We start from the raw sequence: 72,089 nt of genomic DNA, 5'->3' as shown, positions 1-72,089 counted from the left end.
GCACTTCAAGCCTTTTAGGACAAATGTGTATATACACCGGTACATTAACAATTGTGTACCATACTCCAATAGGACAGGTAGGGAGTTCAAGAATTTCCCCTGCGTAAGGCCATCTTGTGGGTATCCAGCCAGGTTCATGCAGCATTTGGAGAGTCAAAGAAATGTACATTTCCATTTGCAGCCACACACAGTAGGAAACATCATGGAGTATGGCATCTGTAGATTGCTCAGTCATTTTTTAATATTTTGAAATTGTCTCTTTTTTTCTATACTTCCATTGAGAAATCTGGAAAAAGAGATCTTATTGCCATCTATGGTGATCTCAGATCCCTGTCTCTTCGGTGGATAGTCCTTATCCTTCTTATCCTGATAAGAATAGGGTGTGGAGGTGCTCCAGGTGGAGGGGATCAGGTGGGCATCCTGTGTGCCCTTTCTCTTGTGAAGAATGGGGCGAGAACATCTTTCCCCAGGATCTTTGGCAGCCATGTTTCAAAATAAGCCACCGGATTTCTTCTTACTGCCTTGTGAGGGACTTCTACCAGACGCAGGTTATTTCTGCGTGACCTATTCTCTAGGTCATCAACTTTATTCATGAACAGTGAGATGTTATGGACTGCCTTTCCTAGATCCCGGGTCAGTGGGGGGAGTTTATCTTCTGTATAACTGACTCCCCCTCCAGTTCTCTCACCCTTTCACTAACCCCATGCAAATCTTGTGTAACGCAGGATATCTGTTTTCATATCTCCCATTTGTGTTCTTGGTGAGGCCAGTGTGAAGTTACTCGCGTTCCCTGTGGGCAGTACATCAGAGTCTGGGTTCAGCCATCAATGACCCTGTATTTGCAGCTTTCGCCCCTATATTCCCTTATCAAGTGTAACCATACTGCTGCATGAGGTAGGCGGCAGCCATCTTACTTGTGGCGTCTGCAAATGTGGGCTCATTCTCCACCTCCACGTCGGAGCATTTCCCATCACTGCAGTCATCCGGGGGAGTTTGCTCAGGAGGTATGCAGGCGAATCTTCTCAGCTTTACCAGCGCTTTGAATGGTGTTTTGTGGGTGTTCATCACTGGCGCCATATTGGATGCGGCTGCCTCCCGATGTATTGATTCCTTCTCCCCTCATTTGCTGTGGGTCATAGTGATATCTGGTTTCCTGGTCAGGGCCTCGGTGTCTCCGGTGAGTATCTGCTCTATAGACGCTGCTGTAACTAGCATTATTGCTGGTATTTCGGCATATAGCCGGACTCGGCACGGGAGCTCACACAACGCGTCTGCCTCACTGGCTTCTCAGGCCACGTCCCCCAGCCATGGGGTTTTTACAGGGTAAGTCATGTAAGACTACGTGGCTTCTCCGGCTGTGTCTCATGTAAATTAGTCTCTCTGCGTATGCTTAGACATGGCAGATTTGCCGTTTCTCGTGTTGTATGTTCCACATCGGAAAAACGAAGTAACGTCCTGTATAACACATGTGGATTTTTGTTTTTTACCCTTATGTACATGTAGGGGGAAAAATTCTCCTAAACCAAAGCCCGGTGCGGGTTTTCAAATTCTTGTGTAGGAAATCCGTGACACAACCCACATGTAAACTATCAGGATGTTATAACAGGACCCCTCCATGACTGCAGGATGTGTGCAGTATGTCTATGTTCCATGGGCCGGCTGGACTTGGGAGCCTGACAGCCCGGCTGCGGTGCCCACACCTCCATCTTTCCCGTAGGTATCCTGCGAAGCTCACTGGCAGCGCCGACGGTTGCCATAGTGAAGTCAGCGGGCTTTAAAGCCGGGTTCCATCCATTTCTCAAATGTTGCCATAAAATGAGAACACATCAAGAGACTGCATTAAATGACATTTGAAATTATATGACTAACACGCTGGTACTTTTTCCACCCTTTGTAGTTGCGAGAATGGCACCGATGATTTATGATGCCATTTTTGACATTGGAAGGATCAGAAAGGTTTTGAGTTTAATGAGATTTTTTTTTTGCAGTCGTTCCCCTGGGTTTTGCTTTTTCTATACTAGAAAAGAAAGAGTGAAAAAAAAAGAAATCAGCCGTCTTCCTCAGAACTTCGGCGTGCAGCAGTTGTGGAGATGAAGGAACATGGCAGGTTTATGATGTGGCGAGAGAGATTCTGACATGGGAATCAGCTCCCTTCGTTCGCTGTGCGGAGCTTTCATGGAGTCACTGCCGCTCTTCGCCGGCGTCTCTGACTTTTGGCTACGGCTCCCCAGCCACGTAGGGCCAGGTACTCGCTCAGTATGCCACGGGCATCGGCTTTGTTCACTCACATTAATTTCTTCAACAAATTTGGAAGTTCACCGAGCGTGATCTCTTCTTAGCATCTGATTGTTCCTCTCTGATTAAAATGTTTCTTTCACCCCTGCAGGCTGATAGAAAGCCTCAGTTAGCGGGGTGAAGACAGACGCTGCGCACTTAGATTGCGATCGGTGCTCGTTACAATCTCTGCTTACAATCACTTTTAATTAATTGGGCTCTCATTTAGCTGCCGGCCGGGCACTTTCCTCTGATTAGACATTGGGAAGGAGACAGAAAGCTGGGGGGAGAAGAAGGGTGCGGCGAGTAATTATGTCGCTTTTCTGTTCTGCACTTTTTGGTTTTTTTTAAATTCTGTTGACTTTAAAAAGGATTCCTGTATTTAGTGAGAAAGTGGCGCGTATCCTAGAGGTGCATTCAGACCTGTCATATAAACTATCCACTCGCCCAACAAATAAGTGTTTTGCTCATTCATCAGTTGATCACCAGAATGTTCACACTGGCAGAAAATCATTTGTTCGGTGATTTACCTGTTGGTGTAAATGGACCATGCAGATAGGAATGTGGTGATTCAAAAAGGACCTTTCATCAAATTTTTCATGTTGAACTCGTCATATTGGCTGCAGAGCGGAATAAAACCTTTTTTTTTATCCTTTTTTTTATTCCATCTCTTTACTGCAGAGATACTAGCAATCAAAATATTTTTCACCTAATGAGTCAACACCCACTTGGACTTGACAGACATCATCAGATATTCATCACTGGGGATGTGCACTTTTTCTCCCTGTACGAGTTGCCCAATCATATGCAGACATAAAAATTTCACACCCCCCACAATAGTGTAGGTTTCTCGATGTGTGAGATGTACTGATACAGCTCTGATCTCCTGGTCTAAGCTACAGGATTAGAAAGCACAAATGACTCGCACATTTCAGGTAAGGTCTCTGTTGGGGAAGGAGCAGCACAACGGAGTTTAGCGGTGTTACATTACAAACACGTCTGTCTCCTCTGATTGCACTGTCAGATCTGCTATACTATCCCTATCCCCAAACCTCCACCAACTGCCTGTCCACAGATGTGCTAATCACACTTATGTCTGTTGTGCTCAAAAGGTTCTTTTAACAGTACAGGCATAAATGTAATTCATCTTTAGACAGGCAGTTTTGGCAGAAATATAGATCCCCCGATGAACAATATATCCTAACGACTTAACAAACGTGAACTCATTATGTGGCAAATACTTTGATTGCTAAGATCAGTGCAGTAGAGAGGGGAAATATATAAAGAAACAAAAACGTTTTAGGCAGCCACTATGAAATCGTGAGTCCAGTGCAAAATGGAAAAATCTTGATAAAAGACCTATTAATGCAGCAGTGATCAAGCTACACACCATTTGTCAGCCTGTTCACACAGGACAACAGGCCATGACGGGGACAGACTACCTTTTCCCATACAGAGCCACATTCTCATGAGCTCGTCCCTTGTTTATGGCCCTATGAGCAATGATTAGGACAGTGATGCCGGCATCAATGGTTCTGTCCCATACAGCGGGGGTGGGGATTTTTTTTTTTTTTTCTGCGAAGAGCCATTTGGATATTTATACCATTCTTCGGGGGCCGTACAAATCGTGCACTACCTCCGCCCCAAAGTGCGTCCTGATGCTGGCACTGGTGTCCCCCCGTAATCTTACATTGCATGCCTCATTGTTCAGTAGTGAATAGTGCACGTGCTCACAGAGCATGAAGAAATGAATGGCTGGCAGCCAGCAAAGTACGACTGCTGGAACCAAGCTTTGTGGTCCCTGGGGGGCCGGATAAAAGGTCATCGAGGGCCTGAGGTTCCCCACCCTGCCATACAGCATCATGTTATCGGCAGCTCGTTCCCAGTTTACATGGGGTGATGCGCTGCCAATAATAGTAAGTGTGTTCCGGCAGTTGTTGGTTGATCATTTGCTTTTTCCCCATGGGTGGGTAATTATTTCTGTAAATACTCCAAAGGGGTCAGCGGTCGCTCTGCTGTGTTACCGTTTGCAAAGTGGAAAAACTCAGATGTGACCGCTGTCGCCCAACACTGGGATCTCCCAGCTTGTGATTCTCCAGATTTAATGCAGTTACAGTGCTGAGAGTTGTAGTTCTACAACAGTCACCCGTCAGAGACCATTGCCATGATTTATTTTACCAGTATTTTCTGTAATAGATGAGATTCAGGGAGATGAGAAATATAGCCCCACCTCAAGCACCTACAATGGGGGGGTCAGTTGCAGAGGGAAGTTATCTGCTACCTCTCTAACTAGCCATGTAGAAACCTATTCTATTATGCCAGTTCTATGCTACGTTTGTATAAGTTGGTTTTCCCTTTCTTCCTTTCTTTTAAATATAAACGCCAATGACCTTAATTTTTGTAAATGGTTAGCAGTATATTGTGTATCCACCAGGTGGCATGGTTGCTCACTTTTCGCGTTCTCATAGCTTTTTTTTTTTTTTTTTTTTTTTTTTAGCTCCAGTGAAAATTCTGTTGATTAATGAATGAGAATCTGATGGGGAGACGTGTATGCTATATTTATTAATCTGATGGGGAGACGTGTATGATATATTTATTAATCTGATGCCAATAGGCTTTGTATCGTTAATAAACACTAGAAAGTTAAGTAGCCAGCAAACACTAGCAAAGTCATTCTGCATTTTTATTCAAGACCTAGGTATTTTTAAATTATTTTAAAAAGGCACTTCAAGTCAATTAAAATTATTTAATAGAATTTGAGGTTTCTGAGTCAGAAAACGCAGGTAAAATGATTAATTTACACGGTTTTGTTTCCAATTGCATTTTTATTTTTCACCACCAGATGGCGCACAGAGACCACATGATAAACATAACGTCCATTTTTTTTTTTTCTTTTTGACAGGATATTCTTAAATGTCAGGTGTAAATAAACGGAGAGGTTACGTTTCCTAAATGAAAGCATTATTTTAGGAGTATTATTCCACATAGTTGTAAATTCCATCCATATGTCTGACTCTCACATGCACGTTTTAGCTGTTTTCATGAGACTGGTCACAGTCTGTTTCAATGTGGACCAACCATCCATAAAGTAGTAAAAATGGAGATGTGAGTAATTGATCCGATTTGCAGAGCGAATGTGCTCATTCCAATGGATGCGTCGGTGGAAAAAAAACCACCGCACCGCAGCCATCAATGTGTCATAGAGCACTCTGTCCATATTTTACTACTTAAGGGGTACAGGAAGCTTGGATTTATTTTTCTGCATTAAAAAGCCCACGGGTGATAAAAATAGGCACACAGACCAAAAAAATTGGATGAAGGTTGTATCCAGCTGGTGTTGGTTATTGGGGATTATACTGTGTAACTAGGATTAGGTGGGGCTCAGAGGAAATATCATTACACATTACATCTGATATGTATATAAGGGGTGTCAGAGCAGCCCAAACTATATGTATAGAGAGACAGATAGATATAGAGATGTGTGTGTATAGATAGATAGACAGTTATATATCTATAGCTATATACATTGTGGCCTGTAAAATTACTAATGGCCAGTGCAGTCGTTGCAGATATAAATGTATATTCTGTATATTTTACGATTTGTGTATATAGCTAAAAATCCACATTTTTTTTTCATGTTCAGCAGTTTGCCTTTTCTCCACCAGATGGCGCAGCAGCACCACAAATGACATGTCTGCATTTGCCATAATTGATTTTCGGGGATGTGACCCTCCATTGATCCTGTGTGTATTCCAATCACTTCCTAATGATGTCTTGTTCCCTGTCTGTTCCTTCTCCTTCACATCTTCATCTTTTGCTCCATTAATACTTGACAGACCCCGAATATCTCCCCTTTTTTTTTTTTTTTTTCTTTCCCTTCGCTGCTAAATGGCAACTGCTGTCACCATCGGATCGCTGCCAGTTTAGAGTGATTATCCGATATTAGTCAAACTCCTGCAGTTTACGGAAACTTAAAAAGGCCACAATGAAAGCATCAATAACCTCCCCGCTGCTTGTGCTGTTTGATTAGAAACCGACATGGTGGCGAGAGGCGGGGGGCGAGCAGACTGCCACTGATGAGCGCGGCTCAGCGAGGGTCCGAGCTCCGCGCACAGGCCAGCTGTGCCACAGTAATTGAGGGATAATGAAACCAGGGCCTCCTGCGCTTACAGTGCGGCAGGTATCAAAGACTCGTCCCTGTTTGTGCCTGTGCTCCTGCATCCCAGAAGACGGGGGTTACAAGGTTACACCTCGTAAGGATGAAAGAAAGAAAAATAATCTCCTTCCCCGGCTCATGTTCTGCGTACCGTCCAGCGCTGAGATACAGGGGTACACATGCTGCAATCACCATAGTACTCCAAGGGTTAACAAGAAGCGCATGTTTCCCTCCAGGGTCAGGCGTCCGTTTTATTTTTGCATACGAGGAAACACTGACTTTTCCATCGCTGTGTTGGAAGGGTTTCATCCATCTTTGGTCTGTGTCCATTCTTGCCATCAGTGTGGCATCCATTCTCTCGTATGCAAAAGCAAGAAGGAAACCCCAAATTTCCAACCGAGTAAACAAGAAAAAAAGCAGCAGCAGCCAGTATTGGGTGAGACATGGTCGGCATCCATGTGCTGCTCATTGTAGTGGTGGAAGACGGACGCATCGGAGGTGGACGGGTCGTTTATGTGCAGAAAGGACGTGAGATCTACAGGAGAGAGCCTACAGTGCGCCGATGTTATCCGTGAAGAACTTGTGTGACGCTCGGCCGTCTGAGTGAGGCCAGGTGCACACGCACTTTAGGTGCAGTTGCTAGCTGTTAGTCCTAACTCAGTGCACCCAAGAAGACCTCCTCCCCCAGGAATTACTAGTCAGGGTTTCATTTATGGTCCTTGTTTGCCAAAAGAGGTCTGACAATGAACGCATCAAATCCTTCCCCCCTTCCTTGGCTTCATTCACACTCATTGGTTCGGTCACATAGTGTTTTATTATCGGCAGCACATTCTCCTTTACACCGTGTGCTGCCGACATACTATGGTGTAATGTGCCTGAAACATACAAACATCAGCTGTATCATCTGCGGACATGTTTACCCGTGCCAGTGGTCAGCAGTGTGTGTCTATCCACCCGGTCATCACCTTTAGGCTTCACCCATAATGATTTATTGTTTATTTAATGTAATCAAGGTCAGTAAAGAAAAAAATAGAGAAATTGAGGTCAGTAATGAGATCGCGCCGCTCTCCGTGTGAACCGGACAGTGACCATTGCTTACTCCTGAGTAACTGATGGTGACATGTGGCGTTCTTCTTCATATTTTTGTTTCCAGAAAAAAAAATTCTTAACGGTTTAAAGGTTCAGTAAATCCGTGTACGTTCCCAGCGGTTGTGCTTCAGGTCCCTGTATTTCATCTGCGCACAGTATACATGAATGCACAATATGGCGGTCTTAGTGCACACACTGTCTGCTTGTAGAAAAAAGATGCCATATAGGACAGCACCATATTGTAACATATTGGGCGAGTGTTAGAAATATGACGCCGCTATTGGCCAAGGTCTTATGTGCCTCCATATATGCGGTGCGGATGTTGTGATATAGACTACCAGTGTATATAAGAATGTGTGTTTTTCCTGCTGACAAATGTTGTTGGTGTTTTTCCGTAATGTCAGAAATGTCATTATTATGTAGTTCCAGGAATTTTTGATGATATAATAAGTGTTTATAATGATGTTTTGTACTGATTTGGGAGATCTGATTTATTTCGTGCAGTTCCCATTTTTGAACACCAGATGGAGCAAGGACTTGTTTGTCTCCTGTGCCCCACCCTGAGTGAGTCAGGATGATGAAATCTTCCTGTGTTTTTTTTTTTCTCTTTTTTTCTTTTCCTCCCTCCTTCCGGACAAAGTAAGCTTTATTGTTCACAGCACAGAAGACAAAAGTAACACATGCAGCGAGCAGGCACGTTGTTTCTCCTCTGTAACGGCTCACTTCTCATCGCCACATTAGATTATTCGTGACGTTTGTGCAGCAGTGATGTATACAATGTCAGTACATTTATTAACGTGTCTGACACACACTCATGCACACACACACTCTCTGCCACACACACACTCTCTGCCACACACACACACTCTGCCACACACACACACACTCTGCCACACACACACACACACTCTGCCACACACACACACTCTGCCACACACACACACTCTGCCACACACACACACTCTGCCACACACACACACTCTGCCACACACACACACTCTGCCACACACACACACTCTGCCACACACACACACTCTGCCACACACACACACTCTGCCACACACACACACTCTGCCACACACACACACTCTGCCACACACACACACTCTGCCACCCACACACACACTCTGCCACACACACACTCTACCACACACTCTGCCACACACACACTCTGCCACACACACTCTGCCACACACACTCTGCCACACACACACTCTGCCACACACACACTCTGCCACACACACTCTGCCACACACTCTGCCACACACACACTCTGCCACACACACACACACTCTGCCACACACACACTCTGCCACACACACACACACTCTGCCACACACACACACACACTCTGCCACACACACACACTCTGCCACACACACTCTGCCACACACACTCTGCCACACACACACACACACACACTCTGCCACACACACACTCTCTGCCACACACACACTCTCTGCCACACACACACTCTCTGCCACACACACACTCTGCCACACACACACACTCTCTGCCACACACACTCTGCCACACACACACACTCTCTGCCACACACACACTCTGCCACACACACACTCTGCCACACACACACACTCTCTGCCACACACACACTCTCTGCCACACACACACTCTCTGCCACACACACACTCTCTGCCACACACACACTCTCTGCCACACACACACTCTCTGCCACACACACACTCTCTGCCACACACACACTCTGCCACACACACACACTCTCTGCCACACACTCTCTGCCACACACACACTCTGCCACACACACACACTCTCTGCCACACACACACACTCTCTGCCACACACACACTCTCTGCCACACACACACTCTCTGCCACACACACACTCTCTGCCACACACACACACTCTCTGCCACACACACACTCTCTGCCACACACACACTCTGCCACACACACACACACTCTCTGCCACACACTCTCTGCCACACACACACTCTGCCACACACACACTCTGCCACACACACACTCTGCCACACACACACTCTGCCACACACACACTCTGCCACACACACACTCTGCCACACACACACTCTGCCACACACACACACTCTCTGCCACACACACACTCTCTGCCACACACACACTCTCTGCCACACACACACACTCTCTGCCACACACACACTCTGCCACACACACACACACTCTGCCACACACACTCTCTGCCACACACACACTCTGCCACACACACACACTCTCTGCCACACACACTCTGCCACACACACACTCTGCCACACACACACTCTGCCACACACACACTCTGCCACACACACACACTCTCTGCCACACACACACTCTCTGCCACACACACACTCTCTGCCACACACACACTCTGCCACACACACACTCTGCCACACACACACACACTCTGCCACACACACACTCTGCCACACACACACTCTCTGCCACACACACACACACTCTCTGCCACACACACACACACTCTCTGCCACACACACACACTCTGCCACACACACACACTCTCTGCCACACACACACACTCTCTGCCACACACACACACTCTCTGCCACACACACACACACTCTCTGCCACACACACACACACTCTGCCACACACACTCTCTGCCACACACACACACTCTGTCACACACACACACACACTCTGCCACACACACACACTCTGCCACACACACACACTCTGCCACACACACACACACACTCTGCCACACACACTCTCTGCCACACACACTCTCTGCCACACACACTCTCTGCCACACACACACTCTCTGCCACACACACACTCTCTGCCACACACACACTCTCTGCCACACACACACTCTCTGCCACACACACACTCTCTGCCACACACACTCTCTGCCACACACACTCTCTGCCACACACACTCTCTGCCACACACACTCTCTGCCACACACACTCTCTGCCACACACACTCTCTGCCACACACACTCTCTGCCACACACACTCTCTGCCACACACTCTCTCTGCCACACACACTCTCTGCCACACACACTCTGCCACACACACTCTCTGCCACACACTCACTCACTCTCTGCCACACACTCACTCACTCTCTGCCACACACTCACTCACTCTCTGCCACACACTCACTCACTCTCTGCCACACACTCACTCACTCTCTGCCACACTCACTCACTCTCTGCCACACACTCACTCACTCTCTGCCACACACTCACTCACTCTCTGCCACACACACACTCACTCTCTGCCACACACTCACTCACTCTCTGCCACACACTCACTCTGCCCCACACACACTCTGCCACACACACGAGTGCCACACTCTGCCACACACACACACTCTGCCACACACACACTCTGCCACACACACACACTCTGCCACACACACACTCTCTGCCACACACACTCTGCCACACACACACTCTCTGCCACACACACACTCTCTGCCACACACACACTCTCTGCCACACACACACTCTCTGCCACACACACACTCTCTGCCACACACACACTCTCTGCCACACACACACTCTCTGCCACACACACACTCTCTGCTACACACACGCACACTCTGCCACACACTCTGCCCCACACACTCTGCCACACACACACATACACTCTGCCACACACACATACACTCTGCCACACACACATACACTCTGCCACACACACACACACTCTGCCACACACACACACACTCTGCCACACACACACACACACTCTGCCACACACACACACACACTCTGCCACACACACACACTCTGCCACACACACACTCTGCCACACACACTCTGCCACACACACACTCTGCCACACACACACTCTGCCACACACACTCTGCCACACACACTCTGCCACACACACACTCTCTGCCACACACACACTCTCTGCCACACACACACACTCTGCCACACACACACACTCTGCCACACACACTCTCTGCCACACACACACTCTCTGCCACACACACACTCTCTGCCACACACACTCTCTGCCACACACACTCTCTGCCACACACACTCTCTGCCACACACACTCTCTGCCACACACTCTCTGCCACACACACACTCTCTGCCACACACACACTCTCTGCCACACACACACTCTCTGCTACACACACGCACACTCTGCCACACACTCTGCCCCACACACTCTGCCACACACACACATACACTCTGCCACACACACATACACTCTGCCACACACACATACACTCTGCCACACACACACACACTCTGCCACACACACACACACTCTGCCACACACACACACACTCTGCCACACACACACACACACTCTGCCACACACACACACACACTCTGCCACACACACACACTCTGCCACACACACACTCTGCCACACACACTCTGCCACACACACACTCTGCCACACACACACTCTGCCACACACACTCTGCCACACACACTCTGCCACACACACACTCTCTGCCACACACACACTCTCTGCCACACACACACACTCTGCCACACACACACACTCTGCCACACACACTCTCTGCCACACACACACTCTCTGCCACACACACACTCTCTGCCACACACACTCTCTGCCACACACACTCTCTGCCACACACACTCTCTGCCACACACACTCTCTGCCACACACTCTCTGCCACACACACACTCTGCCACACACACACTCTGCCACACACACACTCTGCCACACACACTCTGCCACACACACACTCTGCCACACACACACTCTGCCACACACACTCTGCCACACACACTCTGCCACACACACTCTGCCACACACACTCTGCCACACACACACTCTCTGCCACACACACACACTCTGCCACACACACTCTGCCACACACACTCTGCCACACACACACTCTCTGCCACACACACACTCTCTGCCACACACACACACTCTGCCACACACACACACTCTGCCACACACACACTCTCTGCCACACACACACACTCTCTGCCACACACACACACACTCTGCCACACACACACTCTCTGCCACACACACACACTCTGCCACACACACACTCTCTGCCACACACACTCTCTGCCACACACACTCTCTGCCACACACACACTCTCTGCCACACACACTCTCTGCCACACACACTCTCTGCCACACACTCTCTCTGCCACACACACTCTCTGCCACACACTCTCTGCCACACACACTCTCTGCCACACACTCACTCACTCTCTGCCACACACTCACTCACTCTCTGCCACACACTCACTCACTCTCTGCCACACACTCACTCACTCTCTGCCACACACTCACTCACTCTCTGCCACACACTCACTCACTCTCTGCCACACACTCACTCACTCTCTGCCACACACTCACTCACTCTCTGCCACACACTCACTCACTCTCTGCCACACACTCACTCACTCTCTGCCACACACTCACTCTGCCCCACACACACTCTGCCACACACACACGAGTGCCACACTCTGCCACACACACACACTCTGCCACACACACACTCTGCCACACACACACTCTGCCACACACACACTCTCTGCCACACACACACTCTGCCACACACACACTCTCTGCCACACACACACTCTCTGCCACACACACACTCTCTGCCACACACACACTCTCTGCCACACACACACTCTGCCACACACACACACTCTCTGCTACACACACACACACTCTGCCACACACTCTGCCCCACACACTCTGCCACACACACACATACACTCTGCCACACACACATACACTCTGCCACACACACACACACTCTGCCACACACACACACTCTGCCACACACACACACACTCTGCCACACACACACACACACTCTGCCACACACACACACACACTCTGCCACACACACACTCTGCCACACACACACTCTGCCACACACACACTCTGCCACACACACACACTCTGCCACACACACACTCTGCCACACACACACTCTGCCACACACACACTCTGCCACACACACTCTGCCACACACACTCTGCCACACACACTCTGCCACACACACTCTGCCACACACACTCTGCCACACACACACACTCTGCCACACACACACACTCTGCCACACACACACACTCTCTGCCACACACACACACTCTGCCACACACACACACTCTGCCACACACACACTCTGCCACACACACACTCTGCCACACACACACTCTGCCACACACACACACTGCCACACACACTCTGCCACACACACACACTCTCTGCCACACACACACTCTCTGCCACACACACACACTCTCTGCCACACACACACTCTGCCACACACACACACTCTCTGCCACACACACACTCTGCCACACACACACACTCTGCCACACACACACACTCTGCCACACACACACTCTGCCACACACACACACTCTGCCACACACACACACTCTGCCACACACACACACTCTGCCACACACACACTCTGCCACACACACACACTCTGCCACACACACACACTCTCTGCCACACACACACACTCTCTGCCACACACACACACACTCTGCCACACACACACTCTCTGCCACACACACACACTCTCTGCCACACACACACACTCTCTGCCACACACACACACTCTCTGCCACACACACACACTCTCTGCCACACACACACACTCTCTGCCACACACACACACACTCTCTGCCACACACACACACACTCTCTGCCACACACACACACACTCTCTGCCACACACACACACACTCTCTGCCACACACACACACTCTGCCACACACACACTCTCTGCCACACACACTCTCTGCCACACACACTCTCTGCCACACACACACTCTCTGCCACACACTTTGCCACACACACTCTGCCACACACACACACACACACACACTCTGCCACACACATACACTCTGCCACACACACACACACTCTGCCACACACACACACACACACACACACTCTGCCACACACACACACACACACACACTCTGCCACACACACACACACACACTCTGCCACACACACACACACACACTCTGCCACACACACACACACACTCTGCCACACACTGTGCCACAAAATGTGTGTACATACACACACTCGTGTACGTAATAACTTTAATAAGTGCACCAGAATTGTGTACATCACAGGTCTGTAATGATTGTCTTCAGTCAGTGGAGATGGGTTATACTTATTGGGTTATAACATAACTAGCTATTGAACCCGTTCTATGCCCGGGTGGCGAGCATTTATATTGGTATATGGTCTCCATCCTGGTATGTGCTGCTCCCATCTTGCTCTCCCATCCTGTCATGTGCTGCTCCATCCTGCGCCCCCATCCTGTCATGTGCTGCTCCACCGTGTCATGTGCTGCTCCATCCTGCATCCCCATCCTGTCATGTGCTGCTCCACCGTGTCATGTGCTGCTCCATCCTGCGTCCCCCATCCTGTCATGTGCTGCTCCACCGTGTCATGTGCTGCTCCATCCTGCGCCCCCATCCTGTCATGTGCTGCTCCACAGTGTCATGTGCTGCTCCATCCTGCGCCCCCATCCTGTCATGTGCTGCTCCACCGTGTCATGTGCTGCTCCATCCTGCATCCCCATCCTGTCATGTGCTCCCATCCTGCACCCCCATCCTATCACGTGCTGCTCCATCCTGCGCCCCCATCAGTGCGGGCGGCTGTGCTGAGTGCAGGCGGCTGTGCTGAGTGCGGGCGGCTGTGCTGAGTGCGGGCGGCTGTATGTGGCCGTGCTGAGTGCGGGCGGCTGTATGTGGCGCGGCTGTGCGTGGCTGTGCTGGGTGCGGGCGGCTGTGGGTGGCTGTGCTGGGTGCGGCGGCTGTAGGTGGCTGTGCTGGGTGCGGCTGTGGACGGCTGTGCTGGGTGCAGTGGCTGTGCTGGGTGCAGCGGCTGTGTGTGGCTGTAGGCGGCTGTGCGTGGCTGTGCTGGGTGTGGCGGCTGTGCTGGGTGCGGCGGCTGTGTGGCTGTGCTGGGTGCTGTGGCTGTGGTGGGTGCGGCGGCTGTGGGTGGCTGTGCGTGGCTGTGCTGGGTGCGGCGGCTGTGCTGGGTGCAGCGGCTGTGCGTGGCTGTGCTGGGTGCGGTGGCTGTGCGTGGCTGTGCTGGGTGCGGTGGCTGTGCTGGGTGCGGTGGCTGTGCGTGGCTGTGCTGGGTGCGGTGGCTGTGCTGGGTGCGGTGGCTGTGCTGGGTGCGGTGGCTGTGGTGGGTGCGGTGGCTGTGGTGGGTGCGGTGGCTGTGGTGGGTGCGGTGGCTGTGCTGGGTGCGGCGGCTGTGCTGGGTGCAGCGGCGGTGCAGCGGCTGTGCTGGGTGCGGCGGCTGTGCTCGGTGCGGTGGCTGTGGTGGGTGCAGCGGCTGTGCGTGGCTGTAGGCGGCTGTGCGTGGCTGTGCTGGGTGCGGTGGCTGTGCTGGGTGCGTCGGCTGTGGACGGCTGTGCGTTGCTGTGGGCGGCTGTGCGTGGCTGTGCTGGGTGCGGCGGTTGTGGGCGGCTGTGCTCGGTGCGGCGGCTGTGCGTGGCTGTGCTGTGGCTGTGGTGGGTGCGGCGGCTGTGGGTGGCTGTGCTGGGTGCAGCGGCTGTGGCGGCTGTGCGTGGCTGTGCTGGGTGCGGCGGCTGTGCTCGGTGCGGCGGCTGTGCGTGGCTGTGCTGGGTGCGGCGGCTGTGCTCGGTGCGGCGGCTGTGCTGGGTGCGGTGGCTGTGCTGGGTGCGGCGGCTGTGCGTGGCTGTGCTGGGTGCGGCGGCTGTGCTCGGTGCGGCGGCTGTGCTGGGTGCGGTGGCTGTGGTGGGTGCAGCGGCTGTGCGTGGCTGTGCTGGGTGCGGCGGCTGTGGACGGCTGTGCTGGGTGCGGTGGCTGTGCTGGGTGCGTCGGCTGTGCTGGGTGCGGCGGCTGTCGCCACCTGATTCATTTCCGCCGCCATTTTCTTGGTCCTGCTCCCGGAATCGGCGCCTGCGCAGTCCGCGCTTTCCGGCGCCATTTTCTTGAAGACACACTGCAATGTGTCTTCAAGAAAATGGCGCCGGAAAGCGCGGACTGCGCAGGCGCCGATTCCGGCACCAGGAGGAGCAAGACAATGGTGCCGGAAAGGAATGTCGGGCGTAAGGAACAACTTGCTATGGCGGCGGCAAGGAATGGCGTACGTAACAAATTGCTGTGGCATGAAGTGCCACAGCATAATCAGGGCGGAAATATTGGACGATGTCCCCCTGCTCCCGACCCCCTGCTCCCGGCAGTCCGCGCCTTCCGGCGCCATTTTTTTTTTCCTGACACTATAATGTAATGCTAGGAGCGTCGCGCCTGCGCAGTCTATAAAGGCTTCGGACAGAGTGACGCTCCCAGCGTTATATTATAGATCTTATTCTTAAAGGACCCTCGTGCTTGGGGCTGTCTAACACCTACGGGGGATCGAACCATATTTTTCAAGCACACCAACGTCACTCAGCACCCGAGCATACTCAGATAACACCTTATTTGCGCACGTTTGCTCATCACAACTTGATATCCATTACAACCTCTGCCGGGTGCCAATCCAGTCCTAATGTGAGCAGCACCGCCTTAATATTCCAGGAAATTATTAAACAGGCACTCCCTTCTCCCCTTCCTCACATTCGCAGGATATGCCATTAACGTATGTTAGATGCAAGTCCTGTAGATATGCCATACAGTAGGGGAGAGAATTTCCCTTTAAGACTGAGCGCACAGCCCCTTTAGAAATCCAATGGTCTCCACTATAGCCAGTGTGCCAGGGCTCATGGCCGATTTTCCATATAGACTGATGGCCTGTGTGGAAATAATCCCAGCACGCACTACTTAGGTCCATTGTAGCAGAATAATGTGAGCAATGGAAGGCTGCTCCGGCACCTGTCAGCTGTGGATGAGCACATGGAGCCGGCCCTGCCCCGCCGCCTGTGGGTCCTGCCCAGCCGTCATCTATGGGCCCTGCCCCACCGCCTGTGGCCCTGCCCAGGACAATTCTCCACATGTCTGTCTGAGCCCGGCCTAACATTTCCTGTCAGCATGTCCCCTGCTGGGTGGACTCAGGGGTTTCACCCTCTTTGCCCTGTAATCTTCCCTCACATACTATATACTGGTTTATGCCTGTGTTTATTGATCTGAGCAGTCATATATATCGGGACCCTGCAGAGCAGAGTCCATTGTGTGGGTTGTTGGTCACTCTTTTGGTTTTCTCCACTGAGGAACCATGTGGAGAAGTTGTCAGGGAACACATGGGCCGTGTAAGGTGGCTCCAGGCCGTTCTGTAAGGTGGCTCCAGGCCGTTCTGTAAGGTGGCTCCGTGCCGTTCTGTAAGGTGGCTCCAGGCCGTTCTGTAAGGTGGCTCCAGGCCGTTCTGTAAGGTGGCTCCGTGCCGTTCTGTAAGGTGGCTCCAGGCCGTTCTGTAAGGTGGCTGCAGGCCGTTCTGTAAGGTGGCTGCAGGCCGTTCTGTAAGGTGGCTCCATGCTATTCTGTAAGGTGGCTCCATGCTATTCTGTAAGGTGGCTCCATGCTATTCTGTAAGGTGGCTCCATGCTATTCTGTAAGGTGGCTCCATGCTATTCTGTAAGGTGGCTCCATGCTATTCTGTAAGGTGGCTCCATGCTATTCTGTAAGGTGGCTCCATGCTATTCTGTAAGGTGGCTCCATGCTATTCTGTAAGGTGGCTCCGTGCTGTTCTGTAAGGTGGCTCCGTGCCGTTCTGTAAGGTGGCTCCAGGCCGTACTGTAAGGTTGCTCTGTGTCGTTCTGTAAGGTGGCTCTGTGCCGTATTGTAAGGTGGCTCTGTGCCGTATTGTAAGGTGGCTCTGTGCCGTTCTGTAAGGTGGCTCTGTGCCGTTCTGTAAGGTGGCTCTGTGCCGTTCTGTAAGGTGGCTCTGTGCCGTTCTGTAAGGTGGCTCTGTGCCGTTCTGTAAGGTGGCTCTGTGCCGTTCTGTAAGGTGGCTCTGTGCCGTTCTGTAAGGTGGCTCTGTGCCGTTCTGTAAGGTGGCTCTGTGCCGTATTGTAAGGTTGCTCTGTGCCGTTCTGTAAGGTGGCTCTGTGCCGTTCTGTAAGGTGGCTCTGTGCCGTTCTGTAAGGTGGCTCTGTGCCGTTCTGTAAGGTGGCTCCGTGCCGTATTGTAAGGTGGCTCTGTGCCGTATTGTAAGGTGGCTCTGTGCCGTTCTGTAAGGTGGCTCTGTGCCGTTCTGTAAGGTGGCTCTGTGCCGTTCTGTAAGGTGGCTCTGTGCCGTTCTGTAAGGTGGCTCTGTGCCGTTCTGTAAGGTGGCTCTGTGCCGTTCTGTAAGGTGGCTCTGTGCCGTTCTGTAAGGTGGCTCTGTGCCGTTCTGTAAGGTGGCTCCGTGCCGTATTGTAAGGTGGCTCCGTGCCGTATTGTAAGGTGGCTCCGTGCCGTATTGTAAGGTGGCTCTGTGCCGTATTGTAAGGTGGCTCCAGGCCGTTCTGTAAGGTGGCTGCAGGCCGTTCTGTAAGGTGGCTCCATGCTATTCTGTAAGGTGGCTCCATGCTATTCTGTAAGGTGGCTCCATGCTATTCTGTAAGGTGGCTCCATTCTATTCTGTAAGGTGGCTCCGTGCTGTTCTGTAAGGTGGCTCCGTGCTGTTCTGTAAGGTGGCTCCAGGCCGTACTGTAAGGTGGCTCCATGCTGTTCTGTAAGGTGGCTCCATGCTGTTCTGTAAGGTGGCTCCGTGCTATTCTGTAAGGTGGCTCCGTGCTGTTCTGTAAGGTGGCTCTGTGCCGTATTGTAAGGTGGCTCTGTGCCGTTCTGTAAGGTGGCTCCGTGCCGTTCTGTAAGGTGGCTCTGTGCCGTTCTGTAAGGTGGCTCTGTGCCGTTCTGTAAGGTGGCTCTGTGCCGTTCTGTAAGGTGGCTCTGTGCCGTTCTGTAAGGTGGCTCTGTGCCGTTCTGTAAGGTGGCTCCGTGCCGTATTGTAAGGTGGCTCTGTGCCGTATTGTAAGGTGGCTCCAGGCCGTTCTGTAAGGTGGCTGCAGGCCGTTCTGTAAGGTGGCTCCATGCTATTCTGTAAGGTGGCTCCATGCTATTCTGTAAGGTGGCTCCATGCTATTCTGTAAGGTGGCTCCGTGCTATTCTGTAAGGTGGCTCCGTGCTGTTCTGTAAGGTGGCTCCGTGCTGTTCTGTAAGGTGGCTCCAGGCCGTACTGTAAGGTGGCTCCATGCTGTTCTGTAAGGTGGCTCCATGCTATTCTGTAAGGTGGCTCCATGCTATTCTGTAAGGTGGCTCCGTGCTGTTCTGTAAGGTGGCTCTGTGCCGTATTGTAAGGTGGCTCCAGGCCGTTCTGTAAGGTGGCTGCAGGCCGTTCTGTAAGGTGGCTGCAGGCCGTTCTGTAAGGTGGCTCCATGCTATTATGTAAGGTGGCTCCATGCTATTCTGTAAGGTGGCTCCATGCTATTCTGTAAGGTGGCTCCGTGCTATTCTGTAAGGTGGCTCCGTGCTATTCTGTAAGGTGGCTCCGTGCTATTCTGTAAGGTGGCTCCGTGCCGTTCTGTAAGGTGGCTCCAGGCCGTACTGTAAGGTGGCTCTGTGCCGTTCTGTAAGGTGGCTCTGTGCCGTATTGTAAGGTGGCTCTGTGCCGTATTGTAAGGTGGCTCTGTGCCGTATTGTAAGGTGGCTCTGTGCCGTTCTGTAAGGTGGCTCTGTGCCGTTCTGTAAGGTGGCTCTGTGCCGTTCTGTAAGGTGGCTCTGTGCCGTATTGTAAGGTGGCTCTGTGCCGTTCTGTAAGGTGGCTCTGTGCCGTTCTGTAAGGTGGCTCTGTGCCGTTCTGTAAGGTGGCTCTGTGCCGTTCTGTAAGGTGGCTCTGTGCCGTTCTGTAAGGTGGCTCTGTGCCGTTCTGTAAGGTGGCTCTGTGCCGTTCTGTAAGGTGGCTCCAGGCCGTACTGTAAGGTGGCTTTGTGCCGTTCTGTAAGGTGGCTCTGTGCCGTATTGTAAGGTGGCTCTGTGCCGTATTGTAAGGTGGCTCTGTGCCGTTCTATAAGGTGGCTCTGTGCCGTTCTGTAAGGTGGCTCTGTGCCGTTCTGTAAGGTGGCTCTGTGCTGTATTGTAAGGTGGCTCTGTGCCGTATTGTAAGGTGGCTCTGTGCCGTTCTGTAAGGTGGCTCTGTGCCGTTCTGTAAGGTGGCTCTGTGCCGTTCTGTAAGGTGGCTCCAGGCCGTACTGTAAGGTGGCTCTGTGCCGTTCTGTAAGGTGGCTCTGTGCCGTTCTGTAAGGTGGCTCTGTGCCGTTCTGTAAGGTGGCTCTGTGCCGTTCTGTAAGGTGGCTCTGTGCCGTTCTGTAAGGTGGCTCTGTGCCGTATTGTAAGGTGGCTCCGTGCCGTTCTGTAAGGTGGCTCTGTGCCGTTCTGTAAGGTGGCTCTGTGCCGTTCTGTAAGGTGGCTCCAGGCCGTTCTGTAAGGTGGCACTACTAGGAGTGGTAACTAGGAGGGTTAGTTGGCGCCATGTTAGAGGGACGTTCACCCTCGCTTGTGTGATAGCACTATATACAGAATGGCTTCCAGTTGTGATGCAGCAGAGACCAGAGAAGAGCGCTGCAGCGTGTCCAAGGCAGGGCGAGGCTCGACCCTGGTGCAGGTGTTACTATGGCGGCTGCGGAAGGGAAACGGCCCAAGAAAAATAATAGAAAGTGGATTTGCTGTGGTTGCCAAGTACACTGCAAGAAATCCCGCTATAGCCTAGGGATCCTGAGGGGTAGCCCTCCTGAATATTAGGAACCAGGCATCAGGAGCGGCCTCCACCATACTGCCAACCAAGTCGCTGGTGCCAGTCTTGCCTGTGACTACAGCTGGGCCCCATTCACACTGAGCCTCCGAGGCCTGGACCCCATACAGTGCTTCCAGCTAGTTATGACTGAGAGCTGCTGAGGAAATTGGTGAGAACGGACAGCTGCTGCGGTGTGAAGAAGTGTCCGACCCTCTGTGAGAAGCGGCAAGCTTAGTACCTCGTGGTGAGCAGAAACCACTGCTCCTTACACAATCACAGTGCAATGGCCGCCCACCCCTCATGTCATAAGGATCAGGACCACCACTATGGCCGGAGTGTTCCCTCCTCGGCTGTATGGAGCCACCGCCTGTAATGTGGAAGTGAAGGTTTAGTACATTATCTACTTATGAGAGATCACATCTGGCCATTACAGAGCCGAGTGTGGCCTCTGTGCTGGAAAGTAGCCGCACCGCCCACCGCCATACTGTGTGCTCATGGCGCTTACATAGCACGGCACAGAAGTGATCCTGTGCTCTGCGGTGGCCACTACTCACTCTGGTAGGTGAGAGACCTGCCATCACTACCAGTACTGCACACACGGACCTTACCGCCACATTCCTAGTGCGGGGACGTAAAGGCCATGTTACAGGAGCAGTGTGCGGTGACTGCGCTCCCCATCATCATTGCTTAGCTGACTGCATCTGATATTTAGCCCCCAGGAATCCCTTTTTGTCTGCAGCACGTTTCATGTACACCGGATATGTGAGCGGTCTGGTGCCCATCGGCCTGTGGCAAAGGGTTCGAGCGCCCATTCATTAGTTATATCGGCTTGCAAAGCCTGTTCATGCAGAAAACCCTCCCCTGTAAAAGGCCGTGTGTGAATATACCCTTATAGGAAGTTTCTGCTCAAGACCCACAACTCTCTTCCTGACATATTTCTATAGATTCATCACAGTCCGGATCCATCTCGTTAGCCAGCGAGAGGCCAAATTATTACGTGTTCACTAATCAGAGCGTAATGGAGACTGCTTTATATAATAAGGAGCGCTGGTCTCTTCACACAGTGATGGACGACTGGGGTCTCCGGTGTTGTAGCTACATATCATAGTGACTTGTCAGTGCAGTGTACACAGGATGAGGCCATACAAAAAAACGTAAGCGCCTCCTTACCAAAATTCTCTTTTGTGACTATAGTATTATGTTACGTTCCCTTTGTGACCTATAGTATTGTACAATGACTTCATAAAAACATTCTGTGCTTTATAAAAGTGTTTTAGGCATTTTTTTTCTGTAACTTTTTACCATTTTCTGCAAATAAAATACTAATTTCATTCTGAGCTGCATTTTCACTTTCAGCCACCAGGGGTGTGCAATTGAGCTACTTTTGGCTCAAATATCTGCAGTGATGTCAATTGGCTGTGATTGGCTGAGCACCCGTCGCCAAGGAGACAGACCAGCCCACCGTCCACCGTGTAGCTGTGGCCCCCCTTGTGTGTTCCCCACCCTCCTGCCCTCGCTGACAAAAGCAGGAAGGCGCCATGTTTATTATAGCAGCAGTGATGTGCGGAGGCTTCCCATCTGTTCTCCCGCCCTCCATTATGTGTGCCAAGCATTCCCGCTGAATCACCACAGCTCGGGTTACAGTGTGCGGCTGCAGCAGGCGGCATTGTGCAACGTGACCGAGCCGGGGCGGACATTACCCTATGCTACACGTGTGTCATAGAAAGGGTGTATATACTGTGTGTGTATGTATACATGTATGTGCAGATACTGTGTGTGTATATACACATGTATGTGTGCCCAACGTGACCGAGCCGGGGCGGACCATTACCCTATGCTACACGTGTGGCATATAAAGGGTGTATATACATGTATGTGCAGATACTGTGTGTGTGTATACATACATACATACATACATACATACATACATACATACATACATACATACATACATACATACATACATACATCCATGTATACATACATACATACATACATGTATACATCCATGTATACATACATACATCCATGTATACATACATACATACATACATACATACATACATACATACATACATACATCCATGTATACATACATACATACATACATACATACATACATACATACATACATACATGTATGTGTGTGCAACGTGACCGAGCCGGGGCGGACATTACCCTATGCTACACGTGTGTCATAGAAAGGGTGTATATACTGTGTGTGTGTATATACATGTATGTGCAGATACTGTGTGTGTATATACACATGTATGTGTGCCCAACGTGACCGAGCCGGGGCGGACCATTACCCTATGCTACACGTGTGGCATATAAAGGGTGTATATATTGTGTGTGCGTGTATATATACATGTATGTGCAGATACTGTGTGTGTATATATACATGTATGTGCAGATACTGTGTGTGTGTATACATACATACATACATACATACATACATACATACATACATACATACATACATACATGTATGTGTGTGCAACGTGACCGAGCCGGGGCGGACATTACCCTATGCTACACGTGTGGCATATAAAGGGTGTATATACTGTGTGTGTGTGTGTGTGTGTGTGTATATATATACATGTATGTGCTGATACCGTGTGTATATATACATGTATGTGTGTGCAACGCGACCGAGCCGGGGTGGACATTACAATATGCTACACGTTTGATATAAAGGGTGTATATACTGTGTGTATGTATACATGTATGTGCAGATACTGTGTGTGTATATATACACATGTATGTGTGCCCAACGTAACCAAGCCGGGGTGGACAATGCCACACGTGTGTCATAAAAATATAAAGGGCGTGTATGTATGTATGTATGTATGTATATATGTATGTATTATATAATATACATACATGTGCAGATACATGCTGTGTATGTGGTATAAAGGGTGTGTATACTGTGTTATACATTTTTTACATTTGGAGTGACATCATTTTACCTCTGGGTTCTCGGCCTCACATATACTTTTTACATTTTGGAGTGACATCATTTTACCTTCTAGTTCTCGGCCTCCCGTATATTTTTTACATTTGGAGTGGCGTCGTTTTACCTCTGGGTTCTCTGCCTCACATATTCTTTTTACATTTTGGAGTGGCGTCGTTTTACCTCTGGGTTCTCTGCCTCACATATTCTTTTTACATTTGGAGTGGCGTCGTTTTACCTCTGGGTTCTCTGCCTCACATATTCTTTTTACATTTGGAGTGGCGTCGTTTTACCTCTGGGTTCTCTGCCTCACATATTCTTTTTACATTTGGAGTGGCGTCGTTTTACCTCTGGGTTCTCTGCCTCACATATTCTTTTTACATTTGGAGTGATATCGTTTTACCTCTGGGTTCTCGGCCTCGCGTATATTTTTTACATTTTGGAGTGGCGTCGTTTTACCTCTGGGTTCTCTGCCTCACATATTCTTTTTACATTTGGAGTGATATCGTTTTACCTCTGGGTTCTCGGCCTCACGTATATTTTTTACATTTTGGAGTGGCGTCGTTTTGCCTCTGGGTTCTCGGCCTCGCGTATATTTTTACACTTTGGAGTGGCGTCGTTTTACCTCTGGGTTCTCTGCCTCACGTATATTTTTTACATTTTGGAGTGGCGTCGTTTTACCTCTGGGTTCTCGGCCTCGCGTATATTTTTTACATGTCAGGGTGGCATCGTCTATCTCACATACACGCTTCTATTTTTTAACCTCTTTTTGCTTTGTAAAAGTTTCTCAGTGACTCATGATGGGAGAGCCGCTCTTCAGCTGGACTTTGGCTTTGCCCACACAATAGACCCATTATACTGGGCACCATAAAGGGAGGACTAAGGGTGATGAAGCGTAGCACCATGGCGAGGACAGCGGGCAGCAGTCTGATTAAAGCATGGGATTCCCCGAAGGGATGTTTCGCTAAATGGTCACATCTCCTCGGATTAATAGAGACATTGTTCCTAGTGAGAATAGTCCTCTTTAAGAGTTTTTTTCTGCAGGAAGCTGTAACCAGGGGGCTGCTAGCAGTGACCCTTGAACGTCTGCTCATTCATGTCATATCTTAATTAGCCTCATTTGTAGAAGTGACCTGTAAATAGAATTCTATAGGATACTGGAGAAATGACTTGCATGCAATTCCTACATGTGGCCAGCAGGGGTGTGCAATTGAGCTGTGCTGCGGAGTTTTTGGCTATTTTATGTGCTGGGCCATTTTAAGTGTACGCTCCATTTTGTGTGAATGACGCAGACAGTAAAACGGATTTCACGGTGATGCTGCCAGAGAGGGGGGAAATGTGTCAGCATGTCCTGTAATCTCTGCAGAGGGCAGGCCACAACTAATCCTCAGCCTCCGCCTAATGGCAAAAAGCATTCGTCCCCTGCCCGTCATTCTGCACAGGAGACATCCAGGATATGCTATATACTCTGTGTGCTGGCTATAGATGGTGGAATATTCATGAGCCGGTGTTTGGCTCTCTGGCCATGGATGCAGAGGGTGCGAGCCCTCACCCCCTGGGGTCCAGTGCAGATGTAGCTCAGCGCGGCCTGTGGCAGCTGTCTGCAGTGTGCCAGCCACTTGTGTGAGCAGGACGGCTGCCAGCTGTTCCTTCCCTTACAAGTGATTATTCTCTCTAGGAGCTGCCTGTAATGTGGGCTACAAACCTGCTCCTAATCTCTTCTCCTTAACGAACGTACAAAGCTCTTTATATATGGTCTCCAGGAGGCACAGCTGGCGCAGCTGTAACAATGGGCAGTTGTCTGCGGGACGCCGTGTGCCACTAGCTCTCACCAACTTAGGACTTCATCCTGAGCATCCATGTGCCCCAATTCATTAAAGGGCACACATTCGTTTTGGCATCTTTTTCTTGTGGGGGGGAAAAAAACGAATTCTAACTTTTCCTACACATTAAACAGTTGAAAAAAATAATTTGTGGCCCCATTCAGATCAAAAAATGTTTCTCTCCAGGTGGGATTGTTTTCTGTAGACCACTATGAAGGGTCTCTATACTCCCCGATCATCCTCGGGTTGCTTTTCTCCACTCTGTATTCTGGGGAGGACATCCTGCCATTAGTCACCTTATTACCTTGCAGGATATTTCCTCCCTCCTCTGTGGAGGTCCCCCTATACGTAGTATGTGACCCGTCCTGTTGCCGGCAGGGTCTGCAGATAGCTGTGAATAGCAGCTGTTGAGCATTGTTTCGGCTTTTCCCAGGAGTGTAAGCACATGGCTTCCTGGCAGGATGGAGATCATGTGCCGGTGTACATTTCACATCCTACAGAGGGAAAACAACGGCTGCATCCATAAACACATCGAATATAAAATCCAAAGGGTTAACTAAAAACTTGTATGGCGGAAATAGATGTTACAGCTGCTGATTGAGTGCTGCAATGGGGAGGCCTCCTTCATTGCACTAGCGCCCTCCTCGCCTGGACCAGCCAGATCATGCAGCATATTCCTGTGCTGGACACACCGTAGCGGACGGGTTTACCTGCAGAATGTAACCCCACATTGCAGACATGCACCGCCCATAGTCATCCTCAGCAGTTGTACATAGAAATGTCAGGTAGTGATGAGAGCGAGAGCCCGCTTCTCTCCAGCTTGCCCAGGCTGCTCGGGTCTGCACCAAGTATTGCGGCTGCTCGAGTGACATGTTCCAGTCCCCACGGCTTTCAGACGCCACAAATCATATGGGGACTGCCTGACACACACGGGGAATCCCAACATGTTTGTGGCCATCAGCTGTGAAACATGGCCGCGGGGACTTAAATATGTCACACAAGCACCCGCGATACTCTGTGCATACCTGAGCAGCCTGGGCAAGCTGGAGTAGCGAGCATTTGTGCTCCTCACTAGTGCTCATCCTTTTATTATATAATATTTTTCCAAATTTTCCACATAGTTAATGAATTGCACTGTATTTAAAGGCATTCTGTCACCAGGCATTTGCTGCCTTATTGAGAAAAGCATAAAGTAGGAGCAGAGACCATGATTCCAGTATTGTTCTATACTGGGCTCCTTGCTGCAGTTTAGATATTTTTTTTTCTTTATCTGCTGTTTTCTGAATGCTGAGCCCTGTATATCCCCGTCCACTCCACTGATTGGCAGCTTTCTGTGTACTCTGTGCATAGGCAGAAAGCTGCCAGTCTGTGGTGGAGATTTTACAGAGCTCATGAATATGGAGGATGACACGGCAGCAGGTTTATTAGTTCTGATAAAACAGTGATTTTATCAAAACTACGGCAAGTATCCCAGACGCTGGAATCAATTCACTTGTCTCCACAGTGTGCTGCTCTCAGATTGGGGACCTTAAAGGGAAGCCACCTAAACGTGAGATGTCCACAATCTTTCCAGTGGAGAAGCCAATATAATATACAGCGTTCATATAACAATTATATCATTGCTAGCCCTGTAGGTGGATAGTGGCGGCAGTTCCTAGAAAATAATAGTGCTCAGAATATTTGGCGTATGGCTCCTCTATGTCTAAGGATAGTGATAGTTTATTTTAAAGGGTTCTTATGTATTAGGACATGTTTTCAGAGGCTTTGGGGATACTCAGTCCTATATTGTTGAAATTGGCCATAAACAGATGACATGGATTAAAGGTAATTTTTAGGGAAGCCGGACAGTACTGTACCAGTATAGGGGTAAAGAAGTAGTACTCTTTCAAATCAATGGGCTGTGTGTAGTGCAGGGCAGGTTCCCCAGAGAATGCCTTCTCTAAACTGGACAATTCCTTTAAGTAGAAAGACCATATACTTTATGTACAGTATTACACAGTATTTCACTGCCTATATAGAGGATCCAATGTCTGTCCTTTGTGCTCTTCCTGTTGGTTTATTGCCCTTTATTCTGCCCACTTCGGTAATTGAATAGTTAATGGTTACCCCCTAAGGCTACTTTCACACTAGCGTCGGGCACTGCACGTCGCAATGCATCGTTGTGGAGAAAAAACGCATCCTGCAAAGTTGCCTGCAGGATGCTTTTTTTCTCCATAGACTTTTATTAGCGACGCATTGCGACGCAGTGCCACACATCGCAACCGTTGTGCGACGATTGCATCGTGTTATGGCGGATCGTCGGCACAAAAAAGCGTTACATGTTACTTTTTTGCACGTCTTGTCCGCCATTTTCGACCGCGCATGCGCGGCCGAAACTCCGCCCCCTCCTCCCCGGGCCTTACAATGGGGCAGCGGAAGCGTCGTAAGACTGCTTCCGCTGCCCACGTCGGGCATTTTTTTCACAGTATGCGTCGGTACATCGGGCCGACGCAGCGCGACGGCCCCGTACTGACGCTAGTGTGAAAGCAGCCTAAGTGGTGCTTTGTGTTGTATTGTGGTATTACTAAGAAGAGGCTTTCTTGTTGGCCTGTAATCCGGCGTCTCATCAGTCCTGTGACTAGTCACTAGGTATTGTGCAGCATTGTGTAATGCAGACATGTAAGAGCAAGTGATCTCTCCACAATGTTCTCTGCCGGTTCAGCCGTACAGGTGCTCCTTTCATATCGCTGGATGAAATGCCAGGGCCTGCGGTTAGGGTGTTGGCTCATTGTCATGTGCGCTTTGGACTGTTTCCATAACTTCAGCTGGTCTTGAATTCAATAGAATTGTACAGAATTGTTTTTTTAGTCTTCACTTTTACATTCACTTTTTTGTTTTTTTCTTTACAGCCAAGAAAGAGCAAGATGTTGATGATAAGAAAGGCCCACCAAAGAAAAAGACAAAAGAACTCAAAGTATTGGATACAAAGACTGCCCAAAATCTGTGTAAGTGTGTGTGTTTTATGTGCAGACCATTCCTGAGGCACGGCAAAATCCAGAAGAAATCTGTAAAACTATTTAGTAGTCACACAAACACTATAGACTTTGAAGGATTCATGACGACCTTGACCTCAGCTGGTGTGATACACAAAAGAGAGCGAAGACAATGAAGCAGATGGAGAGGGGTCAGTGCGCACTCCTCCAGATGTTCCTTTCCAGCCGCCACAATGAAAGATTAGCCAAGTTTGGTTTAGATCGGTCTCTGCTGCTGCTCAACCCACAGCTTGTAACCTGTTACATAGGTTGGAAAAAGCCCTAGATCCGTCAAGTTCATCTTTTCTCCACCAATTGTACATTTCCTCACTAATTTAACTATAGCCCACAATGTTATGTGTATCAAGGAAATCATCCAGATCTTTTTTGAAAGCTGTTATTGTGTCGGCCATTACTACCTCTTGTGGTCGGCATTCCACAATCTGCTCTAACTGTAAAGAAGCTTTTCCTGTTTAACTGCTAGAATCTCCTTTCTCCCACCCGTAATGAGTGCCCCCTGAGCCTCATGTCTTTGGAAGGATAAGTCATGTACCAGTCCTCCATACATATATTTATACATATAAATGAGATCCTCTCTGAGGCGTCTTTTTTCTAAGATAAACAAGCCCAACTTTTCCAACCTCTGATAGTATGAGAGGCCTTCCATCTCTGGTAATAATCTAAGTGCCGCCTTTGAACTGATTATAATGTCTGAATATCTTTTTTAAAATGTAGAGCCCAAAACTGGTTCCCATATTCTAGATGCGGCCTCACCAGTGATTTATAGAGGAGTAACAATACGTTGGGATCGTGGGATTTTATCTCTTTTTATACATCCTAAGATCTTGTTTTCCTTTTCGGCTGCTGCTTGACATTGAGTACTGCTCAGCTTACTTATAACCAGAATACCCATGTCCTTCTCCTGTTCTGTAGTCCCGAGTATTCTCCCATTTAATGTATATGCAGTAATAGGATTACTCCATCCTTGGTACACTACTCTACATTAATCTATATTAAACCTCATTTGCTAAGTGTTTGCCCATTCAGACGTCTTATCCAGATCGTTTTGTGATATTGTACTGACAAGGTACATTTTTAACATCCTACATAGTTCAAAGCCTGGTGGGTGAGGATGTGGCATACGTCATTGTACGGAGGATGGTAAACAGACTGGTGTGGGCACTGGCCCTGTATACCTAGAAAAGCAGTATATAACAATGATGTAATCAGATTTTCCACCTACTATATATTCTCCTAGTTATTATGAAGAAATATTTTCTTGAGTTCATATTTTTGCCATTGAAAATAATCTTTCATCAGCCCCATTGTCAAATAAGAAAATGTATGGTATGAAGGGGGGCCCTAACTCACAATACAGGTTACTCAGATTAAATGGCAAAAATCAGATTCCCATTAAATAGAAGAGCAACATAATGTACAGTATGTGCAGAGAGCCTGATTCCAGGGATGTCACTTGCTCGGCAGCATGTTGTAGTTTCAGCACAGTGTTTTATCAGCAAGAGATTATCATTGCAGGACTAAGTGTCACATGCAAGACAGTCCAGCTAATCTTTAACCCCGCCCTCACTACTGATTGGTGGCTTGCTGCCAATCGGTGTGGGTGGAGTTATACCCAGTTCAGCATGCTGAACACGGTGATTTCTATGAAAACTACACCAAGCAGCTCTGTAAGTGACACATCACTGGATTCAGGGTATCTGTCCCTACATTATGCTGCTCTCAGATTACATAACAAATATCTGCTGACAGATTATTTTTCAAAAATCCGAACACACCGCCATTCTGCTCTCTGCATAATTTTTATTAATTGCATGATTCAATAAAACAGCAGGCATGTGACACAGGAAAAATAACATATCTGACCACCAATAACCAATCTTTAGAACTGAGATAGCAGTATGTCCCAAAAAACCTCAATAGTTACTGCTCCGCTCTGACGAGTCGCTAAGAAATGTGCCATAAATCTAGAAATCATTCCAGGAGCAGAGCAGAAATCCATACTATTATACACACGTTTTCTCCCAGTTGGTGCCTGTATCACCAAGGAGTTATAAAGTGCGTAAACCGATCCAGAGGGGGCACATGTTACTAATATGCCAATTCTAGCTTCTACGTAAACTTGTTCTAAATGGCAAAAGTCACGTGTATTTTCGGAGCATACACATCTGGCATCGCTGGCCATTTGGCTGGTGCACATGGGCTGGTTTCCACATGGAATGGAGTTAATGGAAATATAATGGCAGTCTGATCAGTTTACATATCATACCAGTGCATGTCTGGAAGTAGTCGGCCCTTTTAGCTGCCCAGCACACAAAGCTGACATGAAGTTTGTCACAGCCACAGTTTTTTGTCACTGGTCCACAATGTTTAGTGCTTGCCTGAACGTCTGTCCCTTTGGTAGAGAGAGGATCTGTTTTATGCCCCATTTACACCATCCGTATTCGGACGGTATTTTACCTCAGTATATACAAGTCAAAACCAGGAGAGGAACAATCGAAGGAAAAGTATAATAGAAATCTGTCACCACTTCTGTATTATCACCCACTCCTGGTTTTGGCTTACAAATACTGATGTAAAATACTGACATTGTGAACAGCGTCTTAGAGAGAGGATCACTTTTATGCTGAGTTAAAATGACTGACTGGTTATATACAAGCCGATTGCCGATAAACCTTCTATGCACTCAGAATTATGTTTGATAAGGTCATACCAGCAGCACATTTTCTGTGTATATGGTGCAATGTACCACTGAGTGATTTAACTTTAGGTTATTCTACACATCACAAAAATAGTCACACCCGATCAATGAGCATTCCTTCTTTGGGTATTTGCCGGCCTGTTTAGAAGGGTCACTGAATGCTCTTTCACTATTGATTTATCGTAATGGAGCTGTTATAGTGTAGGATCATCATCCCATGATGTAGGACTACCCTTCTTCAGTTCACACTCAGTGGACCCATCCTTCACACAACAGACAGGTTTCCACCACATCAGCCATTTGTATATTTAGTGCCCTGTTTTCCTCAAATTCTAAATGTGAGAAATTACAGCTGTGCTCAAAAGTTTACATACCCCGGCAGAATTTTTGCTTTCTTGGCCTTTTTTCAGAGAATGTGAATGGTAACACCAAAACTTTTTCTCCACTCATGGTTAGTGGTTGGGTGAAGCCATTTATTGTCAACTATTGTGTTTTCTCTTTTTAAATCACAATCGCAAACAGTATCATGGGGTGCATTAAAAGAGGTCTGGATACACATGATGAGAGCATTATACTGCCTCTGTACAAATACCTGGTTAGACCACACATGGAGTACTGTGTACAGTTTTGGACACCGGTGCTCAGGAAGGATATAATGGAACTAGAGCGAGTACAAAGGAGGGCAGCAACATTAATAAAGGGGATGGGGGAACTACAATATCCAGAGAGATTAGCAAAATTAGGATTATTTAGTCTAGAAAAAAGATGACTGAGGGGCGTTCTAATAACCATGTATAAGTACATAAGGGGACAATACAAATATCTCTCTGAGGATCGGTTTTCGAAGGAATGTGACGGTCACAAGGGGGCATTCTCTGCGTCTGTAGGAGAGAAGGTTTTTCCACCAACAGAAGAGGATTCTTTACTGTTAGGGCAGTGAGAATCTGGAATTCCTTGCCTGTGGAGGTGGTGATGGCGAACTCAGTCAAGGGGTTCAAGAGAGGCCTGGATGTCTTCCTTACAGTGATTAGGATCTTTAGAAGGACATAGATCTGGGGATTTATTCTGACGGAATATAGGCTGAACTGGATGGACAAATGTCTTTTTGCGGCCTTGCTAACTATTACTATGACAACCCAAAACTTCCAAATGATCCTGATCAAAAGTTCACATACCCTGGTGATTTTGGCCTGATAACATGACAGAAGTTGACACAAATGGGTTTGAATGGCTACTAAAGGTAACATCCTCACCTGTGACCTGTTTGCTTGTAATCAGTATGTGTGCATAAAAGCTGAGTGAATTTCTGGGATCCAGACAGACTCTTGCCTCTTTCATCCAGCCACTGACATTTCTGGATTGTGAAACATGGGGAAAGCAAAAGAATTGTCAACGGATCTATGGGAAAAGATAGTTGAACTGTATAAAACAGGAAAGGGATACAAAAAGATATCCAAGGAATTGATAATGCCAGTCAGCAGCATTCAAACTGTGATTAACAAATGGAAAATCAGGGGCTCTGTAAAAACAAAACCATGGTCAAAAAGACCAACAAAAATTTCATCCACAGCTGCCAGGAAAATTGTTCGGGATGCAAAGAAAAACCCACAAATAACATCAGCTGAAATACTGGACTCTCTGAAAACTAGTGGTGTGGCTGTTTCAAGATGCACAATAAGGAGGAACTTGAAGAACAATGGGCTGCATGGTCGAGTCGCCAGAAGAAAGCCATTACTGCGCAAATTCCACAAAGTATCTCGCATACAATATGCAACACAGCACAGAGACAAGCCTCAAAACTTCTGGAACAAGGTAATTTGGAGTGATGAGACCAAAATTAAACTTTTTGGCCACAACCATAAACGTTACATTTGGAGAGAGGTCAACAAGGCCTATGATGAAAGGAACACCATTCCTACTGTAAAGCACGGAGAAGGATCGCTGATGTTTTGGGGATGTGTGAGCGACAAAGGCACAGAAAACTTGGTCAAAGTTGAATGAAAGATGAATGCATCATGTTATCAGCAAATACTGGAGGCAAATTTGCAATCAGCCCGGAAGCTGCGCATGGGACGTACTTGGACTTCCAACGTGTCAATGATCCAAAACACAAGGCCAAGTCGAACTGTCATTGGCTACAGCAGAACAAAGTGAAGGTTCTGGAGTGGCCATCTCAGTCTCCTGACCTCAGTATCATTGAGCCACTCTGGGGAGATCTCAAGCGCGCAGTTCATGCTAGACAGCCCAGGAATTGACAGGAACTGGAGGCTTTTTGCCAAGAAGAGTGGGCAGCTTTACAATCTGAGAAAATAAAGAACCTCATCTGCAACTACCACAAAAGACTTCTAGCTGTCATTGACGTTAGAGGGGGCAATACACGGTATTAAGAAATGGAGTATGTAAACTTTTGATCAGGGTCATTTGGATGTTTTGGGTTGTCATTATGATTTAAAAAGAGAAAACACAGTAGTTTGACAATAAATGGCTTCACCCAACCACTAACCATGAGTGGAGAAAAAGTTGTGGTGTTACCATTCATATTCTCTGACAAAAGGCCAAGAAAGCAAAAATTCTGCTGGGGTATGTAAAGTTTTAAACACAACTGTATATAGTGGCTAGTAAACTCATTAATCTAAACAAGTGATTATGATGGCCAGTGGCAGGCATTGTGTTTGCATTGTTGTTTTCTTTGTGCACGTCTAATAGATCTTTTTCTGGTACACAGTAATCTACTTGGGCTCCTATCGTATGCCCTATGAGGAGATCAAAAATGTCATCCTTGAAGTGAATGAAGAAGTGCTGACAGAGTCTATGATCTCAGTGAGTGTTTTACTTTCTTTTGTTATTCTTTCATCAAAGTCCAAAAAGTTTGCAATGATAGTCCTGGGCCAGCGTACAGCAGAAGCTAGCGAGTGACTCTCGGCTATGGCGCCAGCATCTATCACTTCCACCATGCCAGAGGTGTAGGGAGAGTCCGATTCATCAACACTGGTGTTTCCTATGGCTGAAGCACGGTGCAGCAAATGAATTCCAAGCTGAATTCTAATTTCTCTGCTTCTGTGCCCCACCGCAAGGAATGTGCTCTCATCGGAGAACACTTGTCATACTTTGTGACTTATGTGGCGTAAATTATGATGATGTTGCTGGGTTCACAGACCTGCCCAAGATGGACATAAAAAATTCCAATGCTGTAACATTTTTGTGCAAATATGAGGAACACACAAATTTTGTGACAATTAAAACTACGGTATTTTATGCCAAAAAACTTGTGAAACTAATGTCCCAAAATTCTGGCGTAAATTGTGTTGAAATGTTGCAAAATTTCAGGCATTTTCACACCAGTTCCTTTCAACTCCACCAATAATGAGCAGAGGTTTGCCACCACAGCCTGTCTTACTCTTGATGAGATGTGACGTTCCTTACACCAGAAAACTTACTCCAGTCTGAAACTGGAGTAAGATTTCTGGTGTTTACGCCAATCGTCAGACACTCCTGATTCATTAAGTGGTGTGCACCTTTTAACAAATCAGTAGCGTTTGACACCTACCATAAATGCCTACTCATCAAGACCAACAAGAAAATTTCCAGCTTTAATGAATCCGGACCTATGTTTCCCATATTGCCATGTGCTAAGACAGTAGTGTAATGCTGCGTATGCAAAGGTCACCTTGTCTTACTATGCAGTTTTCATTTAGAGTAAATATTTTGGAAGTTTGGGTGTAAGCCATAATGCTGTGCAGAAGTTTGTTGCCTTTATGGACATATCAGTGTGACAACTTGTAGCCCCAGGCTCACGTGTTCAAGGGGCAACATTTTTGTCATTTCCTCCCGAGTGCTATATTATAGTATTGATAAATACATAGAAACCCAGACTCATATTATAGGGTATCCAGGAACCATATCCCGGCCCCTATGTGTATTACTCCCAACAACTCGTATACCAAACAGGAGGACACAGGAGCATTGATATTTGGTTAAAAAATTGTAAATATACAAAATTTTATTGAAAAAAGCACAGACAAATAGCACACACATAAAATTACATGAAATATGGACACCATAAACTGACATCCAGTACTGTACCCATAATAATAATAATCAGTAATTCGACCATAAGCATACAGTAGTATGGGAAAGAGGATCTGCCACATCCAAAACCCACAGAACGTAATAGTATTGCTTTAAGCCCCCTATCCACAAACAGTGCCAGACAGGCTAATGTATCGGCATATAGCAATTAGTGGATCTGGAGTTCAGATCAGCCTACGGGTAAACCCATAAGAAGTCTCCATACATGCCGACTAGCATAACAGTTAACACGGGAATGCCACGTACTAATCCTCTTACCCAGTACTGGAGTTAGAATGAATTGGGTGCCACCCCGACGTGCGTTTCGCTCTAATACCGCTCGCATTCTCAAGGGGAGGTGTTTAATTCATGCACACATAGGTCCTTATATCCCGGAAATCCAGGGTCACATGTACGTCACATGACAAAGTTGATGACTGCCTGTGTGTGAGCGGCGTATGCGTCCGCGGCCAAATCCCCGCAAACACCCCCATCCGGCCAGGATCCGGAGCCGCACGAGTAGGAGCACAGCGTCACCATGACTCCCAGTCACCGGCCCCAGAACCAAGCGGCCGAACCGAGGAGGAGCGGAGGAGAAGGCAAGCGAGCGCATGCGCACCACAGCCAGCACCAAATGCAGTAACCCCTTGCAGACCTAATCAGATAAACATAATGGCAACAAGTAAAGGTCTCAGAATCACACGTTTAAATACATGAATCAGATACATTTCAAAATCATGTAGGGGCCATTCGCTGCATCAGGTGATTGCAAGTGCTGGTATTTTCATCAAGTATCCAATGCAGTATTCCACTTCAGTGGATTCAAGGATAAGGGATCCCATTACGTACAAAACGCTAAAAGACAAATAAAATACATTTAGAAAATTACTTTAAAAATGATGAATAAACACCATGTGGAGGAGAAAACAAGAAAAGACAATAGTGTACAATGTAATATTTTACAGGAATGGGGCAAAGTTCAATGATTCATTGAGGCCATTAGGTCTGACCGTGCCCAGGGTGACAATCCATTTTAATTCGCGTTGAGCGAGGAGCTGCTTAATATTTCCACCTCTAATCCTCGTATGGATTAAATCTATCCCCCTCACCTTAAATCCCCTCGGGTCACAGTCATGACACTTCCGAAAGTGCCTCGGAATAGTTTTTAATTCCGCCATGTCCTCCACTGTCCTGGCCGTGTCAATGTCCCGCACATGTTCTCTCACTCTTAGTTCCCTGGATGTTAAACCTACATATATTAATGGACAACTGCAGGTAGCATAATATATAACATTCCTACTGCTGCAGGAAATATAGTCCTTTATTTGGAACTCCCTTGTACCATCTGCAGAGGAAAAAGTGGTACTGCGCAGGACATTGGCGCAGGCAAGACAGTGGCCGCAGTTGTAACATCCCTTAATGGGTCCCCTTGACCCAAAGGGGCTGGTAGATGGTGCCGTATAGTGACTCCTCACCAGGAGATCTTTTAAATTTTTTGCCCTACATGGGGTCATCAGGGGACAGTCGGACAAAAATGGACTCAGGGAGGGTTCCGTGTTCAGTATACGCCAATGTTTATTCAAAATGGTTCTGATGTTATCCCATTCATGGTTATACTCAGATATGAATCGAATTGATTCATCCATCTTCTCTTCCTTTTTCTTGTCATACAAAAGTTGGTTTCGAGGGGTGTTTTTGGCCCTACTATACCCGTACCTAACACACCGCTTGCTGTATCCTCTCTGTGCAAAGCGTTCCCTTACATCTCCTTCCTGACGATCAAAAGTCTGACCCGTCGAGCAGATCCGCCTCATCCGGAGGAACTGTCCTACCGGGACAGCCCTAATAGTGGCTTAGCTGTGCCCCGAGGTCGCGTGAATATGGTGTTTATTCATCATTTTTTAAGTAATTTTCTAAATGTATTTTATTTGTCTTTTAGCTTTTTGTACGTAATGGGATCCCTTATCCTTGAATCCACTGAAGTGGAATATTGCATTGGATACTTGATGTAAATACCAGCACTTGCAATCACCTGATGCAGCGAATGGCCCCTACATGATTTTGAAATGTATCTGATTCATGTATTTAAACGTGTGATTCTGAGACCTTTACTTGTTGCCATTATGTTTATCTGATTAGGTCTGCAAGGGGTTACTGCATTTGGTGCTGGCTGTGGTGCGCATGCGCTCGCTTGCCTTCTCCTCCGCTCCTCCTCGGTTCGGCCGCTTGGTTCTGGGGCCGGTGACTGGGAGTCATGGTGACGCTGTGCTCCTACTCGTGCGGCTCCGGATCCTGGCCGGATGGGGGTGTTTGTGGGGATTTGGCCGCGGACGCATGGGCCGCTCACACACAGGCAGTCATCAACTTTGTCATGTGACGTACATGTGACCCTGGATTTCCGGGATATAAGGACCTATGTGTGCATGAATTAAACACCTCCCCTTGAGAATGCGAGCGGTATTAGAGCGAAACGCGCGTCGGGGTGGCACCCAATTCATTCTATCTCCAGTACTGGGTAAGAGGATTAATACGTGGCATTCCCGTGTTAACTGTTATGCTAGTCGGCATGTATGGAGACTTCTTATGGGTTTACCCGTAGGCTGATCTGAACTCCAGATCCACTAATTGCTATATGCCGATACATTAGCCTGTCTGGCACTGTTTGTGGATAGGGGGCTTAAAGCAATACTATTACGTTCTGTGGGTTTTGGATGTGGCAGATCCTCTTTCCCATACTACTGTATGCTTATGGTCAAATTACTGATTATTATTATTATGGGTACAGTACTGGATGTCAGTTTATGGTGTCCATATTTCATGTAATTTTATGTGTGCTATTTGTCTGTGCTTTTTTCAATAAAATTTTGTATATTTACGATTTTTTAACCAAATATCAATGCTCCTGTGTCCTCCTGTTTGGTATTATAGTATTGATATTGTTGGATACCTGAGCTGAAATGAATATGAGCATCTCCAAGTATTTTTCTGATTTTCAACATTCCAAAATGTCAGCTCCGCAGTTGTAATCTTTTTAATTCCCAAACATTACCTACCATATATACTCGAGTATAAGCCGACCCCCCTAATTTTGCGACAAAAAAACTGGGAAAACATTATGACTCGAGCATAAGCCTAGGGTGGGAAATGCAGCAGCTACCGGTAAATGTCAAAAGTAAAAATAGATACCAATAAAAGTAAAATTAATTGAGACATCAGTAGGTTAAGTGTTTTTGAATATCCATATTGAATCAGGAGCCCCATATAATGCTCCATAAAGTTTATGATGGCCCCATAAGATGCTCCATATTAAAATAATGCCCCATATAATTCTGCATAAAGGTTAATAATGGCCCCATAAGATGCTCCATAGACACATTTGCCTAATATAATGCTGGACAAATGTTGATTATGGCCCAATAAAGATGCTCCATAAAGATATTTTCCCCATATAGTGCTGCACAAACCTTGATTATGGCCCCATAAGATGCTCCATACAGACACTTGCCCCATATAATGCTCCACAAACGTTAATTATGGCCCCATAAGATGCTCCATAAAGATATTTGCCCCATATAGTGCTGCACAAACGTTATGGCCCCATAAGATGCTCCATACAGACACTTGCCCCATTTGCTGTTGCTGCGATAAAAAAAAAAAAAATCATCACATACTCACCTGTCACTCAGACCCCCGGCAATTTCAATATTCACCTGACTTCGTTATGGCGCCGCTCCATCTTCAGCGTCTTCTGCACTGACGTTCAGGCAGAGGGCGCACACTAACCACGTCACCGCGCCCTCTGACCTGAGCATCACTGCAGAAGACGCTGAAGATGGAGCGGCGCCGGAACGGGGAGCAGGTGAATATCGCGCAGCGCTCCCCCTCCCCATTATACTCACCTGCTCCTGGCACGGTGCAGTCCCTGCTTCCCTGGTGCCGCAGCTTCTTCCTGTAGTGAGCGGTCACAGTTACCGCTCATTACAGTAATGAATATGCGGCTCCACCTCTATGGGAGGTGGAGCAGCATATTCATTATTGTAATGAACTGTACCATGTGACCGCTCAGTACAGGAAGAAGCTGGGGTGCCGGGGAACTAGGGGACCTGCAGGGACCGCTCCAGGAGTAGGTGAGTATAATTAGACAGCCCCCGCTCCCCCTCCCCTGCTGACCCCTGGGTATGACTCGAGTATAAGCCGAGAGGGGGACTTTCAGCCCAAAAAAATGGGCTGAAAATCTCGGCTTATACTCGAGTATATACGGTACATAGTCTTGATAGTCTTTATTGCCCAGTGTCCGGAATACAATATTTGTCAGGACTTTCTTAATCCCACAAGACCCTTATATCACAGGCCGGAAAGGTCACGAGTACCACCCGCTGTCATCTTTGGAGCGAACAGCTCTCTGCTGGCCCCAATCGTCTGGACAATTACACGATTGGCCGATGATCAACGGAGAAGGCCGCAGCCTGTTGGCACCGCTAGGCCGGCTATCAGAATATTAACCGTGAACGTACGGTATATACATGCTTCCAACACATGGTATATGTGTACACACCCCGGTACAGTCACAGCTAACACTCAGATGCCCCCAGACTACTCGCTACCACCACTAATCTGTTTCGGTAGATTAGACACTGTTAAGGGGTAGCTATCACTTCGAGTCGTAGTTTACAGAACAAAAGGAACAGAACGATTACATTTTATATTTAATCCAAAGGGAGGCAGTGCTTATGAAAAAATACAAAAGATTTTACAAGGGGGACAAAACAATACAGAATAAACACTTACATAAAATAAAAGGGATTAACAGGAGACTTACTACACCAATCGCAGAGACGATGCAGTTTAGCCGAAGGAGAGCGCTTCGATTGGTCTGTTGATAAACAGGGTCCTTACATACATGAAATGTCACGCTCTGTACGAACACTGATGATAATTGGGATTGATCTTTTATCAGACCCGGAGTCCCACCCACACACCCCTCTGTGATGATCTCACAAGGTCCCGGTTGTGGACTGGACTCGGCCCTTCATAATTTTAGGAAATCCCAATTTATATAATAACTCCTCAAAGAGCGATCACAGAGGGTCAAGACAGATGTAATCTTTTCTATCGGGGTTTTAACTATGCTTTGAAACCAGACATGGCCTAGCTACCAGTGATTATATGGCCCCTATGGATTTGGGGCTTTTTGCTGGGGGTTATAATTATGAGAAAATGTGTATTTTTGGCCTAGTTATCCCAGAGGCAACAATGTACGTCTCATTAATATTGGATGTATAGGAAGTCCAATATTCCATATTTCCGCCATAATGTCTGCTCTTTGTCCTTTCACAGTGGCTATATGTAACGGGTGTCATATTTTGTTTGATCCACTTCAGGCCCTAATAATACTTTTTCCGGCCTCTCTGTGGGGACAATAGACGTCCCCCTCAGTCACCTGGACATATAGGATCCTCGCATTTCAATTGATCTGCTTCACATAGCTGTGTCTCTGCCATTTTACATAAAGGCACCCACCATTTTCTCCTCAAGACACATGATAGGTGAAAGAAAAAAGTGAGGGGGGGACCTCAAGGATTAATATTTAATATTTTCTTTGACACCCAGAAACTTCTGAGTCCATTTAATTGTTTGACTCTTCGTTCTGTTTTATTGCTCAGGGTACTCGAGGTGCGATTAGTCAAACACATTTTACTTTATTTTTTTTATACATATTTTGCAGAACCTGATTAAGCAATTGCCAGAAAGCGATCAACTTCAGAGGTTGGCAGAGTATAAGGATGAATACAATGACTTGGCAGAGCCGGAGCAGTTTGGGGTTGTGGTAAGCATCTCGATTTGGCAGATCTATAATCTTATTTACTCGTGAATCTGATTTGCCTTGTCACAGAGTAAGTTGCTTCTTTAGCAGTTACTTCAGGGAAATAAATACCTGGTACAAATGTATTAATACTAATTCTTTCTTAGACAGTGCTTGCAGACCGGACGTTCTTCATGTTTGAGAAATCTATCTAGTTTAAAGACTGCAAAACAAAGAAAAAAGTGTTCGGCCCTGCTCACTAAGGGATTTGGCAATCCAAATCAATCCAAGGTTCAGGAGATAACAGTACAGAGGTGCTCCATAAGGAAATATAAGGAAAACAAAAGTCCATAGGAAAATTATGGCCAATCTGTTCAAAAGTACTCCTTGATTGAAAAAGTGCGTATCCAGGGGAGAGGGTAGGTGTATATCAAGAGGATAAAACCTGGCAACGGCTGTTTCACATTCAGACTCATTTCTTCTGGCCGGCGAAACAGCCATTGCCCGCTTTAATCTCTGGTCCACACCTACCCTCTCCCTTGCACTTTTTTAATAAGAGAATACTGTTGAATAGATTGGTGTCATACTTTTTCTTCCTTGCAATGGACTAGTTTTAAGACCGTCTAGTCTAAGTTTCTATCGCCTGTTAGTTGAATCACTCTGACGGAAATGTGCGCAATAATTCTGGCTCATTTTTGGAAGATGGTGTCGCATGTTAGGCCTAGCTATTAGGCAACACCCAGAAATCTAAACCACTTATTAATTACTGTGAGGTTATATATATATATATATATATATACACACACACGTTCTTAATGAAAATCATGTCAGAATTTTAGTGCATTTAGTCTAAAAATCTGCCTTACTGTGATTGGACCTCCACATCGGAAGATGTAAGAATATTCTTATCATTGCATAATTACACCAAACTCTTATTAAAGCAGTGTGGAGGCTAGTAATGAAAGCGGGAAAGGTGCCCCCCCATAAGAACCCCCTGTGGTTGCGCTCTTTCTTTATGTAAATCGCACACATAGGGGTGTGCTTAAAAGATGAGAGGCCGGACTAGTCCGGGAAAATCGAGTCCAGGGAAGTCGACGCCGTTCTGGGCTAGTCCGGGTAAGTCTACGCCCCTCTGGACTAGTCCGGGGAAATTGACGCCCCTCTGGGCTAGTCTGGGGAAGTCAACGCCCCTCTGGGCTAGTCTGGGGAAGTCGACGCCCCTCTGGACTAGTCCAGGGAAGTCGACGCCCCACTGGGCTTGTCCGGGGAAGTCGACATCCCACTGGGCTAGTCCGGGGAAATCGACGCCCCACTTTGCTAGTCCGGGGAAATCGACGCCCCACTGGGCTAGTCCGGATACATTTTCATAGCCTGAACACAAAATAAAACTTGTCTCTTATTACTGTACCGTATGTATGCTTCCTTTGTCTTTTCTTTTCAGATGTGCAGCATCCCCCGCTTAAGACCTCGCCTCAATGCCATCCAGTTTAAGCTCCTCTTCAACGAGCATATTGACAACATCAAGCCAGACATTGTGTCGGTGACCGCCGCATGTGAAGAGGTGAAAAAGAGCAAAAGCTTTGCCACCCTATTAGAAATCACACTGCTTGTAGGCAACTTTATGAACGCTGGATCCAGGAATGCTGGCGCTTTTGGTTTTGACATTAGCTTCCTCTGCAAGGTAAGGAACACCCATAGTTCTGAACTATAATGCATGTAATATGACAAGTCTAAAATTTTTATAAAAGATTAGGAGGTGTCCTCACAACTGCCTTGCAGAAGCCATGGGAAAAGTATTGCATCTCCAGAATGTCTCCTGTGTATATGTCCTAGTTTCTAGTGCTGAACCCCAACCCTTAAAGGGTCGTGCTAAAATAACAATCTTCACTGGGGCCAATGGACAGCACACAAGGGGTATACCGTATTTATTGCCATATATTAGCCAAAGTGGATAGCTGCTAACTAAACTATGTGGCTGGCCCGTTCATCTAGGTGGCTGACCTTGCCTTTTTCAGGCGGTCTTTAGGTTACGGTCACATATTGCATTTTTTTCTGCAATTTTGCAACGAAAAGCACAGCATTTTACTGTGCCAGCATAGTGAACGAATTCCTGACGTCTCATGCACGTGTTGCTTATTCTTTCTTTGCAGATTTGAATCTATTTCATATCTGCCGTGTGACCATTCTTTCAGAATTTTTGCAGCATTGTTCACCGACTATGATGATTGGTTAAATAAAAAAAAAAAGCTAATGAAAAACGCACTGAAAAACACCTGTATTTTATGCAGCGCTTTTGGTGTAGTAATGTGTGCAGCAAGTACTTGAAGAACGTGACAGTAGGTGTTTGCTACCTCATCTGAGGGCAGCTTGATGTAGGCAAAATATCCTGATTCCATCCATAGATCACTTAGATTACTGGGTGCAGCCATTCTCACACAATCAGAGCTTTTAGATTTTGCAATGCAGCAGAGCTGAGAAAGCTAACCCCACCCACACCAGGCTCTCCATATACGCCTATAGACAGTGAGGCGCTTATCACAGGAGGGGTGTAGTCTTATCACCGCGACCAGCTTGTCACAGCAATGATAATCACAAGGTGATTAAACTTCCAGTGTTAGTAAACAGCAGCACACAGCGGACATGTGACACATCATTGAGTTCACTGTTTTAACCCCTACCTCATGTTGTCCTCGGATTACACTGCAAAAACCTGTTGGCAGATTCCCTTTAAAGGGAACCTGTCACCCCCAAAATCGAAGGTGAGCTAAGCCCACTGGCATCAGGGGCTTATCTACAGCATTCTGTAATGCTGTAGATAAGCCCCCGATGTATCCTGAAAGATGAGAAAAACAGGTTAGACTATACTCACCTGGGCGAGCGGTCCGATTAGATGGGCGTCGCGGTCCGGGGCCTCCCATCTTCTTACGATGACATCCTCTTCTTGTTTTCACGCTGTGGCTCCTGCGCAGGCGTACTTTGTCCTGTTGAGGGCAGAGCAAAGTACTGCAGTGAGCAGGTGCCGGGAAAGGTCAGAGAGGCCCAGCGCCTGCTCACTGCAGTACTTTGCTCTGCCCTCAACAGGGTAGACAAAGTACGCCTGCGCAGGAGCCGCAGCGTAAGGACAAGTAGAGGATGTAATCATAAAAAGATGGGAGGCCCCGGACCGCGACGCCCATCGGATCGGACTGAAGCTGGACCGCCCCTGGGTGAGTATAATCTAACCTTTTTTCTCATCTTTCCGGTTACATCGGGGGCTTATCTACAGCATTACAGAATACTGTAGATAAGCCCCTGATGCCGGTGGGCTTAGCTCACCCTCGATTTTGGGGGTGACAGGTTCCCTTAAACGTGTGCATGATACCCTAAGAGTAACTTACCAGATAATCATGATGGCTCTCGTTTCAGAGGGCTTCTGTGTGATGGTACCTCTCAGTTCACGGTGATCCTCTCAGTGGGTCCTTAAAGGATGCGGCGCTGTGCGTAAACTACTATTACGGCGGCAATGCACCAGAAGGATGGGAGGGCGACCCGGTGCCTTACAGCACTCATTCTGCAAGGCTTAGTCATTAGTGAAGATTTGCTAAGATTTTTTTTCCATTTTGTTTTTTTCCTCCTTTTAAAGCTCAAAGATACCAAGTCCGCTGACCAGAAGACTACTTTGTTGCATTTCCTTGCTGAGCTCTGTGAACAAGACCACCCTGATGCATTAAAGTTCCCTGACGAGATGGTCCACGTAGAAAAAGCCAGTAGAGGTAACCAATATTAAAGGAACTCAAGCTATTGACCCCTTGCGTTGTGATTGCAATCACAAGACGACATCACTGCCTACAATAGCGGCATACAGAAATGGTGTAGGCAAACACTGAATACATGAATTTTGAATTGCATTACAGCTTTATATAATATACGTATAAAATGAAGGTACTACAATAGTAAATAACATTTGTTGACAGAGTTCCTAAAGTATAAAATCTGCATGAGGAAATACAACACACAGTCTACATTGCCTTCTATCTGTAAGGACATAGCAAGCAGCCTCTATGAATACTGTAGGACATATAGTAGATATGTAAAGTCTAGACACCTATGTTAAAACGCAAAGTTTTTGTCATAAAAAAATCATACCAAAAAGAATAATTTCAGAAATTTCTCCACCTTTAATGTCATCAATGATCTGTACAAATCCATTGCAAAATCGTTTTGCCGGGAAAATAAAAATAAGAAAACTAAAATAATGTGGTTACATAAGTGTGAACGCCCTCTTATAATGGGAGGTGTGGTTGTGTTTAGAATTAGCCAATCAGATTTAAACTCATTTTAAATAACAGTCTGTACCCAGGTGCCATCATTTACAGTGATTCTGATTAACGCCATAGAAAGTTTGGCTGTTCTAATAGGATTTTCCTGACATTTTCTTAGTTGCATTTCACAACAGAAGCCATGGTCCGTAAACTACTTAAAACACAGCAAAGGGATCAAGTTATCAGTAAGGAGAAGAGTGCAAAAAAATTCCAAGACATTAGATATACCATGAAAAACTGTGAAGATGGTAATCAAGTGACTTTGCTTTGACACAATAGTGACATTATCTAGAGCTTGACATCCTTCAAAAATTTACGAAAAGAACAGAAGAAAATTGGTCCAGGGTATGCGGCCAACAGCAACATTAAAGGAGCTGCAGGACACCTATGTGACACATATCTCCCTTCTTTATCGTCTGTCTGTCCCTGTTGGGTAGGGTAACAATACTAAAGCCTTTTCTTACAATAAATACATCAAAACTTGGCTATGTTTTGCTAAAACCTAAATAAAGTCTGCCAAAAGCATGTTTGATAACATGGTACGGTCTGATGAGGCAAGGATTAAACTTTTTGTCTGTAATTCCAAAAGGTATGCACATTACCCAAATAACACCATGCCCACAAGGAAGCATAAAGGAGGCATCATTTTGTTTTGGTGCTGCTTTTCAGCAGTTGGAACTGGGGCTTTAGTCAGGGTGGAGGGAATTATGAACAGTTTCAAATAACAGTCAATTTTACAAAAAAATCACATTAGTTTATTTTTTCTTTTTTAATCTGAAAAGATGTTTAATTTTCAATTGAATTGTACAGATTATAGATGAAATTAAAGGTGGAAAAGTTTTGAAATTATTAGTCTTGGTATGTTTTTTTGTACATGACAAAAACTTGACTTTTTATACCTATTGTACATGTAAGTGGCATGTGGCTGGATTATTCCTTGACCGTGTCCCTTTTGTAACTGGGCTTTTAGCACTATTACTGGTACAATGTGGTCTGGGTGTAAGACCTAGCAGGAACTTTACAAGGTCTTCTGTGATAAATATTTTGGGAACAAATAGATATGTCGGCCTTGGTAAAATGGAATTCTGTGATAACAAACAAAATTCATTATAATCAGCAATTTTGGAGAATTTTGTTCTGCTTCTTAGAACCTACTTATTTGCCGGTCATGAGTCAGATAATGGGGCATTCTGCATACGGGAAAGAACAACAAAAAGTACTATGGTAGTATCTTTCTGTTCTGACTTGTGTTTATAAGGTGTCCCTTTTAGGGAAAGCCTGTCCTTTATGAAAGCAGGCCCATCAATGTGAGTGTGCTGGATGACTACTCCCTTCATCCATCCATCCTCTGGCATGCTGCAAAGCTTTTATGTGGCATACAGCAGTGTGAATGTTCACAGATGTCACACATAGAATCATAGAACTTTAGAGTCAGAAGGGACCTCCAGGGTCATCGTGTCCAACCCCCTGCTCAATGCAGGAGTCACTAAACGCTCTCAAGACAGATGTACTCATCTTTGTTTTCTCTTTTGCTACTTCAGTGTCTGCTGAAACTCTTCAGAAGAATTTGGATCAAATGAAAAAACAAGTTAACGATCTTCAGCGAGACATTGAAAACTTTCCCGCCTCAAACAATGAGAAGGATAAGTTTGTGGAGAAAATGACTATATCCTTTTCACACCTTTAACCACAAATGAGTTTGTGTAAGGAACAATGGGCTGTTCTATATCAGAAATGCCATATACACCGCTAGTCATTGCATCAGGAATTAGAGGGATTGTTCAGGATTAGATTTATCTAACGAGCATACAGATACTTTTCCTGAAGATGAAACTTTTATAACAACCCTTTAAATGTAAAAAGTGAATTTTTGTTTCTGTACAGTATAAAAGCATTATTGTTAAAAACCTATACCTGGAGAGGATATAATGGAGGGCATGCTCCGGTTATTCAGTATAATGAAGAACAAAACTATTAATCTATAGTCTACGCCTCTTCTGCTGTCACGGCCAGTGGTTATAGTCTTGGTTTCAGTCATCCAGGATCTTGACCCCCTACGACAAAACCTTTTTAATGTAAGGGAGTTTATATGCTATTGTACATATTATTTACTGTGGGGGTCTTCCATCTTTGCCTATATTCCTTGACTGATTTATTTTACATATTTGTCAAAGAAGCCCAAGAACAGTATACAAAGTTATGCATGATGCACGACAACATGGTGTCCTCGTTCAATGAGTTAGGGCAGTACTTTGTGTTTGACCCCAAGAAGGTCTCCATTGAGGAGTTCTTCCTAGATATGCACAACTTCCGGACCATGTTCGTGGTAAGGCTTACATGTCGTCTGCCGTTCATCTAAAGGGATAAAGAGGCCGAAAGCAGTCACTGTTCAGTCTGTAGCTTTCCTATGGCGCCCATCTGATGGCCATGGGCTACTAGGCGAGCTAGGAGTTAGGCATTTTCAATACATTAGCTAAATGCCCACAGTTATTATTCAGCTGACGTCAATTTTTTGCTTAGACTAAACCCATAAAAGCATAACTAAATCCCATAATGGATACAATCCAGCTCCTATGTTCGTTCATCATATCATAGATGAATAATGAACACTAGGCCACCAAGTCATAATAGGACACTCCATACTCAAACCATGAACCATATACAAAAAAGGAGTTCAGGTCCAAATTAGTATGTAAAAATATCAATTTTATTAATCTTAAATACTAATAACAATCATTATAAAATACCATATACTTAACATTACATGCTCTACTCTGTGAGTCTTTGACAGAACTGAGAGGTGAAATCACACCCAGACTTAAAGGGATTCTCTGGTTCTTGAACATTGATGGCCTGTCTAAAGGTACCTTCACACTGAACGATATCGCTAGCGATCCGTGACATTGCATCGTCCTGGCTAGCGATATCGTTGAGTTTGACAGGCAGCAGCGATCCGGATCCTGCTGTGACATCGTTGGTCGGAGCAGAAAGTCCAGAACTTTATTTCGTCGCTGGATCTCCCGTAGACATCGCTGAATCGGCGTGTGTGATGCCGATTCAGCAATGTCTTCACTGGTAACCAGGGTAAACATCGGGTTACTAAGACCAGGGCCACGCTTAGTAACCCAATGTTTACCCTGGTTACCAGCGTAAACGTAAAAAAACCCAAACACTACATACTTACATTCCGGTGTCTGTCCCCCGGCGCTGTGCTTCTCTGCACTGTGTAAGCGCCAGCTGGCCGGCCGGAAAGCAGATTACAGCGGTGACGTCACCGCTGTGCTTTCCGGCTGGCGCTTACACAGTGCAGAGAAGCACAGCGCCGGGGGACAGACACCGGAATGTAAGTATGTAGTGTTTGGGTTTTTTTACGTTTACGCTGGTAACCAGGGTAAACATTGGGTTACTAAGCGTGGCCCTGCGCTTAGTAACTCGATGTTTACCCTGGTTACCAGGGGACTTCGCATAGTTGGTCGCTTGAGAGCTGTCTGTGTGACAGCTCTACAGTGACGCTGCAGCGATCGGGATCGTTGTCTAGATCGCTGCAGCGTCGCTAAATGTGATGGTACCTTTACAGATAGATCATCAATATTCGATCAGTGAAGGTCTGATCAGCAGATTAAAGCAGAGCGCGGCATCCATTTTATGGGTCAATATTCCACCGCCCGGGCAGCACCGCTCTCTACGTGTAGTTGTGACTGTCCCTGCTATTACTGTTCGCCTAAACTTTATCTGTCCCAAGTGAATGAGACTGAACAGAAATACAAGACACAGCTGCCACTAGTAGTACAGAGCTCTGCCGTATGGGGCAGTACAATGGTAACCAATGAAGCGGCCCCTCCAAACTGCTTATTGGTGGAAGTACCAAAAGTCAGACCCCCACCAATCCAATATTAATGGTCTATTCTCCATATTGAAGAAACAGAAACCCCTTTAATGGTGTAATTGTGAAAGATGGGAAAATAGGAGTGACCATGGTGCTCATCACCACAATTCTGGCCTGGTCCTACTCCGCTGATCCCTGTTGGTCCTGTGTCTAGGCTTGACCACAGGTGTGTACTCCTGGTGACCATAGAATTGGGTGCAGCCTTATAGTCTGGCTAATACCTGGGTTTACCAGGTGCTGCCATTGGCGCAGGACTAAAATAAATGTGTAACTTTTTAGATTTTTTTTTTTTTACCCATTTCTGGGTCTGCATGGGGATTTTGTATGTATCTCATGTACCCCTTTAGGTGATCCTGCACAGGTGACACATTCACTTCAAGCTTTGTAGAGACAAAGCAATAGTTTTTTCTTTGTTTCCCTCATATAGCAAGCTCTCAAAGACAATCAGAAAAGACGTGAAGCCGAAGAGAAGCTCAGGAGAGCCAAGCTTGCCAAGGAAAAGGCTGAGAAGGATAAACTGGAGAAACAACAGAAGAAAGATCAATTAATAGATATGACTGCAGGTACGGTAATTCATGTCCGCTGCTGTCTGCACCTGATACTTTGTAGACACCTTTACTACTGCTTGTGATGACCATCCCCATCGGTCTGTATTGGAATTAGAAACACCTCTGAGGTTAAAGGGCTATTCCCAAACTAGCAAGTTGTCCCCTATTCATCATCGGTGTGGGTGCCACAACTAGCACTCCCTCTGATAATAAGAACAGGGGGCTTACATATCCTGTGTTCTCTTGTGCCACAAGTCCCTCGTGTCCTGTCCTGCTGCTACATTACTAAGGTTCTTTTACATTGCGTTTGGGCTTATGTCCCAACCCCCCACAAAACGTGATTCAGACTTCTGCGCCGACGGGGCCGTAGACTATGATGGTGCTGACAGAGCAAATGTGAGTTCTTCCGTGCCTCATTTTCGGGCATACACGCTTACTGGAGGTGGACACCCAGACACAGTATTACGGTGGGTGTCCATCTCCAATAGGTGTATACAGACAAAGATGGTGCACAGCAGAGCGCACGTTCGCTCTGTCGGCACCATTATAGTCTATAGCCCCGTTGGCACATACATCCGAAACCCGTTTTGCATGTATGAGTTTTTCTTCTTAAATGGTTTTCATCAGAGTTTCATTAGTGACTTTTTGTCAGTCTAATCAGAAGATTTCGGCTGAGTTTCGTCCAGACATGTGCACAGTCCCATAGACATGTTAATCATGAAAAAACTGCTGCCACTTGTACGTGAGACACTGCCACGTGAGCCGTCAGGCCTGTGTAGTGGTGGTACCCTCACCGATCCGTAGACTGGAAGATCACAGATCTTGGGGGCAAGAAGGTACCAAAGGAGTAAAATGTCTGTAGATCTGACACCCATCCATATGAATCAGTGGCCACCCCTGAGATCCGTGTGCAGGCTGTGAGGATGCGGAGCACTTTGTGCCGTCACGTCAGCCTCACATCCCCTATAAGAATGTTTTCTTTAGGAAGGAGCACATGTAGCTGGATTCTTTTGCATTCACAGTGTAAAGGTCATCGGCCCGATCCCCGGAGAGCCTCCTCGCTGGTTTCCATTACACATTTGCTGGACTGCTGCTGGTCACACTTTCTGTAGAAATCCGCTTTTTGGAGACAGATATTAATCGTCTGCACGTTTCCCAGATATGGGACGCTGAATAGTTTGTATATTTGATGCCGCACTGTGTGTGATGGAATATAGAGCTGGCAGCATCCTAAACTGCACAATCTATATGAATGCTTAGTAAGCAATTGTGTCCCGTCTTGTTATACTGCCACGATGCCTCATCACTGAAACATGAGATCGCTTTAGTAGACTTTCTGTTTGTCCGTCACATATTTCCACTTCTCGAAAGAATGCAGTTTGTTATTCATGAGGCCGAGGTTTCCTGTGGAGCGGCTCCATGATGAAGGCCAGATGCTCATTCCAGCGCGTGAAGCACGAGAGTCCTAATAAAACCAAGCGATCACATTATTACATCAGTCTGGGCCGGGAAATCGGCATCCACGAGTACATGTAGGGCTACATACGTGGTCGTGTTATGGGGGCTCAGGGATTGTTTGCTTCGTTTGTTCCTTTGTCACACAATGGACAAGACATCCCAGCACTGAGAATAAACAGGAGCAGCGTGGGATGGAGGAGGATATCCTGAAAAGTGTCACAATTCCCCAATATACCGTCCCTAAATCTCTGCTTGCTGTCATTCAGTAATAACATTCACAGTGTACTGCCGGGAGATGGAAATCTGTCTGTCACACAATTTAGGTGCCGCTCCTTACAGTACAGATATCACAGATACGTTATCCTCCATAATAAGCCAAAGAATGACAGAAAGCAGAGAGCTTAAACGGCTTGTCCATTACTATTAATTGCCCCAAAGTGCTGCAGAGATGGGAAAAAAAAACTATAATCTCCCGGACCTCCTGCACTCTGAGCTCTGTGTCCCCCACCGGTCTCCACACTGGAGCAATCAATAAGGGATTGTGCTGTAGTGACCGCCCCTGTACCACTGAAGGGGGTACGTAGCACAATTGCAGTATAGTCAGTGTAGGTGTGGGCATAGAAAGTAATGAACACATGCTGACCACTAGCGGAAGGGTCTAAAGCCCCCCATTCCTCCTCACTACACTATGTTGAGGACAGAGTGGTGGTCCGGTCAGTCGGCAGAGGGGACACTGCGGAGTACATCAGCAAGGGGACTTTAGTGAGGAGTAATGGTGGAAATGGGTGGGGAGGCTTGGGACCCTCGCTCTTGTGATCAGTGGGGTTATTGCCTCTCTTGTAGATAGATATCTGATCATTTTTAGGAAACCCATATAAATTCCTTTTTTAATTCAGGAGTAGATTATAGGCTGTTGCTGGAGCAATAGATGCAGTCTGGAAAACTTGAATTTAAGAGGTTAATATATTTGGGTTCATGTAAAGCATGCCGTGCCTTATTTGCCTATTGGAAAGCATGTCCCCGTGTGCGTGTTGTGACCGCGGTACCAGGTGCATGATCGGATGCACATGACATGGCTGGACTTGTACAGGCTGTATCCAGACCTAAGCCATCACACAGATCCAATGTTTACCTATAACACAGTCTTGGATTCGCAGCCTTGTAATGTAGGTCAGTGCTCACACTCACATTCCGCCACCAGATGGCGACATTGTCAGCTCCTTGTTCTCTGCAGCCAGTGCGCCAATGACAGATGTTCTACTACAGGCTTATAGATTCCGGTTTCACGTGTTGCCATGGAGACAGTGAGGCAAGGACACAGATTCTTCCAGGGTTAACTGTTGATTTCCTGGAATTTGGCCGTCTTTTAGAAATGATTGCGCAGCACTACAGCTAGCAATAAATACAAAGAGCTAAGGTGAACATATAAAACGGTACTGTAGATCGCAGAGTGATATGAGATTTTATTTATTTTTTATTTGATATGTAATGAAGTTCATTGCTTTTAGAAAATTGCTCACCATGTAATGTAAGGGAGCTTTGGTAGGTGCTGTACAGCTCTTTGGCCAGCAGAGGGAGCCTGGATCTAGTTATTTCTTTTCTGGATCCAGTGTAACCTTTCACCCCCTTCCCTGATCTTGTGCAATGCAGACAGGCGGAGGATGACTGCACTGCAGTGAAGGCCATGGCATGCAATCCCATCACTCCTCACCCTCCTCCAGCTTTGGGCGCCCTCCAGGACTTCTGCCTTTTGTGCGGCTGATTCTCGAAGCCCTGTGTGTGTAAGAGACCCGTGCTGAACGCTTGTATTTACTGACAGACAGAGGGGAAAAGAGAATAATGCAAATAAGACATGCGATAATAGCCAGGACGACCCCTAACCTGTTATATACGGGGAATTCAGTGTAAACAATGCACTACACCCCCTATATAATATAAGCCGGCTTCATTGTGGGCACAGGATGAAGATATCACTGACCCAAATGTGTGTTGGTGCATTCAGCCGTCTGTTGTGTTCACAAGGGCAGGAGAGCGTATATATATACACATGTATTCATGCACACTCTGATTTCCCCCGAGGCCCACACATCATCTCGGCAGCCTCCCCCATTCACAATCCACAACTCAATTTGCTTAATGGCTGCTTTAAGAAATCCAAATATAGCGAGATAAATGGGCGGCGAAGCTGCCGCTCTTTGGAAATTCCCATTCTGTAATCTATAGTCATTAGTTGCTGCATGTGTAGACTTTTCTAGCTATCTCGATGACTGTCTGGATTTCTACTTGTCTAAGTAATTTTCAGAATCAATACCAGCTTGCTCCACATTAGAGCATTAGATCCCCTACTGGTCTGCCATGTGTGATCATACATATATTAGATCCCCTACTGGTCTGCCATGTGTGATCATACATATATTAGATCCCCTACTGGTCTGCCATGTGTGATCATACATATATTAGATCCCTTACTGGTCTGCCATGTGTGATCATACATATATTAGATCCCCTACTGGTCTGCCATGTGTGATCATTCATATATTAGATCCCCTACTGGTCTACCATGTGTGATCATACATATATTAGATCCCTTACTTGTCTGCCATGTGTGATCATACATATATTAGATCCCTTACTTGTCTGCCATGTGTGATCATACATATATTAGATCTCTTACTTGTCTGCCATGTGTGATCATACATATATTAGATCCCTTACTTGTCTGCCATGTGTGATCATACATATATTAGATCCCTTACTTGTCTGCCATGTGTGATCATACATATATTAGATCCCTTACTTGTCTGCCATGTGTGATCATACATATATTAGATCCCTTACTTGTCTGCCATGTGTGATCATACATGTACTACAGCATTAGATCCCGTGCTGGTCTGCCATGTGTGATGATAATACATATATAGTGTATGGAGCCTGAATAGACTGATTTATTCCTGCTGTTTGCTTTGCAGAGGGCGATGAGACCGGTGTCATGGACAGTCTGCTGGAGGCCCTGCAGTCAGGAGCGGCCTTCAGAAGAAAGCGGGCGCCACGTCAAGGTAATCCCCGCACTTTGGGATCTGTTTTATTATACAATACCACATGAAATACATCCATTTTTAGCATTTGGATGTAGGCTTTTTTTTTTCCTGATCATAATTTTTTTGTAGGTGGCAGATGTGCGAATAAATTCTGCTTGTAAATGTTACCTGAATATAGAGATATTTTAAAAGGATATTCCCATTTCACAAAGTAATGACATGCCACTAGGATATCTTGATTTTGAAATATTTAGGGGTCTTGCCTCCTGTCCCTGAGCATGAAGGGGGCACAGTTCTGGTGCAGGGCTATGGCCCCTTCACTGTTTTTCTCTGTACAGCGGGTGGTTGGGAGCACCACTGAAGCAAAGAATCATTCGCAGGGAAACCGATAATGCTGGGGCAACACGGCGACTTTGGCCATAGCGCCAGGTCATACAACCAAAGATCGCTATGGGTAGCTGCTACATCACAGAGTAATACAAGTGAATATGGGCACATTGCGACTCCTAGGGCACCGCTACTAGCAAACCGCACCACAATCAAACCCGGTTAATCTTTTTGACAACTGCTAGTCACGGTACCCTTAGGCTTGTAATGCAACCCCACTCATTTACATAGACCTGCAATGTAGTAACTACACAATGCATTTTTTGTATGTGCGACTTGTCACAACCAAAGTCGCCATGTAGCAATGCCTTAAGGGATCTTTTGTGCCATACCAGTGCTGCGGCCCCTTCAGACTTGTTGTCCCTGTCTTATTTACAGGTGCAGAAATAATTAAAGTGAACCTGATTAAAGTGAACAGCTGATTCATGCTGCTCGATCCATAGGCAACATGTATCAGGCACTTTAAAAGCTGCCAGTAACCAATCTGCACTGAAGACTAGTCAGACATGTCCCCAGTAGCTTCTCCCCATCCGCTTTACTGTATTGATATATCTTTGCCTATATGTGCACTTAGGAAGAGACCTGTCACTCCAGGGCAGCGGGCGGGAACAAACCGCCGGTGATCCCCCTGTCCAACTAGTCTTCAGTGCAGATTGGTCCCGTAGGCAAAGGCCTGTCACTCCAGAGCAGTGGGTGGGAGAAGCCACCAGGGACCCGCCTGTCCAACTAGTCTTCAGTGCAGATTGGTCCTGTAGGCAGAGGCCTGTCACTCCAGAGCAGCGGGCAGGAGAAGCCACCAGAGACCTACCTGTCCGACTAGTCTTCAGTGCAGATTGGTCCTGTAGGCAGAGGCCTGTCACTCCAGAGCAGCGGGCAGGAGAAGCCACCAGAGACCTGCCTGTCCGACTAGTCTTCAGTGCAGATTGGTCCTGTAGGCAGAGGCCTGTCACTCCAGAGCAGCGGGCAGGAGAAGCCACCAGAGACCTGCCTGTCCGACTAGTCTTCAGTGCAGATTGGTCCTGTAGGCAGAGGCCTGTCACTCCAGGGCAGCAGGCAGGAGAAGCCACCAGAGACCTGTCTGTCCGACTACTGCCTGTCCGACTAGTCTTCAGTGCAGATTGGTCCCTTAGGCAGAGGCCTGTCACTCCAGAGCAGCGGGTGGGAAGTAGCCGCCAGAGACCTGCCTGTCCGACTAGTCTTCAGTACAATTAGTCCCATAGGCAGAGACCTGTCACTCCAGGGCAGCTGGAGGGAAGTAGCCGCCTGGGATCAGCCTATCCAACTAGTCTTCAGTACAATTAGTCCCATAGGCAGAGACCTGTCACTCCAGGGCAGCTGGTGGGAAGTAGCCGCCTGGGATCAGCCTGTCCAACTAGTCTTCGGTGCAGATTGGTCCCGCAGGCAGAGGCCTGTCACTCCAGAGCAGTGGACGGGAGAAGCCACCAGAGACCTTCCTAGCCAACTATCTCCTGCTACTTATGACAAAACTATAACAATGCATTTTCTGACACGTTGATGTGACAGTGGCAACCAATATGACTGCAATTCCTGTTGTCACTTGGAGAAACATGACTGCCACAACAAAACCAAAAATGTTAATCAGTTTGTTAGCAAAGCAAAACCAAAGTCGTTGGTTTGGAGACTGAGTAAACTGTCCGTTCTCTTGCACACATAGGATCACTCGTTTTTACTTTTGAGATCATACCATACAACAAATATTTTGAGCGCTCATGAAAGCGTGAGCGGCCTTGTGTTTTCTTTTGTGACTTCATCATGATTGAACATGACTGTTTGCTGTTGCCCAAATAATGAATCTTTTCTTCTAATGTTTCCTGATACATGAGTCACTGCAGGGTGTGCGAGGTGCTGGGCTCGGTGCTGCTCTTGGTGCTGCTCTTCCACAATCTTTTCTGGTTTCAGCCCACTGAAGAATATCGCAGAATTTAACTTGAATGTATTACAGGGGTCGTCCGGTGAAAACACATTTTATGACCGATCTATAGGATAGGTGATGCCTTATTGATCTGTGGGGGTCTGACCACTGGGACCCATACTGATCAGTGGTGTCCAAAACTTTTACCCCTGTTAGACTGGAGCAACAGTGCACATAATTGACCGCCTCTCCATTTAGGCTATGTGCACACATTGCAGATTTTGTTGCGGATCCGCAACGGCTTTCCATGCGTTTACAGTACAATGTAAACCTATGGAAAACGCAATCCGCAGTGCCTATGGTGTGGAAAAAGCCGCGTGTTACATTCCGCAGCATGTCAATTCTTTGTGCGGATTCCGCAGCGGTTTACACCTGCTCCATAATAGAAATCCGCAGGTGTAAAACCGCAGGTGGAATCCGCACAAAATACGCTATAATTCTGCAATAAATCCGCAGGTAAAACGCAGTGTCTTTTACCTGCGGATTTATCAAATCCGCTGTGGAAAAATCCGCAGAGCTAAGAAATATGTGTGCACATACCCTTATTCTCTATGAGGCTGCTGAGAGCTGTGTTTGGCTTATTTTTGGTAGCCCCATAGATAATGAATGTAGTGGCTGTTGGGTGTCTGACCTACTGCCCCATTTTGTTACCGGGATAAAAGTTCCCCATTGGAGACACAAATGACCCTTTCTGCCGATTGGTGGGTGCGGGTCCCAGTGCTCGGATACCCACCGATCAGAAAGTTATCACCTATCCTGCTGATAGTTGGAACTTGTTTTAACTGGACAGCCCCTTGAAGCTGCCTTTATGTCACCAATAAGAGTTAATGTAAATGAAATCCAAGGTCCCGTTGCCCCGGTCATTGTCACCGGTATACGTAGTATTTATGTGCATGGCTATTATGCTGATGCTTCTCACAAAGATCCCATACTGCACCAGTATAAACCAGTGCGATTTAGCTGGTGGTTGTGTGATGAATCAGTGCATTGTATATTTTCCCAGAGACACGGCATGACGTCCACATGTGTTTCCTTGGGTCATGGTCACACATACAAGGATACCGTTAACAAGATGATAAAGTATTAATTAGTCACTGTTGTGTAGTGATAAGGACGAGATCAGTGCCAGCTTGCATTTACTGCTGAGACAATGGCTCCGTGGTGCCAATCCGAGGAGGAATCGCATGGTTTCCGGTTGTCCTGCACTTTCTATTAGCATTTTGGACAGGTGGACATTGTCTTCTCTTAATGCTCTATTTCTTCCCAATAGGCTCTCTCCTGTCCCTCACTGAGGAGGAGGAGCGGGCACCAGACCTGGTAACGCTGGGTGCATTCGTGTGATGTGTTTGTGCCAATAACACTTTGTCCTTTTATTTTTTTTTTATTGCTAAACATACCCAACGTTTCCATTATTTTTTCTTTCTAAGATCCTTACCCCATGGTTGTTTGTTTGAGTTACAGCTAACATAGTTGGCATAGCATGAACCTGTGCCGAGCCAAGTAACCCTAAAGGATGGATTGAGAGATGGAGACCACATGCATAGAGCTGTGCACATTGTCTGCGGGCGTCACCGTCATCAGATTCATCCAACACATATTGCTGATGGCTGAGAAGACTCCATACAGATAGAGCTTCACGATTACTAATGCCAGTCATCTGAAAAACAACTATGTACTAGATGGTACAAAAAATGCCCCAAACCAGAAATTGTCATATCATATAACAGAAATGTCATTCACTGATTTAATTTCCCTCCTGTTGGACACCACATCTTTAGTTTCCTGCTTAACTGAACATCCTTTAAGAGGCACTTGACCACTTCTTCCAATCACTGGACTTGGTGATGTATAGCATATGACCACTGCTGCCAGTCACTGGACTTAGTGATGTATAGCATATGACCACTGCTGCCAGTCACTGGACTTAGTGATGCATAGCATATGACCACTGCTGCCAATCACTGGACTTAGTGATTTATAGCATATGACCACTGCTGCCAGTCACTGGACTTAGTGATGCATAGCATATGACCACTGCTGCCAATCACTGGACTTAGTGATGTATAGCATATGACCACTGCTGCCAATCACTGGACTTAGTGATGCATAGCACCTGAACACTGAGGCCAGTGACGGTCTACACAGCATTGTCACTGGAGACGTGGTTTTGGGGGGCAGGAGATCAGAAGGGCTCCCTGGTGCCGCTCACTTCACCATCAGGGGGTGATCAGTGCAGGTGATGTTGCATGTTCTTGAGCCTGACAGAAATCGTGGTCCGATCCTATTCTTCTGAGTAGGACATGTGCCTGATACCTTTCGATTGTTCCCGAAGAATAGCAGGGACTAGTTGACCCGTTATCAGTGTTCACCCCCTATGCTAGAGTGAGCGGCACTGGAGAGCCCCTATAAATGGGTGAGCACTATTTCTGGTATCTTATGGCTATTCTTGGCTTTGGGTACATTTTTAGTAAGTTAATAATTGTAGTGGCTACCAAATACACCACATGTCTAAGACCTGCGTCCTACTAACTGTTGCATCTCTCAAACCACCTCTAGATTTTGGTGTCGCAGACTCATTGACGCTCCGTCCGTACTTAATACTGTATTAATGCTGCAGGCTATGCGGTGATGGTGCATGACCTAAAGAGGTACATGGTGGAGCCTGAAAGCATGACCACAAGACATGGACACCGCAATCTGGTCACTAGAAAGGTGTCGTCACCCTCTACTGATGGGTGTCCCTGGCGTGCACCAAGCCTTACATAGCAGAAGTCGTCCTCTAGCCTAGTCCTTAATAAAACCTACACTGATTTCTCACCCTGCTAATTAACAAAAGAAGAAAAAACCCTTTGTATTAAATGTTTTTCTTACCAGTATTCTGTATATTATACATTTCAAAGACAAATAAAAGTAACTTGGTTCTCCAGTATTACATACAAATTGCTGGGCAGTAGAGCAAATCCCTTAAGGAGATGTATCCATCCCAGCAATACTCGATGCATGATTAAAGGCCGGATTCAGCAGCAATTAGGGAGCACTGATTAGAAATCTTCTTTCTGCTTGCTGTGTTGCTTGCCTGCATTGTGTGGTGTTTGTGCAATGCTTTCATGGATTTCTTGCCACTCCAAGCACATATTGTAACTTTCAGAGTTATTGATAAACTTAAGAGCATATTTTATGTAAACTTTGCATCAAATTGTCACTCTCTTTTTTTCTGGTAGCTCTAACATGGCTTCTCTGTGTACAGCCTCCTGCCATTTTTACTGCCCTGCTCTTCTGCCAATGCTGGTGGCAACAGTTATCTTTCTCGTCCCCCAGTACACATAGATGCTCAACATGTGTTGTCACTGGGAAGAGAGGACTGTGCTGGTGTCAGATGTCTCTGGTGGTACCTTGTCTCATCTGAGAACCAAGATTGGGCATGTTGAAATCCAACAGCTCAGTCATTTTTTTTTATGGGAACCTTCATAAAGCTGGAAGTCACCGTGTACATTAAAAGCTTAATCGGTCTGGCTTAAAATGTTGGTTTCAGCCAGCACTAATCGAATATTAATAGTTGGCTTTAAAGGGGTCCATCACTTCTCAGAAAGACAAATAGTGACAGAATATGAAATTATAAGACCTTTCTAACATACATGTTATTAGCAAATCGAATAATTACAGAATCTGGTGAGATTTTCTTCTCTGGGAGATACCCACTGTGGAGGTGGAGTGGGGTGTTGTGGGCCACAGATTTCTCTACAGCAGTGTTCCCCCAACTCCAGTCCTCAAGAGCCACCAACAGGTCATGTCTTCAGGATTTCCTTAGTACGGCCCAGGTGATGGAATTGTTGCCTGTCTAGGTGATGGAATTCTCACCTGGGCAATACTAAGGAATTCCTGAAAACATGACCTGTTGGTGGCTCTTGAGGACAAAACTTGGAGAACACCGCTCTACAGCATCTGAATAGTATATAAGGCTCAGTCAGACACCTGTGAAAATTGATCAGAAATCAGACCAGAATGCACAGACTGACCGCGGCATTCCCATCCAGAGCATAACAGCCTAGTAATACTTGTTGGGAGACCCGTGTCCAGTTCCGTGCATTAGTGGTCCGTATTCAGACCGATTTGCACGGATGTCTGCTTATGCTGAGATCTAGTTGGGTTTCAGGCAGAACAAATCCATTCGCTGTTTTGTCTAGTTGCTGGTCCATAGAGTTAAATTGGAGTATATCGATTCACCTTTTTTTTTTTTTTTTTTTCCATAAATTTGCCAAAACTCAAGTAACCTGCCTCTGTTGTGTTAGTAGCTTGAACTTCTCTTTATACAGAATATTGCTATCTCTCAGACATGTACTCCTGCTGCTAAATGGTGAATCTGCAAGAGGAGGGCATAACTGCTGCTAATGGGTTAATTCAGCTTTTACACTAAATTAGTGAGGACTTTTTTTTTTACTTTTTCGAATTGTATATATTTCAGGAAGGGTTTTATTTCCCAGGATGTGATGGTTCCTATTTTTAGAGAATTTTTGTTGTCTTACAAACACATCTGTTGATGGTAAAAATCGGGAAACCCGTCTGCTTTGATTTGTATGTTGCTGAGTAAAGGAAGGCCGACCAATCCTTTCTGTACAGCTTGCTGTGGAGTAATGCTGTGCTGTTGCATGTCTGTCCCTGCATGTTTTGTGCATGATTACATCTACTTGCTTTAATTCTAACCCACTTTTAACTACTAACTTTCCCTGCAGGAGCTTGAAAGATCAATAGCTATTTTTACTCCATGCCTTTTTAATAATCAGTCCAACATCTTGTCATCTGAACGTTCCAATTTGCAAAATGGGTCTTTATAGTAAAATTTTGAGTCCCCACAAAAATTCAGAAGAGTAGTGTGTGTTAAAGGGGTTGTCTCATCTTAAATGTGTAAAATTGTAAAAGAAAAGCAGTTTACTTACTGTGTAACTTATTTTCTTGTTATTGCTTACTGCTGGTTGCTTGGGTTACCGGCCACCTCTGCAGTTTAGCAGTTTTGGAGGGTCTCCTTGGCAAGTAATGCAGCTCTTACAAGCTCTTTGCGATAGAGCTCGCAAGCGCTGCTCTGCAGCTGTCTGGATCCAGCCAACCTCAGTGCTCTTATGATCTTCTGGTCAGAGCAACGTCAGAGAGCACACCGTCCGGGCCACCATATAGCTGGGCTATAAAGTCAATTAAAAGCCCTTCTTCCTCAGCCTGGGAAGCCTGGGAGACTGAGGAGCGGAGCTCCTGAAGATAGGTGATGCAACCCCTTCAAGTCCCCATTATGTGAATGGGTAACTAATACAGACAGACACATACATCAATTTTAAAAAATAATAATTTTGCAACTAATATGCAGGTGCTTTGTTGCTCTCAGCTGATCATAAAGAAGCTGTGCACTTTAAAACAAAAAACTGCGTTGTCCAGTTTGGACAACTCTTTGGAAGTGATTATTCATCCCCTTTAAGTCACAAAGTTGATCTTTGTGTATAAACCATGGGCGTGATTATAGAGGGTGCAAGACTGGACTCTGCGGTGGCGTTTTAGGGATAGTGAACACGCCCAGTATTTTTCAGAAATGACAGCTGATTGTTTGGGTCCCATCTGCCTTGTGCCAGGGACTGTTCTAACAAGCCAGGATTGTCCAAAGCAGAGGACCCTTAAAGGGACAGGGTCACATCATAGTTTCCATTAGCCAAGCAGTAGAACATTGAATGCAACATGACCTTTGAATGGAAAAAGATGCCATCATGTAAACCAGTGCCATATACTTAAAGTAACAGACATTTAATTGTAGATAACCTATAGAATATTCTCATTTATCTCCTAATCTTTCAGCTCCGAACGAGTTCTCTTTAAGGTATCGGTTGTATGATTTATTTGTATTGACCATTTACTATGAAGCGGCTCTGCCTCTATGAACATTTGACTCATTGCTCTGTTCTCCATGTTCTCTTTTTAGCGAATAGAAAAGCTGGCTGTGCCGTTACCTCGCTGCTAGCGTCCGAACTGACCAAGGATGACGCATTAACAGCGGTGGCTGCAAAGAAGAAGAAAGCGAGCGATGAAGATCTGATTGGCCATGAAGAGAGTGCAGATATGCTCACGCGCTCCAGTTAACCATGCGGTGCAAGATCTACACGTGGAAGAACCTCCTAAGAATTCTGAAGATGATTTTTAACACCGAGGCTCGTGTCAGAGAGGCGAAGGGATGTCGTCAGTTTTTGGTCATAGGTGGACGGTGCTAATCAATGGTCTTCATTTTCTTGAATTTTTTATTTTTTTTTTAAGTAGGAGTGTGACAGGTGTAGGTAACATGTTAAGTGCTAAAGCTGCGTGCAGGGCATCTTTACAGCCAAGTACTTGGAGTTTCGGCATGAAGCCCTCCACATGGTGAGAAAGCTCTAGACTGGACTTAGTCAAGCTAACCAAAGTATGGACTAGTGTATATACAATTCTGCCTTAATTCCTCTGTTTGCTTACCTCTCGAGGATGGAGAAGATCAATATCACTGTAATGTACATTGCGATTTTATTTATCTTGGAATTGTGATTGCACAGGTCATCTGCTATCAATGATTACGGGCACCGAGTGACGTGATGCTTATTGCTGGAAACCTCTTTTGCGTACCCAATGTATGTTCTTTTTCTCTGTGTTGTCTTGAAGGCCCGTTGATGATGGTACCTTCTCTCCAAGTCCTACAGACACGAGAGGCCATATTTGTATTCCTTTAGTCAGATGTTTTTGCCTTTTTATGGCATTTTTCATATTGGATTGATATACCGTAACATAAATTCTCCAACGTGCTGACAGCTCTAGATCTGTAAGAGCTCTTGACACTTAGTGGTAAAATGTTTTTATCTAATTACAGGGGACTTTGGGCTTATTAGAGGACCGTGTACTAATCACTTTTCTTTTTTTAATCCCTGGTGGATTGAAAAGGTACATTTGGATTGGCCTGTGTAGGATGTAAGCTGTAGTATTCCAAAAATCATTTCTATGTTTGCGTATACATATCAACACATCATTCCTGTTCTCGCTGTGTAGTGCTTGACTTTATTTCATTTACACATCTTTTTCTTTTGGAAACTTTTTTGAATTTTAAATTGCTTTCTTGAATGTAACATAAGATCCTCATCAGGAAGATGATCATCTTCCAAATTGACGGCCACAAGCCTTTGGTGAACCTGGCCACCTTGTTGTCTGCTTGATTGTTTCGCCAGCTTAGCTTTTTCTTTGTAGCGCATCATGGTCCCAGGTCCATCTATATAACAGAAAAAATAGTCAGACACTGCAAATAATAAAATAAAGAGAGGAATATGTGTTTGCAGGATGCTGTATGATGGCATTTACAGTGGTTTTATTTTCTACATGAATATATTATTGAGTTATAGGATTATTATATATAGGATTCCTCAGTATTTCCACATGGAAGCACGTGAAGTAATATAATTTGATCATAGGCTTTATTGCATTGCTTCTTGTTAACGGATGAGCCAGCTGTGCTGTATCAGTACTAGGAGGGCTCCGTTAGAATGTATGGGGGCAGGGGCACCATCGTAGTCTAGTTATACAATAGTTCACACCTAATAAACAAGACTTTAGTATACTTGCATTACATTCACTAAACCTGTATAGTCACAGTATTTCATTTCGGTAACTTTTGGGGTAATACGAATACATCTGAACTCGTGATATGGTCAAACTAGAATATCCAGAGTCAGCAATTTTTATTTTCGATAGTCATATGATAAAACATAACCAGCTTGATCCATGGTGGGATCTGGATGATTTCCCATGGCATATTCTTTTTATGTCTTTTGTATAGAAATATTGAATGTTTCATTACCAAGCACAAAAAACAGCTGAATGTGAACACCAGCAACCTACTAAGGAAAGCAAGAAGAAAACCGACAAAATTGTGCTGAAGTGAATGTCAACAAATTTTAGGCTTGGTGCTCACTACTTACCTTGTATTTCTATTTACATTTATCATGGAAATGGCCACAATCTTTGTCGGACAACTTATGAGGTTGGCAGTCTATAACTTGGGTTACACTTCAGCATAAGTATGTGTAGTCCCCAACTGAGCCACAGGACACACTTGGTTACCATTAATCGTTACAGGACATTAAAATAGCTGTTTTATTGTTACACTGAAAGAAACCCACCTTATGTTAATAGGATCTGTGCCTGTGAGCATGTGCAGTAGGAAGCTCGCTACTGTAACCTCAAGATAACAGTATGTGGTATAGGTTAAGCTATCTTCAGGTTCCAGCAGCTGTGCAGCACTCAGACTGGATGGACAGCAGTGTGAGCAGCCTCGTCTTACCTCAACACTCCTGGCATCTCCAGTATTAGATCATCCACTGAGACCTCCTCTTATTACACATGACTGGAGGAGGCGGAGATTAGATCATCCACTGAGACCACCGCATCCTACACATGACTGGAGAAGACGGAGATTATATCATCCACTGAGACCACCGCATCCTACACATGACTGGAGAAGACGGAGATTATATCATCCACTGAGACCACCGCATCCTACACATGACTGGAGAAGACGGAGATTATATCATCCACTGAGACCACCACTTCCTACACATGACTGGAGGAGGCGGAGATTAGATCATCCACTGAGACCACCACTTCCTACACATGACTGGAGGAGGCGGAGATTAGATCATCCACTGAGACCACCACTTCCTACACATGACTGGAGGAGGCGGAGATTAGATCATCCACTGAGACCACCACTTCCTACACATGACTGGAGGAGGCGGAGATTAGATCATCCACTGAGACCACCGCATCCTACACATGACTGGAGAAGACGGAGATTATATCATCCACTAAGATCACCGTTTCCTACACATGACTGGAGGAGGCGGAGATTAGATCATCCACTGAGACCACCACTTCCTACACATGACTGGAGGAGGCGGAGATTAGATCATCCACTGAGACCACCACTTCCTACACATGACTAGAGGAGGCGGAGATTAGATCATCCACTGAGACCACCACTTCCTACACATGACTGGAGGAGGCGGAGATTAGATCATCCACTGAGACCTCTTCCTATGCCAGACTGGAGGAGGAGGAGGAGGAGATTAGATCATCCACTGAGACCACCGCATCCTACACATGACTGGAGGAGATGGAGATTAGATCATCCACTGAGACCACCGCATCCTACACATGACTGGAGGAGGCGGGGATTATATCCACTGAGACCACCACTTCCTACACATGACTGGAGGAGGCGGGGATTAGATCATCCACTGAGACCACCACTTCCTACACATGACTGGAGGAGGCGGAGATTAGATCATACACTGAGACCACCACTTCCTACACATGACTGGAGGAGATGGAGATAAGATCATCCACTGAGACCACTACTTCCTACACATGACTGGAGGAGATGGAGATAAGATCATCCACTAAGATCACCGCTTCCTACACATGACTGGAGGAGGCGGGGATTATATCCACTGAGACCACCACTTCCTACACATGACTGGAGGAGGCGGAGATTAGATCATCCACTGAGACCACCGCATCCTACACATGACTGGAGGAGGAGGAGATTAGATCATCCACTGAGACCACCACTTCCTACACATGACTGGAGGAGGCGGAGATTAGATCACCCACTGAGACCTCTTCCTACACATGACTGGAGGAGGCTGAGATTAGATCACCCACTGAGACCTCTTGCTACACATGACTGGAGGAGGCGGAGCTCCTTACTGCACGTGCTCACAGACACCGGTCTTATTAACATTCTAGGTTCCTGTCAGTGTAATAAGACTGTAGCCATTTTTCTGTACAATAATGATTATGTATCTTGCCAAAATAAAAATTGCTAATTAAAGGTATATAGGAATTTATTTAGAACTTTTTTTTCTTTCTGCCTTTATTTTTTTTCCATTCCAGGAGAACCCCCTTTAAATTGCCTTTCTGTATTAGTTCAGAGCACATAAAACAAGTCCAATAGAGAAGACACATAAAGAAGTAAATTCAGGATCTAGGACAGACAGGATCTTTAATTCTAGCACTGATTGAGAGCAGCTAACGATTTACTCTGAAATTAACACAGTTTGCCAAAAACTCTTCTGTGTTAGGACTTACATGTCAGGTGGGATAATCCGTGCTGTAGATCTGTCAGGATATAGGTGGACGTTCAGATTACAGCATTTTGATAGAAAATTTTGTATGTTTTTGTTTTAGCCTCAGGAACCAAGTATCACAATAAGCATCATCGTTCATACTTTAGTTTTACAGATTTTATTTTGGTGTTTTAGTTAGTCTCAGATTTATTTTTTCTACTCTTCAGAATGTTCTGGGTGCTGGGCTCCCTGTACTTATATTACTTATACAGCATTGTAAAATGTTTAGTCTTTTATTGATTTTTACTCCATAGGCACATTGTCCTATTCTCAGTGGTAGTGATTTCCATATCTGAGACCACGTTGGATGCGTGTGAAAAAACTGTGGCTTTTAATAGAGATCTGACCAACATGCCGAGTTACCGAATATATTTGGTACTTCCTATAGAAAGTGAAGGTATTGCAGAAGTTTCCTAGCTGGGTGGGGATGGCTCGTCACTTTGAGCTGCCATTATATCATATGGCGGTCATAAAACAGCCGATGGTCTGCCGAAGGGTTGTGTCAAGGATACTGCTGGCACTTGGAAACGCCAAGCAGCTGCTCTGTGGATATTATGCATTTTCTCATTTGTATATATATATTTTTTTTTAACAAAGGATGTGGTTTTAAACCATAAAATCCTCTTTTGTTATTGCCTTCCTTTACATTGATCTACCAGTTGGGCGTAGAGGATGACGTGATATTTATGTACTAGTGTTGATCCAAGAGTCTCCCCAAGTTACACGCTTCTTTCTCATCTGAAAAAACATTATTTTTTTTTTATTTTTATTTTTTTGCCGTGCTTGAAAATGAGTGCTGCTAATTTAAAATAATGCTCAGTACAGTGAGGGGTATGTTCAATATCATGGTCCCAAGGGAAAAACGAATGATCCATATCTCTCGCTGGTACTTTGTTATTGAATTAGGTTCTCAACCTCGCTGCCACCTCTGTAAACTGCCATATGTTTATCCCTGACTCCAATGCAGTTTCATTTGATTATTTTCAAATCCTACATGCCAAATGCGGCAAGCCAGACTTCTCATTTATTTTTATATATATTGCATTTTACACTGTTTATACCACTGAAATTATGTTTTCCTAGCTCATTTTTGGTCTTATTTTTTCTGGGAATTGTAATCATATCATATTTTTGTTTAAAATGTTAATAAAACAATTCAACTGTTCGTGCTTATCTTTATCCTCTCATGGCTGAATGAGAAAAATGCTCAGACACTAAAGGCCTCCATACACAGTAGATGAAAGTCTGCTAAGCCTGCCAATTTTAGCAGAACCAGCCAATCATGTGATGGTTATGGGGCGGGTGTCACCTGAGTTTTTTGTTCACATGGGCCCAGAGGGGGCTCATGATAGCCATAGTGCACTGTAGCTAAAGGATGGGGAAAATATGTAGGAGGTGGGGCTTAGCTAGTGAATGGGTGGGGCCTAATCAAGCATGGGCGTGGCTTAGCTGAGCAGTGTATGCTGCATTCATCCAGTGTGTGACTGGCACTAGGGACGGTTTTAGACAAAGTGGGGCTCTGGGCAAAAGTTTAAAGTGGATCCCAAATACTCACATATTGGACCATCACACAGAAACATTTCGGTTGTATTTACATGCGCTGAGTTCAGGCCGTTAAACGAGTGTGATTGACAATATTGAGGTCTTTCAACGCTTGTTCCTGCGTTTCTTTATACCAGCTGAGGAAGAATGATGGGGACAGATAGTCCTTGATACAGTATAATGCAGGTCCCATATAGTAGATACAGTATAATGCACTCCCCATGGTCCTTGATAGAGTATAATGTAGCCCCACACACAGTATAATTCAGCCCCCTCCTCCACATATAGTATAATGCAGCCCCCAACGCAATCACAGTACAATGCAGCCCCCCACACACACAGTTAAGCGCAGCCCCCCCCCACAGTATAGTGCAGTTACCCCACACACAGTATAGTGCAGACCCCATCCCACTCACAGTATAATGCAATCCCACACACACAGTATAATGCAGTCCCTCCACACAGCATAATGCCGCCCCCACTCACAGTATAGTGCAGACACACACACAATACTCACCTCTCCTCGTTCGCCATGCTGCTCCAGGCTCTCCTCTAGTGTCATCTGCTCCACTGCTGGCACAGCGTGGAGTGCGATGCAGTGATGTCATCGCATGCCCGCTGAATCACAAGCAGAGGTGGAGTGATGGGAGAGGGAGCGTCATGACACTTTCTCCTCCATCACTGCTTTCAACGCGCGATGCTGGGCGTCGGGCCCCTCTTACTCACGGGCCCCATAGCGGCCACTGGCTGTGGGCCCCTGGAAGAGCGAGGGCCCTAGGCAGCTGCCTGGTCTGCCTTCCCCTAATGCCGTCCCTGACTAGCGTATATGTGGTGTGTCTAGTAGGTGACTGGCGTGTATGTAGCATGTCTAGTGTTAGTTGCATGTATGAGGCACATGTCTAGTGTGAGTTGTGTGTATGTAGCAAGTGTCTAGTGTTTTTACCTAAACTTGTCTTTCACCATTACTGTGTAAGGGTATGTTCGTTTTCAACTAATTTCAAAGATGCTATGGAGTAGGTGGACATTATATGTGCTATCCTGAGCTTCTCAGAAGCGCGTTGGATTTTTGTGCACGCTACGTACCGTAGTTGTGATGTCACCAAAGAATCATCAATCATTTTAAAAAGTACGATATTTTGGAAGATGCTGCCTGCAGGGACACCATCCACATACATTCAGATTTATATGGCGGATTACAAACTTCAGATACTATCACCAACCATGGTACGATACTGACTGTGAGCAGGTTGGCTAGTCCTTGTTTCTATGTGTGTATTGACCTTCTGTGCATAACCTGTGAGAATACTATTCAGCTGCAGGTGATAAAAGTAGGTGTATATTGGAAGGAGCGCCAGTGGACAAAGTATATGTAGAATTCCATAATCTGTCTTAATCATTGAGTAAATCAGTATTTTACCCTTCGCCACGACAGCACCCCACATGAGAGAGAGGGATCCGCCCCATAGGAACAGGAAACCTACAGAATAAAAGAAGGCGGTCCCATCTCCTCAGTTTAGGTTTCCTGTTCCTATAGGAATCCCTGCTTACCTACAGATGAAGAGGATCCCTGGGCCATGCACCCGCCTGCGTCGGTCTCTGAGGGAACGGCAGGGGCTGCGGTTCCAGAAGCAGCGGCGGGGGAGCCCCTGCTTGCAGCCTCCCCCCTCGTCTGGCCAAACATCCATGGTCCGGGTCCGGTCACCGTGGGTCCGCCCGGCACCATGAGGACGCGCGTGCTGCAGCGGCCAGCTTAATACTCTGGCCACCGCATGGTGAGTGAGAGTGGCGCGTCTAACCCGGAAGTCGCTGGAGCACTTCCGGGTTGGTCCGGGGAGGCAGGAGATTCGGCGCCAGATTTAAAAAGCAGTGCTGGCGTCGGACCGGTGTGTGTGAGATGGCTTCACCGGCCGAGGAAGCGCACCTGCCCGCAGCAGAACAGCGTTCTCCCAGCAAGGAGAGGAGCGCTAGGAGCAGCACACAAAGTGGTGGTCGACCTCCAGAAAAGAGATCTACCACCAAACAGAATCCGCCTCCAGAACCGGTACCTGTCAGCTTCACTGGGTGAGTTTTTAAAAGAGAGTCTTCCTATATGCTGATATATGTTCCTCCTGTATCCCTTCCTCTAGACTAAGAAAAGGACACACAAGTCCAAGCACAAGGAATGTGCTTTATGTACGCAGCCCCTCCCGGATGATTATGCTAAAAGATTGTGTTCAGAATGTATCATACAAACCTTGCGGCAGGAAAATATAATGACTCCATCAGATCTCGGAGCCATAATCCGGGAAGAAATGCAGGGTTTGGCGCAGACAAGTAGCACCAGTACCCGTCAACCTAGCAGGTCCCGATCTCCAGTTAGTTCAGAATCAGATGATGTACATATATCCTCGGACAAATCGGGATCTCAGCCGAGCTCATCCGAAACTGAAGGGGGGCTTTGTCTACCCAATAGCAGTGTAGATAACTTAGTTAAATCTGTCCGGAGCACAATGGGGTGCCCAGACGAGAAAGGAAAAAAAATCAGCTCAAGACATCATGTTTGCGGGGTTAGGACAGAAAAAACGTAGATCCTTCCCCGTCATACCAAATTAAAGAAATGATTAAAAAAGAATGGGATAAGCAAAACACAAGAGGTTTTCTACCATCATCCTCTAAAAGACGCTATCCCTTCAGCGACGAGGAGCTGAATTCCTGGTCAAAGGTGCCAAAGGTTGATGCCGCAGTAGCCTCCACAACCAAACAGTCGATCTTACCAGTTGAGGATTCAGGGGTCCTGACAGACCCACTGGACCGGAAAGCAGAAGCCTTATTAAAAAGATCGTGGGAAGCTAACACGGGGGCTTTCAGGCCCGCTATATCTAGTACCTGCACTGCAAGGTCGCTGCTAGTGTGGATGGAACAGCTGGAGGAACAGATTAGAGGTAGAACTTCGAGAGAATCAATCTTGCCGAAAATCCCTCTAATTAAAGAAGCAGTAGCATTCCTGGCAGATGCCTTCGTGGATTCGCTACGCCTAGCAGCCAGGTCAGCCGGCCTATTGAACACAGCCCGGCGAGCACTCTGGTTGAAAAACTGGAAAGGGGATGCACAGGCAAAAGCAAAACTTTGTGCGATCCCCTGCCAGGGTGAATTCTTTTTTGGGAAGACGTTGGATGAACTCCTGAATAAAGCAGGTGAAAGGAAGAAAGGCTTTCCTATTCAATATCTTCCATCTTACAGGAGAGCCTTCAGAAGACGCCCCTTTACCAGGAACAAACCGGTTGAACAAAGGAAGCGA

General features: G+C 46.4%; 1 protein-coding gene across 1 annotated transcript; it reads left to right on the top strand.

The window, feature by feature from the left end:
- The first annotated feature begins 28,777 nt into the window (after positions 1–28,777).
- LOC143776634 (protein diaphanous homolog 1-like) lies at positions 28,778–68,435 on the top strand. Its single transcript, XM_077266194.1, has 11 exons — positions 28,778–28,930; positions 34,402–34,496; positions 41,470–41,571; positions 42,989–43,228; positions 45,170–45,299; positions 47,390–47,518; positions 48,014–48,174; positions 50,162–50,297; positions 54,710–54,796; positions 58,369–58,415; positions 63,055–68,435. Exons 2-11 carry the CDS (start codon positions 34,425–34,427, stop codon positions 63,091–63,093), a joined length of 1,143 nt encoding a protein of 380 aa, XP_077122309.1. The 5' UTR covers positions 28,778–28,930; positions 34,402–34,424; the 3' UTR covers positions 63,094–68,435.
- The last annotated feature ends 3,654 nt before the right edge of the window (positions 68,436–72,089 follow it).

Source organism: Ranitomeya variabilis, chromosome 5 (assembly GCF_051348905.1).
Source record: "Ranitomeya variabilis isolate aRanVar5 chromosome 5, aRanVar5.hap1, whole genome shotgun sequence".
NCBI lineage: Eukaryota > Metazoa > Chordata > Amphibia > Anura > Dendrobatidae > Ranitomeya > Ranitomeya variabilis.
Note: the sequence above shows the minus strand (reverse complement) of the source record. Positions and strands in the feature narration are given on the sequence as shown.

What these genes read in the sequence shown, in the direction of transcription:
- LOC143776634 (XM_077266194.1), top strand. Translation starts at nt 34,425, where the DNA reads ATGCCCTATGAGGAGATCAAAAATGTCATCCTTGAAGTGAATGAAGAA. An exon ending in ACATTAGCTTCCTCTGCAAG is followed by an intron (nt 43,229 to 45,169) that starts GTAAGGAACACC and finishes CTCCTTTTAAAG; the next exon opens with CTCAAAGATACCAAGTCCGC. An exon ending in AAAGCGGGCGCCACGTCAAG is followed by an intron (nt 54,797 to 58,368) that starts GTAATCCCCGCA and finishes TCTTCCCAATAG; the next exon opens with GCTCTCTCCTGTCCCTCACT.